The sequence below is a fragment of the Manis pentadactyla genome, chromosome 5, assembly GCF_030020395.1.
Source record: "Manis pentadactyla isolate mManPen7 chromosome 5, mManPen7.hap1, whole genome shotgun sequence".
NCBI lineage: Eukaryota > Metazoa > Chordata > Mammalia > Pholidota > Manidae > Manis > Manis pentadactyla.
In genome coordinates this window covers 56,874,614-56,946,702 of record NC_080023.1, presented here as the reverse complement: position 1 = coordinate 56,946,702, position 72,089 = coordinate 56,874,614, and the positions used below count along the sequence as shown (strand labels likewise).

Genomic DNA, 72,089 nt, shown 5'->3' with positions numbered 1-72,089 from the left:
GCTTGTTGTTTTATTAAAGAAAAAAGGGGGAGATGTTGGGGACGGCCTTTGTCTTCTCACATGTGTGTAGGCAGAATGGGAAAGCACCTTCCCCCATGTCTGAACGCAGCACGGGAAAGCACCAGCCTGAGAACAACTGGTGCAGTCCTTGGACGTTAGCTGCCCACAAAACATATCTTGTCCTTGAAGATGAGCCAAGATGCCTCACTCTGAAAATAGGGAGACCTTGAGGACGAGTGAAAACACTGCCCCTGCTTACCAAGCAGCTTCTAAGAAAATCAACAAGGTGCTCTGGCCTGCCCCCTCTGAGATGAGAAAGATGAGTACAGCACTTGGCTGAGGGCCGAGAAAGGCAGTATAAAAATAAAGGTGCTGCGCCTCTTCGGGGCTGCAGCCATTGTCTGTCTGTCTGTGTTGTCTGTGTTTTTTCTCTCATTTCACCCAAAGAAGATGAGCGGCACATTACATCTAGCGCCCAACGTGGGGCGTCCTCTCAGAGTGAGTTGTACATATATTCAGCTCCACGCCTCCCCTTCGGACTGTTCAACTTCGACGGCAGGCACCGTCAGCCACACATCTCATTTTGAAATCAAATGACCTAGCATGTGATAAGTTATCTGATTTGAGGTAAGATACTTATTATTATCTATAAAATATGGATTTCCTATGGTTATTATGAGTATGAAGTGAGATAATGTATACAAAGAAATCAGTTTAGTGAGATCTGTAGACATCCAATAAATGTTATATTTTGTAAGTCATTCATCCACTCATTTCCTCACTCAATGGGATGGAAAGAGTGCTGTCCCTATGCCACTTTTCATGGAAACTAAAATAATTTGGGGAGGGGATGACAGATTTTTATTCACATTTTTTTTCACATTTGTGAAACAATTTTTATTCACATTTGTCTCACCTCTCCAACCCCGTTTGTTCCTTTATAGTGTTTGTCATCATTTTTCCCTCATTTTTAAAATTTGTTTGCTTTTCTCTATCTCCTCTTAGTCTGTAAACTCAAAGGGAGAAGGGGTTCCTTCTGACTTCCTCTGTCACCACAGTGCAGGACACAGTACATAACACCTATTGATAATTGTCGATGATTCTAAAATGCACAAATTATTCTTCTAATGCATAATTTCATAATTATGCATTCTGACAGATACTGTGGGAAATAATAACAAAGACTCTAAAAAAAAAAATAACTGACAGAAGTGACAAATGAGGAAAAAACAAAAACAAAAGAAGATCCCGAGGTTCCCAGTCCAAAGGGGAAGTAGGAAGAACCAGTACCAGGGCTCAGTTCTCTGAGAGGAACTATTAGTCAACCACTCTAAAAGCTAAGGGGAAATGTTTTTAAGGCTCACAAATGTGCTGTGCGCAGCTTCACCACAAAGATCCCCTAGAGTTCTAAGGACATTCTCCCAACACAAATTAGATGGTTCTTCCCACCAGTGCCCAAATTTGCCTACTGTTTTATGTCCAAGTCTCTCTGTCCAGGTGCCTCCTCAGTGTGCACAAGTTGAAGGAACCTCGGCCAAATGTCCAAGCAGAATGGGTCTGGGCAAGGGGACCAACAGGAGAACAACCCCAGGCACTAGGATGATCATCTAATGGTGGGAGGTCAGACAGAATGCAGTGGACACAAAAACTCATGTGCCTGCGTACTCCTGTGTGCACACATGGCAGGGCCTTCATTGAATCCGAAGGAATGAGTGCAACTGAGAAATAGCTACAGAGGTCCAAAAGGACAGACTGTCCACACTGGATTATAAAAAGCATTTTTGTTACAAAACATTTGCAGCATGATAGAATTAATAGTACAGTCAAGGCTTTTGCAATATGTTCTATTTCAATGAACCTTTTTCATTTTGTATGTTATTGATGAGCATTCAAACAGTATTGGAATTTAAAAGAGTTCATATATATTTAAAAGAATAACTTTTTATACTGTTTGTTACATGTTTATATCAGTATTTAGTGGAAATGATTTGAGTTTTAGTGTGTGTGTGTGTGTGTGTGTGTGGACACAGTATTATATATGTATTTCTGTTCATTTATGACATAGCTCTTAATAACAGAAACAGTTCCTAAATTCAAGGAATCCATCTTGTATGTAACCAATATCAATGGGATAATGAATTTCAGTTTAAGAATTTTTTTCCTAACTTTTTTAAGTTTTACAATGTACTACATAAATAATAGGTGACTGTGGTCTTCAAAATACTAGGAACTTAATTGTCTTAGCATTGTTCTCAGTATGTGTGCTCTCAGTAAGAGAGTGCACATTTAAGACAAAAAAAGCAGTGATAAGTTCTTCACAGTATTTTTCAGCAGACACCAGAGTGTTTAAAGCAGCCTTGCAAATGCAGTTGAGCCTTGAACAACTCAGGGGCTAGGGGTGCCAACACCTGCACACTTGAAAATCTGCTTATAACTTTTGACTTCCCCAAAACTTAACCACCCCTAACCAACTGTTAAGAGGAAGACTTACTGATAATAGTCAATAATATGAATTTTGTATATTACATGTAAATAAGTTAAAGAAAAGAAAATGTTTTTTCAAATTGTTGCAAATCTCCAAAACAAATTTTGCAATATATTTATTGAAAAGCCTCAGCATATAAGTGGACCTATTTAAACCCATGTGTTCAAAGGTCAACTGTAGTTTCTCTCCCCATGATAGATAAATACTTAGAGTCCAGTAAGGATTGTGGATTTCCTTAATTTAATCTTGAGGAATGGGGAAGAATGATATAAAGAAAATGGTTATAAAGGGAAAATGGGGACTGGGACTATTTTTTTCCTAGGCAGATTTGCAAGGCTGGTTTAAAGAGCATGAGGAGATCAAGTTAACAAAAGGCTGGAGTACTGTAAAAGTTACAAATATGAGTGAGACCAGTAAACTTACACATGCAGGGTTTTGTCATGTAATTTATTTAATATTACTGAGAAACAGTTAGGAATATCAATATGTCACTGACTCTAAAAGTAAAAAAAAAAAACAGTGACAACGATTTGACCATTTACTGTTGGAAGAGTTTTCATTTCCTGTTCTGGGTGCCACAGCCAAATAGTCTGGTACGTTGAGCTGGTGTGCACGACCTCAGTAACTGAGTTAACAGTGGGGCATCCAGAGTATGGCAATTGGTTGTTGAGCAGGAGAAGGAGGGAAAGAGAATGAGAGAGAAAGTGACAGAGAGCCAGAGCGAGAATGTACTGCCCTTTCTAACCTATACTGGCAGCTCAGCACCATTACCAGAGGGTTCTTTTTTGAAACAGCTGAAAATCCTGCCAGTGTTCAAGGGTGTAGACATGGTGGGAGGTATTTGTATTTGTAGTCAAGTCTTAAATCGCCACAAATATAACTTTTTGAAGTAAGCCAACAAGATCACTAACTGATATAAAATTCATGCATTATTAATATTAAAAACATAATAAAGTTGTTAAGAATTATGAGTTTAGATTTTTACAATAATTGAAATTTGAATAAGCACTGCACTACCCTTATTTCTAGGTATTTTAAATAAGAAGTGGGTGTCCTAAAGAATGAGCCCAAGTCAATAAACATAGTGTATCAAAGAAAATTAGTTGTGTATCATCTTAGAAAAAAGCATTGACAGAAATGAGTTCATAGCCTGATACAGGACAGCAATCAAGAAGCTTCTAAAACTATGTGTGAGGCAAAATGAGCACCTGGCTATTGTGATTTATGTATAAGTTCTCAGCAGGAGGTGGCGGTAAAGAGCAGTTGTTCATTGGGTAACCTGTCACACTGGAGCCACACAGGTTTAATTTTTCTTAAATGAGTACTGAAACAGTCTAATTTCTATTCTATGGGTTGAACAATACCAGGGCCAAAATTTTTTTTTCCTAGTCCTAAATTAAATGATACTGAGACCTAGCAAAAATAGTTTAGTAATTTGTTCCAGGATAACTGGTCTGTGATCATCTAAAATAGTTTACTGATTAAAGCATGTAGCTTGCTCAACAGGACAGGTTTCAGGGGCTCACCTCACGGTGTCCAGCAATCTGGGTTTGTGTCATGAACACTGCCCCCAACCAGTTTCCTCCTTTACAAAGCCCTCCTGGATCTCACCAACCAGGGTCCATCCCCTTAGAGTGATCTTCCTTTGCTTCCATACTCTGAAACAGCCATAAAGCCCCGTTTGCCTGTCCTCTAAGAAGTCCAATCTAGCTTTGCTTGATCAGTAGGTTTTTGTGTGTGGTGTGTGTGTTCTTTGGAGGAGTTGGCAGCTGACTTAAACATTCAAAAGGATCTGAACTCCTAACAGAATTTCTTGATAAAGTGATAGGCATTCTATAACTAGGTTTCTTGAATTTGTATATAAACCTATGTCCAATATTTTGTTTCTGGTTTGATCCACTTTTCTTTCTGGCAGTTTTTCCAGAAGTCCCTTTTGTTGTGTAGGCTTTCCTGATTATGAAGACTACATTGTTTCTGTATTTTCTCAAAAATGTTTCTTTCATTTCACCTCTTTAATACATAAACATTGAGTCCTTCAGCAGAGGTGTTATTAATAATACTTTTGTTCTGTTTTAAGTGTAGGTAACATATATCTCTAATCAGAATAAAATAGAAAACTATAAAGTAGATTTCTAGTTTTAGGAAAAAATAGAAACTGACTCACAAAATTTAACAATTCCTCTCAAAAATTACTTCATGATGAGAGTTGTATAATAAGAAAAATGTAAATATCCCAACTGATCAAGAAGTTCATGATCTAAGTTCTATACTAATGAAATGGTCATAATCTCACCGCCCAAATTCATTTCAAAATAAAACTCTAATGATATGTATTATCCAGATAAACTTTATCGCAAGTTTTGCACAAGTTCACCTAAGAAATGTAGGATAATTTTAGAGAAAAATAACATTTTAAAACCGAAACACATAAGTTCAGTATATTTCCTAAATAAATTATCTGTAAAAATTATCTTACTGAAACATCAACTACAATAAAACCCAAAAAAGAGAGGACAGTTACTTAACATTTTCTTTGCATTAAGATAATTAAACATCTTTCCAATTGTTGTCCTTAAGAATGTCTTTTAATTACAAATTTGTCATTAGGTTATTTCTTAACAAGTCATCCTTTAAAACTTATCTTTCTAAAGTGATGAGTTATTTGTTAAAATTCCAATCCCATGCTTTAAAAAATAGCTTTGCATGAAAAGTATATAGAAAATTATTTATCTGATTAAAGAATATAAACACCAAAATCAAGGGTACCAGCATATTTAACGAAAAAATGTACTTCCACTTGAAGACATATGACATAAGATTTTCCGTACATAGGGAGACAACAAAATAAGCATAAAACAAACAAAAACAAAGAGGAAAAAACAGATCACCCTTGTTATCTTTTTTCAACCACACACACACACACACACACACACACACACACACACACACACACCCCTGCATGGTACTGTGGCTGTGATTTCTTTTCCTCCCCCAGATCCCTTAGAGAGCTCCAGAGGACCATGACCATGTGTCCCATTGCCCAGCTCCCTATGCACACACACAGCCCTGTGACCTGAAACTGGGGTTATAACTCTGAAGCTATCATTGCTCATATAGTCTAGTAAGACTTTTCCAATCACTTATCTACTTCTCTAACTTTGTGCTTTTTTTGACCTTCTGCAAGAGATGAGAATTTCTTTTAATATGCTGTCAAGGGGCCTCTCTGCCTTTCACACCTAGACTTAATTTGATGGGTTAAAGTTCTCATTCTATCATAATATTCTCCAAAGCATAAACTCTATAGAAACAACCATCCATCCCCATTGTCCTCATAATTTCTACTTATCCCATATTTATGAAATATAGTCATCAGATCAATTTAAAGACAATCCTGTGTGAACTTGCTCAGAGGGGCATGAGGTTACCGTGCTGGCAACTTCAGCCTCCATCCTCAGGGATGCCAGCAAACCACCTGCTCTAAATTTGAGGTTTATCCTACATCCTTCATTAAGAATGTACTTGAGTCATTTCTTATGTAATGGATCAAGGTAAAGGCTTATGTGTTACCAGAGTACATTGTTGGCATATGATTCAAAGATGAAAAAACACAGTATGAATATTCTGATACTGTCCAGGGCTTTGTGAGGATGCAGATTTTAACAAGAAACTTCTGCAGAAACTGCAAGAATCCAAATCTGACGTTTGTAGAGATGCCAGTCATCCTCATGCTGAGTAGCTGTGTGGACTCCTTAACCTGCCTTTGGTCACAGTCTTCGATTAACCACTGGTAATACATACACAAAATTCTGTGGTGGTCTTCCATTAACTCCTTCCCATGTACCCATTGTCATTTCAGAACTTAGTGACAAAATGACATTTATGGAGAGAGTTACAAATATCATATTTTCTGTATTTCAATTTTGCATTTGAGACCTTTAACAAAAAGAAATGTGATAATTTTAACAGTCAAGTATTAGGTAAGTCAGTGGTTTATTTATTACAGTTTCCCTACAGTAGGTGGAAATCAACCTTACTTTCTTAGTGTGTGCTACAGTGTATACATAAAATTTTAAATTTATATAATTTAAAATTAAAGCAAATTTATATTTCCTTAGGTTTAGTGTTGAAATGGACATATGATAGTTCTTTGGTCAAATTTATCATCCATTCAATAGAGCTTGGGCAAGGTAACTCTGTGACACTGGTGATGTCCCTTCAATTGACATCAATCCACTCTATTCTTTGGGGTACAATTTCACTGTGCTTTTCATAAATAATTTATTGCTATAAAATGAACCACCTTAAAACTAATTGTTTTAAAATGGCAACCATATTATTTGCTCATGATCCTGTGGACCAGCAATTTGGGCCAGGCTCAGGAAAATGTTTCCTCTTTGGGGCTTGCCTAAGCTCACTCATTAGGCTAGAGTTAGGTACCAGCTTAGCTGGTGCTCATTGGTCCAAGGAAGTGTCACTCACATGGCTTGGGTTTGGCAGAAAAGGAGACACTTGACTGCCTCTTCCACGTGGCCTCTCCAACAGCAAGTTTGTGCTTTATCAGATGGTAGCAGAATTCCAGAAGAGTCTGCATGCAAGTTCAAGGCCTGGGTTTAGAAATAATACTATGTCATTTCTGCCACTTTCTATTGATAAAGCAGGTCATGAGGAAAGCCCAGTTCAAAGGGTGGAGAACTAGCCTCTACCTCTTAATAGGAGAAGTTGCCAAGATATGTAGCCATTTTTAACATACTACAGTAAGGAACTTTATTATATAGATATATATGTGTGTTGGTGTGTATGTAAAATCAATTTAAGGTCATACATGAGAAAAAATATTTTTCAAAGCTATTTTAGTTAAAAAAAATCTACTTATTATATAAGTAGACTTTGTAAGATAAGCTATGAGCAAAAGTTGCTTTCAGCTTTTAGAATCAAATTTTCTGATATTTCTCTTCTAGATTCACTATTTCTATTATTATACCTGTACTATTTCTTTGATCTAATTCCCTAATATCTCCATCAGGAAGAAAACTTTCTTACTTGGGGATGAGGGATCTCTGTGCATTTTCTAGTTTTTCTATTTCCTTCTCAATTGATGCCTTCATCTACTAAGTAAACCTAAAACATCGGGGATTACGTTGGGAGATTCTACATGCACTACTTCCTCTAGGGGTACTTTTTATATTTGAATTATTTCTAATCCTAATTCTATGAGCACAGTTATTCAACAACAAACATTTGTTGAGCTTCTATGTTTCCTGTTTAAAGGAAAGAGAAGAAAAGGGAAGGGAAAGATTTGTCGGAAGGGAGCAGGAGGAAATTAGTAAACATTTATTGAGAATTTACTCTCTTCCAGGAAATCTTTGAAGTCCTTTTTATTTATTAACCCGTGGAAGACAAACACAAAAATCGTTTTCATAGGCACTATTAGTGTCCTCATTTTACAGACAGAGAAACTGAAGTTCAGAAAGTTTAGGTAACATACCCAAATTTCTCATTTGGAAGAATGGTTGCAGGTGGAACTGAAACAGCAGTCAGGTCCCCTGGACCCAACCACTGTGTATATTGAAGTAACTGGAAGGAGAAGAGAGAGACCCTGACCTCAGAACTCCACATATTACTTGAAAAGACACTGTGCTAAGCAGCAACTATATTACAATATAAAAGACCAAGAAAGTTAGATTTTTTGGAATGGGTGGTCCTCTTAACAGTCACTTTCCATTAGCAGCATATCACACAGTTACCCAAACTTACATATGTATACATATATACACATAACATTTGGGGGTCAGTATTATTAAAATTTTGGAAACCTATGAAAAATATCCATTTCAAATGGAACTTAAGAGTGCTTAGTATAAATGTCACAATTACTATCAATAGCTAAAAAGGTATGTAAGATTAAGATTACAGAGGAAATAAAAGCCTGAGTTATAAATCATTAACCTTTGATTATATATATATTTTGTATGAGGGTTGGGTGGCAGTGGCTTGGAGAATAAAAGCAAAATCAAATCTCTAAAATAAATCTGCTAAAAATTAATCTGGAAACAAAGGTTATAAAAAGTAAGCCCTTGGATGAGATTCTACAGCAAGGTAATACAAGGTAATGTGAAGGGAAACAGCTACTATTTATTTTTTAAATGGCAAACAATCAAAGTAGAAAGGGGATGGTGAGGGAGACATGAAGGATGGTAGGTCTTTGGAAAATAAGACTGAACAAATAACCCAAAGATCAAAGTTCCTAAGATAAATCTGCTAAAAATTAATCCAGAATCATAGATCACAGAAAATAAGCATCATTGAGATACTGCAAGAACTGCATACACAGTAATGTGAAGGATAAGAGGGCATCAAATGGCCAAATGGCAAATAATCAAAGTAGAAGGCTGAATGGTGAGTTGAGTGGGAGGCTGAGTGATGGCTCTCTGACATATATGACTAAATGTAAGGAATATTTTATGTAAATAAGGGGACAGACGTGCAAGAGATTGGTACAGATAGACCTTTAAAGCCAAGTCATCTTGCAGCCTGACTTTCCAGAATTTTTACATCACCCCTTGGATGGGCACCCTTCACAGTATTGCTGATTTCTTCTAGAGAAGGAAACTGACAAGGAGATGCCTTGGTCCAATTATAAATGCATAAAAGGACTAATTTTCAGTTTTCTTAACAGTTATTCCTTAGCTTAGTAATATTTTTCTTCAGCTTTTCCAATATTTACAATTTTTCTGGAGACCAAAGACACAAATTTAGATATGGGAAAAAACTTGATGGACTGAATCATGGTACAGTTCCTGAGGCTCCCATTCTTCCAGGAAGTAATCAACAGCTTTTCTTTCACATTAAAGTGCAATAATCAGTACATGTCAGAATGTTTCAAGGTACCTAGGGCAGAAAATATAAATGACATGGAGATGGAGGTGAAAGACACATTTCATGTAGTGAATCTCATTCATTATGCCAACTCCTGATCAGCAATCACTCAGGACTTTGGTGCTGCTGTAACCTTTCTTTTGTGAAGTATAGAAGGGAGTGTGAATCTGTAAGCCATGGAGGGATAGACTTGTTGATTCCTGGTGACATCTGCATCTTGGGGGAGGACCCTTGAGCCAATGGGGTTTCTCTACTTGCCTTTCCCTATGCTCCTAAAGGATATTTAACTTCCCACGAGTAACCTGTCTATTCTCATGGTACTGGAGACCAGATTGAAGCAAGTGTGAACAATGCTGATTCTTCATCCTGCAGATCTATACTTAATGTGGAAGATCATTATGATCTTTAGAAAACTAGTTCTTATTCAACTATTTAGATCTACCTTGGGATGTTTGTTCATTTTCAATGAGCAGCAAAGTGTATTCTGAACTGGCCTTTCGCTACATGAAATCCTGTTACATGGGTCTTCCCCAGAGGATCAGACTATCAGTTAGCAATGAAAAGGAAACATATTTAAAATGCCATAGTACTAAATAAAATGTCACAAACACCTTAAAAGAAATATAAACCTAATGCTATGTATATGAAAAATGAGCAGATGATATTTAAAATGTAATATTCATCACATAATTATGAAATTATGCAGAAATACTGGCCTGAAATATAATGTATCAGTTATTTTGAATTTGTAACACATGGAAAGAGGAATTAATCTTGAATGAATATTTGAACCTTGCAAGGATGCAGAGGTAGGAATATCTTAGCTATGTTAGAACCTCACTAAAATGGTTTTCTTTTTGCTTTTTTGTTTAAATGTTTGTTTAAACTTCAAAACACTGGCATATTTTGAACACAGGGACCTGAAACTTTATTAGTATATCTTCTAAGGAAAGAATGGATATGAATGTGCAAATGTAGGTATTTTCCTTCCCCTGTTTTCTCTTTCAGGAAGGCCCACTATGTTGTGTGAATTGATGGGGTAAGTGTGAATTGATATCTGGAGGAACTGAACCTATTGGGATTCTGAACTTCCTCACCCACTCTAACCTAATTTTCAATTTGGTGAAGGACTTCACTGCAAACCTGCCAAACCCTTGCCTAAGGTAATGCTTTGGTCTCTTGGAAAGATGTTTCCATTCCCAGTCCAGGACTGTTCTGTGGAAACGCACAGGGCGATGTATTAAATTTCTTCACAACATTCCTTCACATATTATGTTTCATGGTTCATTACCACTGAAGATTCTGGGCTACATGATACTTGGGAAAAGTATGAGAGAAATGGAAGATCGGTGTATGTAGCCACTATGAAATAGTCTTTCACTGTCTAACACATAAGATAGTACAGTCTTTGCAGCAAACATGTGTTCTGTGTCCACTAGCTGCCAGATTGTGTGCTCCGCACTGAAGGAGGACAGGCGGATGAGACAGACACATCTGCACCTCTTTGGGAGTTTATAGACCAGCTGCCCAGAAAAAGTATAAATGTTATGCAAATATATACAGTTATTTACAATAAAGTACAAATAATGTTATAAGAAGATTGAGGTGGTATGGGAGCTCTGCCCTTGTATTTTGTTCAAGTAAATTGCAATAAGGTAGTTATATGAATCAAATTCTGATAATGTTATGAAGTTAGAAATATAAGTGAAGATTTTCAATAATTTTATGTTATGGACCCTAATTAGTTCATATATAGATTGATTAGATGTTTTATCCACTAAATCACATTCTCAAGGAAAACTTCACTTGAAATAATGACATGACAATATGTGGACACTATTCAAAGGCTGTAGGGTTTAGTGCTTTAATATAAGGCATTATGATAACTAGCAAATATATGAAGACCCCAATCCTGCCAGTAATACCTTTCCTATAAAATGTGGATATACAAGAAAAAGGGAGGAGAATGGAGGGAAAAGGTTTTACTTAACTATCTCACTGGATGAGTGTGAAAATAAAAACTCTCATATAGTCACTCATTATTTGTGAATTCCATATTTTCAAATTTGCCTACTCACTAAAATTTACTTGCAACACCAAAATCAATACTTCTGGTGCTTTTAAGGACATTCTTGGATGTACTCAGAACAGTGAAAAACAGACTCACCTGACAGGCATGTGCCCAGCTGAGGTTGAACAATGAGATCTCTGCCTTGCTGCATCTCATACTATAAACAAGTGTCCCATTCCTGATCTTTTTTATGCCACATTTTTGCATTTTTGTGCTTTTTGTTAATGATTTCACTGTTTAGAATGGCCTCTGAGGGCAGTGCTGAAGTGCCTTTTAGTATTCCTGAGAAGCAAGACAGGGATGTGCCTTAGGAAGAAAATATGTTTGTTAGATGAGCTTACAGCACTGTGACCTATGAATTCAACACTAATGAATCAACACCGTATTTAAAATAAGGTGTCTTCTCTTAAGAGAAATTAAAGAGGTCACTAACAAATGGAAACTCATTCCATGGTCCTGGCTAGGAAGAATTAATATTGTCAAAATGGCCATCCTGCCCAAAACAATATACAAATTCAATGCAATCCCTATCAAATTACCAACAACATTCTTCAATGAACTGGAACAAATCGTTCAAAAATTCATATGGAAACACCAAAGACCCTGAATAGCGAAAGCAATCCTGAGAAGGAAGAATAAAGTGGGGGGGATCTCACTCCCCAACTTCAAGCTCTACTACAAAGCCACAGTAATCAAGACAATTTGGTACTGGCACAAGAACAGAGCCACAGACCAATGGAACACAATAGAGACTCCAAACATTAACCCAAACATATATGGTCAACTAATATTCGATAAAGGAGCCATGTACATACAGTGGGGAAATGACAGTCTCTTCAACAGATGGTGCCGACAAAACTGGACAGCTACATGTAAAAGAATGAAACTGGATCACTGTCTAACCCCATACACAAAAGTAAATAAACAATGGATCAAAGACTTGAATGTTAAGTCGTGAAACCATAAAACTCTTAGAAAAAAACATAGGCAAAAATCTCTTAGACATAAACATGAGTGACCTCTTCTTGAACATATCTCCCTGGGCAAGGGAAACAAAAGCAAAAATGAACAAGTAGGACTATATCAAGCTGAAAAGCTTCTGTACAGCAAAGGACACCATCAACAGAACAAAAAGGTATCCTACAGTATGGGAGAATATATTCATAAATGACAGATCTGATAAAGGATTGACATCCAAAATATATAAAGAGCTCACACACCTCAACAAACAAAAAGCAAATAATACAATTAAAAAATGGGCAGAGGAGCTGAATAGACAGTTCTCTAAAGAAGAAATTCAGATGGCCAACAGACACATGTAAAGATGCTCCACCTCGCTTGTCATCAGAGAAATGCAAATTAAAACCACAATGAGATATCACCTCACACCAGTAAGGATCGCCATCATTGAAAAGACAAACAACAACAAATGTTGGTGAGGTTGTGGAGAAAGGGTAACCCTCCTACACTGCTGGTGGGAGTGTAAATTAGTTCAACCATTGTGGAAAGCAGTATGGAGGTTCCTCAAAATGCTCAAAATAGAAATACCATTTGACCCGGGAATTCCACTTCTAGGAATTTTCCCTAAGAATGCAGCACTCCAGTTTGAAAAAGACAGGTGCACCCCTATGTTTATCACTGCACTATTTACAATAGCCAATATATGGAAGCAACCTAAATGTCCATCAGTAGATGAATGGATAAAGAAGATGTGGTACATATATACAATGGAATATTACTCAGCTATAAGAAAAAAACAGATCCTACCATTTGCAACAACATGGATGGAGCTAGAGGGTATTATGCTCAGTGAAATAAGCCAGGCGGAGAAAGACAAGTATCAAATGATTTCACTCATATGTGGAATATAAGAAAAAAGGAAAACTGAAGGAAAAAAACAGCAGCAGAATCACAGAACCCAAGAATGGACTAACAGTTACCAAAGGGAAAGGGACTGGGGAGGATGGGTGGGAGGGGAGGCATAAGGGCAGGGAAAAAGAAAGGGGGCATTATGATTAGCATGTACAGTGTGGGGGTCATGGGGAGGGCTGTGCAGCACGGAGAAGACAAGTAGTGATTTTACGGCATCTTACTATGCTGATGGACAGTGACTGGGAAGGGATATGTGGGGGGACTTGGTAAAGGGGGGAGCCTAGTAAACATAATGTCTTTCATGTAATTGTAGATTAATGATACCAAAATAAAAAAATAAAAATAAATAAAAAATAAAAAAATAAAATAAGGTGTCTTTATATGTGAGGATACATAAATCAAGGTTATGTGCCAAACAGTTTATGCAAATATTGTAACAAGAGGCTTGCGGGAACTTAACTAGACTTCCCCGGGGATAATGTTTCAATATTCACTAGTGATGTGTTGTAGCAACTTTATAGAACATAACATACATAAAGCCCTTACACAGTTATAGGAACATAGTGCCTTATAAATATTAGCTGTTGTGCTCCTTTTATTTTATTAATGCCCCTTTCAACAAAAATAATTCTTTTTAGAAACCCAACTAAGAAGGTGAAAATGTTAAAATTCTATTTGAAGCTTTAAGCAGTCTCAGTAGTATTCTGGAGTGGATCACTTCTGACATTACACTTTAATGTCACTAGCATTTGATCTGGTCTCGTTTGTAATCAAAGAACTTCATAGCATGAAACAGAGTAGAGATCATCATAGCCTGATAATACAATTCATGGGAATAAACCCCTCTCTTGGGAATTAGTTGTAGTGGTTCCTTAAAAATCATGCCATAGACACAGCAAAGGCTGTGCTAAGAGGAAAGTATATTACAGTACAAGCCTACCTCAGGAAAGAAAAACAATCCCATATGAGCAGTCGAAACTCACAATTAATGAAACTAGAAAAAGAAGAACAAGAGAGGCCCAAAGTCAGTAGAAGGAGTGACATAATAAAAATTATAGCAGAAATAAATGATATCTAGAAAAATAAAGCAATAGAAAGAATCAATGAAAGCAAGAGCTGGTTCTTTGAGAAAATAAACAAAATAGAGAAACCCCTAGCCAGACTTACCAAGAAAAAAAGAGAGTCTATTCACATAAACAGAATCATAAATGAGAAAGGAAAAGTCACTATGAACACCACAGAAATACAAAGCATTATTAAAGAATACTATGAAAAATTATTTGCTAACAAAACTGGATAACCTAGAAGAAATGGACAACTTTTTAGAAAAATACAACTTTTCAAGGGTGACCCAGAAAGAAACAAAAAATCTCAACAGACAAATTATCAGCAATGAAATCGAACTGGTAATCAAAAACCTACCTAAGAACAAAATACCTGGACCAGATCGCTTACTGCTGATTTTTATCAAATATTTAGTGAAGACTTAATACCCATTCTCCTTAAAGTTCTCCAAACAGTAGAAGGAAAGGGAATACTTCTAATCTCATTCAATGAGGGCAGCATCCCTCTAAAACCAAAACCAGGCAAAGACACCACAAAAAAACAAAATTACAGACCAATATCCCTAATGGACATAGATGCAAAAATACTCAACAAAATATTAGCAAACTGAATTAAAAAATACATCAAAAAGATCATCCATCATGATCAAGTAGGATTTATTCCAGGGATGCAAGGATGGTACAACATTCAAAAATCCATCAACATCATCCACCACATCAACAAAAACAAGGACAAAAACCACATGATCATCTCCTTAGATGTGAAAAAGCATTCAACAAAATCCAACATCCCTTCATGATAAAAACTCAGCAAAATGGATTTGGGCAAGTACTTCAACATAATAAAGGCCATATATGACAAACTCACAGCCACCATTATACTTAACAGCAAGAAGCTGAAAGCTTTTCCCTTAATATTGGGAACAAGACAAGGATGTCCACTCTCCCCACTTTCATTCAACATAGTACTGGAGGTCCTAGCCACGGCAATCAGAGAACACAAAGAAATAAATGGCAGCCAGATTGGAAAGGAAGAAGTTAAACTGTCACTGTTTGCAGATGACATGATATTGTACATAAAAAACCCTAAAGAATCCACTCTAAAACTACTAGATCTAATATCTGAATTCAGCAAAGTTGCAGGATACAAAATTAATATGCAGAAATCTGTGGCATTCCTATACACTAACAATGAACTAGCAGAGAGAGAAATCAGGAAAACAACTGCATTCACAGTTGCATTAAAAAGAATAAAATACCTAGGACTAAACCTAACCAACAAAGTGAAAGACCTATACTCCAAAAACTACAGGACACTCATGAGAAAAATTAAAGATACCAATAAATGAAAACACATCCCATGCTCATGGAAAGGAAGAATTAATATTGTCAAAATGGCCATCCTGCCTAAAGCAATCTACAGATTCAATGCAATTCCTATCAAAATACCAACAGCAGTCTTCAACAAAACAGAGAAAATCATTCTAAATTTCATATGGAACCACAAAAGACTCTGAATAGCCAAAGCAATCCTGAGAAGGAAGAATAAAGCTGGGGGAATTATGCTCCCCAACTACAAGCTCTACTACAAAGCCACAGTAATCAAGACAATTTGGTACTGGCACAAGAACAGACCCATAGACCAATGGAACAGACTAGAGAGCCCTGACATAAACCCAACCATACATGGTCAATTAATATATGATAAAGGAGCCATGGATATACAATGGGGAAATGACAGCCTCTTCAACAGCTGATGTTGGCAAAACTGGATAGCTACATGCAAGATTATGAAACTGGATTATTGTTTAACCCCATATACAAAAGTAAACTCGAAATGGATCAAAGATCTGAATGTAAGTCATGAACCCATAAAACTCTTAGAAGACAACATAGACAAAAATATCCTGAATATAAAAGCATGAGGAACTTTTTCCTGAACACATCTCCTCAAGCAAGGGAAACAAAAGCAAAAATGAACTCATGGGACCACATCAAAATAAAAAGTTTCTGTATGGCAAAGGACATCATCAACAGAACAAAAAGGTATCCTATAGTATGGGAGAATATATTTTTAAATGACATATCTGACAAGGGGTTAACATCCAAAAAATATAAAGAACTTACACGCCTCAACACCCAAAAAGCAAATAACCTGAATAACAAATGGGCAGAGGATATGAAGAGACAGTTCTCCAAAGAAGAAATTCAGATGGCCAACAGACACATGAAAAGATGTTCCACATCACTAATCATCAGGTAAATGCAAATTAAAACCACAATGAGATATCACCTCACACCAGTAAGGATGGCTAGTATCGAAAAGACTAATAACAACAAATGCTGGTGAGGATGCAGAGAAAGGGGAACACTCTTACACCTCTGGTGGGAATGTAAGCTAGTTCAACCATTGTGGAAAGCAATATGGAAGTTTCTCAAAAAACTAAAAATAGTAATGCCATTTGACCCGGGAATCCCACTCCTTGGAATTTATCCAAAGAATACAACTTCTCAGATTCAAAAAGACATATGCACCTCTATGCTCATCACAGCACTTTTTACAATAGCCAAGATATGGAAGCAACCTAAGTGTCCATCTGTAGATGAATGGATAAAGAAGAGGTGGTACATATATGCAATGGAATACTATTCAGCCACAAGAAAGAAACAAATCCTACCATTTGCAAAAATGGATGGAGCTGGAAGACATCATGCTCAGTGAAATAAGCCATGCAGAGAAAGACAAGTGCCAAATGATTTCCCTAATTTTTGGAGTATAACAACAAAGTAAAACTAAAGGAAAAAAATAGCAGGAGACTCAGAGACTCCAAGAAGGAAGTAGTGGTTACCAAAGGGGAGGGGTGTGGGAGGGAGGGTGGGGAGGAAGGGAGAAGGGGATTGAGGGGTATTATGTTTAGTACACATGGGGGGGGTCACAGGGAAGACAGTGTAGCACAGAGAATACAAATAGTGACTCTGTGGCATCTTACTACACTGATGGACAGTGCCTGCATTGGGGTATGGGTGGGGACTTGATAATATGGGTAAATGTAGAAACCACACTGATTTTTCATGTGAAACCTTCTTAAGAGTGTATAACAATAATACCTTAATAAAAAATTATAAAAAACAAAAAAACAAATTATTCCATAATGCATAAATTAGATAAATACAATTATATTGTAATCATTTAAATTATCTGGTCTCACTAGGCTTGGAAACAAATTTATTTAGGTATTAGTGAGGGAGTGTCTGGCTTATTATTAACTTGCACTATAAGTGTCAGTTTGAAACGTAAGTGAAGGTTTTCTATAACTTTATGTTATGGGTCCCAATTGGTTCATATAAAAACTGATTAGGTATTTTATCCACTAAATCACATTCTCAAGGAGTAAAATCACCTAATGTAAATAGTTTACAAGCAAAATATGTCATATTCATTAACAGTAGATACTTACAGATGTAAGCATTTGCCCAGGGGATAAATCTGGGGACAAAACACCTTCGGAACTAAAATCAGTCAAAGGGATAAACAAGTGGGAGAAACCCACTTATTTCTTACAAGAAGTCCACTTTTGCTCTTCCATGTATCACGACTCAGATGCAGAACTGGATGTACCCAAACTCTCTGGAACATATACACCCTCGCTCACCCTTGTTATCACCTATTGGTATGGAGATGTAATACTACCTCCCCACCCCTTGGAAACTCCTACTGATATGCACGAAGGCCAGGTGAGAGATTCTGGAAATATTGCAATTTTTTCCACAGCCCACCCCTCCAGAAATCTCGCCTTACATTCCACTCATTCCGCATCCTCCACAATGGGCCCTGGGTGAGAAAAGTGGAGCATTGTAGCCAGACTAATAACAGACAGTAGCAATAGCAATAAAATCATGATAATCCTCCAGCTGGAGGATCCAGCTAGGTTCAAAGTCCTATGCAGATTAAGTCCATGGCTCGCCCATTCCACAGGCAGTCAGTAGCTGAACATGTGGTGAGTCGAGAGCAATCATCATGTGGCAGCTGTAGTCTTGGGGCAGGTCTATGCCACAGGGGCTGTAGAGGAAAATAACCTTAAAGGCAATAAGATACATGTTTCAATGACATAAACATAGGCTAATCTTGTCCATCAGGTAGGATGCATGCAAGAGAGTGGTCCTGTTGTAGGATAGTGGCAGGAATGGGAATTCACCCTGGTCTAGTATACCAGACTTTCATCCCCTTCTCTGTGGAAGTAAGAGATGGGTCAATATATAGGGCTATAGGAGGTATATGCATTGGCCATAAAGATAAAACAAAACTTCCCCACAAGATGCTCTTACCTCCTGGTTGTTTTGAGTACACTACTATGATCTTTGGGGGCCACTCTGGTGCTACTCCAGGAATACACACAAAGGCAAGCTTCCAGACCTTTTTAGCAAGGTGCTAGAAGGGCCAGCCATCACTGGTGCATGTGTCAAAATACACAGGGCCACGTCTACTTAACAGAATCTCCAGGATTTAATGCATTTGGGTTTAGCAGCTGGTTGTCTCCTGGCCATATCCTGGCTTCAGTAATTCCTCTTTGGTTTGCAATTACCATGGTATAGGAGAGGCAGCAAGGTGTGTTAGCATGTCCACAGGGCTCAAGGCTCCTTTATATGCTTCTCATTCAATGCCACAGAATTGTTCATAAATGAACTGACCAGTGCTATAGAATATTGGTGTCCGACTTCAAGCCAGATTTCAACAAACAATTGTACCTCTCTATCATGCCTGTCCAGTAGGGTTATATGGTACAGAAACCCATTTTATTTGTAATTGCTGCACCCATTATTGTGAGTCATGTCCAGTAATGTGGATGACTTGATTGCTCTCAATCAACTGTGGTTGGCCGTGGGCTGCAGAAAGATGGTATAGGCTCCTTTTGGTGGCTTGCTGATCTGCACAACATGCAGGAAAAGGAACCAACAGACCAGTATCTGTGTCCACACAAGTCATGGCATACCGATATCCTTCTCATATGGGCAGAGACCCAATATAGTCTATCTGCCACCTGACAAGGTGTATCAAACCCTTTACAATTGTCCCATGTTACTGTGGGACTCACTGTAAGTAACTCAGAGCACGCAAAGCACTCCTTCTGGGCTCTGCTGACTTCTTCAAAGGTCAACAGCAAGCCAATCCAGAAGGGCTTGATTACTGAAGTGTGAGGGGCACTTTGTGACTGCTGCTGAGGGAAGGGTGATTGTCAGGGAAGCCATCTACCCATTTCAGAACCTGACATAATAATGTTTTCCACCCGCATTTCCCTGAGATGCAAAAGCCATGTAGGCAGAGGTTCTGATAGTTTCTGCCTGTACCAGATGCTCATGTCCACCAGCTCATCCTAAGCTTAGGGACAGAGCATGGAGAGCTTCACAACCTGGGAAGGGGTGACTCCTCCCCCTGAGGAACCTGCAGTTGTGGTGTTTTTATTTTCTTAACTACAACCAGGTGGTCCTTTAATACAGGAGAGACCAGTTCCTCAAGCAGTGGTCTTGACAACATATTGGTGTCCAGCTCCATTCCTTCTTCCTCTTCCAAAATCTCCTCTACTATCCTGGGGCTGAAGGCACAGCTCTTTCCTTCCTCTCCCCCATGACCTCCTGTTACATGGCTTCTTCTGCTGCCTTCTCCCTCACTGCTGCTAAGCAGTCTTCCAGCACCATGACCCATCTTCTCAATAACTATCTCTCTTTGTTAAGGGCATCCCATAGGTCATCTCCTAGCTCCTCCAAGCAGCGCTGCAGTGTGTCTCTCCTGCCAAAGGTTCTCTCCCTCCTCAATAACATTTCCCATTATCTCAAGGAAAATAGTTCTTACAATCCCAGCTGCTACACAGCCCCTCAGGGCCTCTAAAAGCACTCTTCTATATGATGGAGAGCTAATTCTGCAGCTTCCAGTGTCTCCACCCTTCTCCATTTCTGGGAAGGTTTCCCCCCCCAGGAGGTGCTTTACCCTAGGGGTTCCCCAATTGGAAACCCCACAGATAGAGGGCAGCTCCCAAGTAAAGCTGCACCTTCTACCACTGGAGCCACTGGGGCCTCCCGACTATCCACAGTGTGGCTTCCAGGCATCTCCCCATCATCTCTAGGGGCAGCCCGCCAAAGTATCACACCCTTGTAGACAGATTTAGAGCTCAGAAGTCCTGCTGACTACCGCCATTGTAACTCTGGGGGTGAAATCCCTGGGAAAATACCTTTGAAACCAAAATCAGTCAAAGGTAGAAATAAAGTGGGAGAAACTGATTTATTTCTTACTAGAAGTCCACTTCTGCTCTCCCATGTCTCTTGCGATCCAGATGCAGAAAAGAGACCCCACCCAACATCTCCCGTCCAGATATGCCCTGCTCATCCTTGTAATTACCTATTGATATGGAGATGGACTACTTCTTTCCACTCCTAGGAAACACCTATTGATACGGAGATGCACTAAGGCTTGGTGAGAGATTCTGGAAATATTGTAGTTTTACCCACAGTATTGTATATTAAAACAATGTTAAAACATGTCACTGAAATTTAATTAGCACTTTGATTAAAATTGTAAGGAACAACCACAGGAAGTTTTGAAAAGCTAGTATCTTCATATGAGGTAAGATTAATATAATATGCCCAATGTTAACAGTGTATATATCAGAAAGAAAAAGAATATCAAGCTTTAATGAAATTTATTTTCATAAATTACTGTCTTTCTGTCAATTATGGTAACATCATACAAAGAAGGGTAATAGATCAGAATCTTAGCTGAAGCTTAATATAGGAATTCTGTCAGTAGTGGGAACTTACACCACCAGAAATTGTTCTGGGTAATAAATTGAGGGCACTTATTTATGTATATATAGGTGATTTAACAGGAGTATTTTCCTTATTATATCAAAGCAACTATTTGTAACCTCATAATCAGGTCATATTATCATATGTAGGCTTCATAATCAGGAAAACCTACACACCAAAAGAGATTTCTGGAAAAATTGCCAGAAAAATAAGTGGATCAATTCAGTAACAAATAGATATTAGACATGAAGTGACATACAAATTCAAATTGTATGTCTAATATATATTTGATATACAAGTGACATACAAATATACATTAGACATGCAGTAACAAATGCTTTCAAGGAATTCTGTCAGGAGTTCAGATCCTTTTGAATATTTAAGTCAACTGCCAGCTCTTCAAAAGAACACACATACACACGTACACACAAACCTACTGATAAAGCAAATCTAGGTTTATTTGACTTATTGGATGGCAAACAGCTTCTTAAAGTGGCTTTATTACTGTTTCAGAGGACAGAAGTCAGAGATCATTCTAAGGTGTTGGGGCCTGGGTGGGTGATATGAAGGAGAGCTTTGTAAAGGAGGAAACTGGTTAGAACTGAGCAATGTTTATGACACAACCTTGGACTGCTGATCACAGTGACATAACCCCTTGAAACTTGTCTTGTTGAGCAAACTACATGTTTTAATGACTGAACTACTTCAGTCAGTCACATCCAGTCATCCTAGGAACATTGCTAAGCTACTTTTGCCAGGCCTCAGTATTATTTACCATAAGACCAAGGGGAAAATTCCTGGTCCTGGTATTGTTTAGCACATGGGATAGAAATTATGCTGTTTTTAGTACTCATTTAAGAAAATTAAATCTGCATTGCCACATGTGAAAATTAAATCTACAATTGCCACATTACTGTCACCTCTTGCTGAGGATTGGTAAATAAATCACCAGACTTCATTAGTAATCACTAATTATACATTGGTTAAAGAAAACGGATTTCATATCATACATCTCCCTCTAAAGGGATTCAATGGTTTGGCACATTAGAAGATGAGACTATTCTAATAATTCTTCTCTCTTGTGGGTAAAATTGTAATATTTCCAGAATATCTCACCCAGCTTAAGTACATCTGCATATAAATAGGCGTTCAGAGGTAGAAAGAAGTATGGCTTTAGTGCATTTCCATCATTCCTTAGGGGTGGAGAGAAGTTCATCTCCACATCAACGGGTAATCACCTGGGCAAGGAGGGCTTATCTGTACCTGAGAGGTGAGGAGGAGGGCCGGTTTTGCTTCTGCTGGAGCAGGAAAGAGAGAAGGGCCTGGACTGCAGTTCGTAAGCAATAAACAGATTTTAAACTTCATTTCTCCCTTTGATTGATTTTGGTTTTAAGAGATATTTTGTCCCAGGATTTCCTCTCCCCAGACTTACACTCTTTAGAAATGTATGTATTCATTTCCTTACAAACTACAAGAATGAACAACTGAAACAAAACAAAAAAATACCTCTGTGCTGATGTCCTTTAATAGTACAACAAACTATTTATTTTCAAGAAATCGGAGTTTGCCCAGAGCTCTGGAGGAGATGGCATTTTAGTTATTTAGTTTGAGATCAATGGTCCAAAATCTTCCAGAATAAAAGGTGAACATGATTACCTTGGCCCTTATCCAGATTACCCAGAAGGTCTGATAAATTGCCTTTGTCCTATAAAACTACTTAAATGAGTCTGTTTAAAGGCTATGGAGTGAGTTAATTAAAACAGTTTCTGCAAAGGAGAGAGAATTTCATAATACAATTAGATCAAAATGAATTCATATATATATTTTTCTTTCTATGTCAAATTCCAAAATAGTGCAAAGGGGACCTATTGCTTAAATATTCCAGCTTAAATTTTACTTTGCTCTTGGATTCATTTATATCTTAGAGATTATATATGAAGTCTCACTGTTATTATAAGAGTTTTCCAGGAACATGGTATACCCAAATTTTACCCCCAAAATCAAAGTTTTTACCAAAAGGGTCCTGTGGGGCTGTGGAAGGTATGATCAGCAGAGAGGCACAAGTTACAGATCAGTTGGTAGCTGCATAACACTCAATATTCAAAATAAAATTTTGAAATAGGCCTAGTGGCAGCATAAAGACTCAGATCCTGTCTCTGTTCCTGCTCCCTCTTCTCCCAAGATGAAAACAGTATATATCTTAAAACCAGCTCTCTGAGAAAAGACCAAGCAAGAAGCCTGGGCCTCTTTGACTGCACTTGATGTAGAATAGCAGGGAGGGTCTAAAGAGCAGGCCAGAGGGGCTAGGCTTTGTGTCCTGATGAAACAGAAGAGGGCAACAGGGAGGAGGAGTGTGACTTTAAGGTCTCTTAGTTCTGCTCTTTAGTAACTTGGACTAATTAACTTACTGTTCTGTGCAGTTTGATTCAAAACTACCTTCTCAAAGGTGGACAGGCAGGGGAGAGGCAAAACTGCGAAGGTGTGGGTAGAATCAGGTTTAGCACAGAGAAAAGTACAGAAGTTCACCCTCTCATAAAATCCTATAGTTATTTTTATGAAATTGTAAGATCAGTCTGAGTTCTCTAGATGGAAACCACTTGTCACCTCAGGCATGACCTAAACCGCCCCCAAATGACCCATACTATTTTTATCCCTGAGATCCTGAAATCAGGGTGACTGCCTTGATCAATAATAGACATGTACACCAAAAAATGTATAAAAAGCTCCACTAACCCAGGATTCCTTTAGACTTCATGTCATAAAGAAATCAGGATTTTAGCATTGTCATTCCTTTTAAGGCTGGCTGTAACATCTTTTGATACATGAAGCATTCCAAATTAGTGTTTTCTATAGTATAGAATGTAATTAGATCTATTAGCACAAACTGCTAGTTTGCCTATTTTAGCTTATTATGGTCAATGAAAATTAATGTGGTATTATGAGTTTCTTTTTAAAAATGTTATCACTTGTCATATTATTAATTCTGTAATTCTTATCTTTGTATAAAAATATGTAAAACTGTACATGGATAGTTTCACTATTAATGCCTTTGGGAAAAAAAAAGGAAATAATGCCTTGGAAAATTTCTACTTAAAAGGTTACAGGAAGCAGTGTTCTTCCATTATGCAATCTAAATAATTATATTCCCTCTATAAGCCGAAGCCAAATTATCCCTTTGTCCCAAGTAGAAGAAAGTATAATATTGCTGACAATATAAATAAAAATGTAAATTTCCATCAAAATGCCTTTTGGAGAAAGTGAACATAAGCATATCCTCACCTACTCTCCTCAGAAAATTCTAAGCAAGCTAAGCCTTTTCTAGATTGTTATGAGATACCCCAAAGAAATAAAGTTGCAGAAATTTTTGTTAACTTTGTGGTTACACTACAGTTCTAATTGATCCTTGAATGCATTTAATGATTAAAATACATCATTTACAAAGTAATATCCCTGAGCAATTTAAAAGTAATAATGGTGTGTTGTAGTAAACACTGAAGAAAGATAATTGATAAAGAGGTAACTAGATTTTGGGAACTTTAATTTTTTTTCACTATATAATAGTACTCATTATTTTACATTTCTGTGCAGAAGTGTCCACATCTGTAAACTGAAGGAAGCTGGGAAAGTTATTTCATAGTGGACTTTAATTTCTAAAATGCTCTAAGCCTGTCATCTTATTAATCCTTATGGGTGTGAAATGGTCTCTTTGTGGTCTTGACTTTTGATTCCCTTACGACTAATAATGTTGAGAATCTTTTGATGTGTGTATTGGCCATTTGTGTATCTTCTTTGCCGACATTTTTCTTCTAGTACTTTATGCGTTCTTAATTGGGTTATTTGTCTTACTATTGATATTAGGACTCTTATCTATGACATACACAGTCCTTTATTAGACATATGATTTACAAATATATTCTCCATTAGTAGGTTACTTATTCATTTTATTTTCTGATATCCCATGAAATATAATTGTTGTGTATTATGTAGTACCTACTATGGCTACATCAATTGGGCATTTTTTTTTTACTATCATTATGATTATTATATAAGCAGAGTATCTCCTAAAGGAATATATTTTGTATGCATTATCAATAAAAAAGTAGTAGGACAGTTGAATGACAAGATACTTTAAAAGTAAACAAGAAATGATAAAATGTAAACATAAAATATGTTGGACAAATAGATAAGAAAATATGGAATAAGATAGCAGATGCAAATGTAATAAATCGGCAATAGACTAAATCATTTAAACACAAAAACCAGATTTCAAAAACTTAAGACTAGACTTTAAAAATTAACTGTATATATTATTTATAGGTAATGCTTAAATATGTATCTACAAGAACATTGTAAGCAAAAAAAGATAGGAAAAGATCTATTTAAGTAGTCACCATAGGATGATGCTGTGGCTATACTAATATGGGATACAGTAGACTGAAAGTACTATTAAAAATAAATATGAATAGTTCATAATGATAAATAGGTTAATCTTTCAAAACAAGTATGTATCTACTAATAAAGCCTGAGAATAGGTAAGGAAAAAGTGGGCAGGAAGAAAAAATATACAAATCTACAGTCAGGAAATTTTTAAATGCCTTTCTCAATAACTTGGAGAAATATGACAAACTATTGTATAAGTACATAAAAGATTTAAAGAACACAATTAACAAATATAACCTAACAGATATATATTGATATATAAATATAAGATAGGTAGGTAGGTAGATAACAATTGGTAATACACATTTTTTCAAAAGCATAAGTAATAGAATCTACCAGAATTGACCATATATCTGGCCATAAACCAAGAGCCAGAAAATTTGAGAAAATTCAAATAAAACAGAATATATACTCTTGGCCATATTGTAAAAAGTTAGAAATTAGCCAAAAATATTTTTTTTAATTTTTTAAAATTAAAAGCCACTAGTGTATACCTGAAACTCTGGGTAATACTAAATCCTATATTGAGCGTATATTTACATACCTATGATAAGTTTAATATATAGTCACAGTATTAACAACAATAACTTCTAATAAAAGAGATTAACAACATCAATAATAAAACAGAACAACTATATTATATCATAATAAAAATTATCTGGATGTGTTCTCTGCCCCCAAAATACCTTGTACTGTACTCTCTCTTCCTGTGATGATGGAGTTGATAAAGTGCCTGTGTGGTGAGGTGAAGTGAATGAATGATGTAGGCCTTGTGCCACAGCATTGGGCCTGCTACTGAGCTTCTGATGATATGTCAGAAGGAGGATCATCTACTTCTAGATCCAGTTGACCACAGGTAACTGAAACCTCAGAAATCAAAACCACTGATAAGGGAGACTTCTCTTATGTTAGAAGGGAGAGAGATAGAGGCACAAGGACTGGTTAGGATTCATTTCACCCTCTATGACACAATTACTCTTTAAAAACTATAAAATCATTATTTTAAAAGTGCATTCCTACAATTCAACTTTATATAGCACTTAGAATGGTTCACATAAATTCTTCTGCTAGAAAAGATTTAGTTTTCCCACCATATCTTCCATCTTCACTTTTTAGATATTTGTCAATTAGAAAAATTCCAGTTTAAAAACCAAAATTTCTTTGACAACCCAAATAAAAATAAATGATTACCTTTGTAATTCTATGACATTTATTCTGAATCATTTGTATAACATTTTTCAAAAACCTTTCAAGGGGGAACAGTGAGCTATCATACCCTGATGGTGGAAATGGAAGTTGGTGCAGCCACTGAGGAAAATAATAAAGAGGTTCCTCAAAAAATTAGAAAAACACCATATGACACAGTAATTCCACTTCTGGATATTGTTCCAAAGAAAACAAACACTAATTTGAAAAGATACATGTGCCCCTATGTTTATTGCAGGATTATTTACAATAGCCAACATACAGTAGCAACCTAAGTGATAACCAAAGGATGAATGGATAAGATGCGGTATAGACACACATGGAATATTACACAGATTGTAAAAGGAATGAAATCTTGCCACTCATGACAACATTAATGAACCTAGAAGGTATTAGTGTTAAGTGAAATAAGTAAGGCAGAAAAAGACAACTGACATATGATTTCACTCAAATGTGGAATCTAAACAACAACAAATGAACAAAAACAAACAAAACAGAAAGATGTATAAATACAGAGAACAAGCTGGTGGATGCCAGAGGGAAGAGGAACAGAGGAGTGTGCAAAATAGATGAAGATGATGAAGAGGCACAAAGTTCCAATTATAAAATAAATAAATCATGAGGATGAAAAGTAAAGCATAGGGAATATAGCCAGTAATATTGTATTAACTTCATATGTTGACATGTTAAATACATTTATCTTGGTGAGAATTTCATGATGTATATCATTACCAAATCCTAGGTTATGCACCTGAAAATAATATAAAGTGTATGTCACCTACACTTTAATTTTAAAAACCTAAAAAAAAAACTTTCATGGGAATGATATGCTTAGGCAAATTAGCTTCCTTTCCATGTTTGTGTCTTTGTATTTCTCCTTCAGATATGAAGAGAATGCTATAAAATGATCAAGAATTTATCATGACAAGCCAATGAAACCTCTCGATCGAGTGGTCTTCTAGATCGAGTTTGTCATGCACCACAAAGGAGCCAAGCACCTGCTGCCAGCCTCCCATGACCTCGCCTGGTTCCAGGACCACTCCCTGGATGTGAATGGGTTCCTGTTGGCCTGTGTGGCCACTGCTCTATTTGTCATCACAAAATGTCTGTTTTGTTGCCGGAAGTTTACTAAAACCGGAAATAAGAAATAAAAGGGAGTAGTTGTATCTGGGATGCCTCACAGATGGATTTCCTCCAGTTTATTCCAGCGAGAAATTGTGAGGTAAGGTTCCCTTCCTTCTGTGAAAAAATGACTTTTCTCAAATTAGCTTCTCAGATCAAATCTGTTTTCAAAGGATCTGTTTAAGGGCTGGAAATATGTGACACCAAGAGAAAAAAACTGGAGGAAATAAAAATAAATTAAAACTATGCATTTATATTAAAATTTATACTTTAAATACACAAGTTACAACCCCAACATTTATTGAGTTTTATTGTGTTTCTTACATTGTGCATGGGCAGAATAACATGAAGGAGTCCTCTCACAGTATCAATATCATTTTGCAAATATTTTAACTGAATTTTGGTGCAGAATTTTTTAGTTCTATTTTTTGCTAAAGAAACTATTCAGTAATTTAAAACTGTTGTAAGAGACTTCAATTTTGGTAGACCATTAACTCTTGATTGGTTTTTACTGTGTATCCAGCCCCAACATCAGTTCTGGATGCTGAAAGACATGCAAGCCATTGCTTTCAACCAGCTTAAATAATTTCCATTGGATTGTAAGTGGGTTAGAAATAGAACTGCTACAAGCTTCCTTGTATACAGTTGAGCCATTGAGAAAAGTCTTTGGTTTCACTAGCTTATGTTCTTTAGCTCACAGCCCTTTAAAAAGATTCACCTGCCTGTTTTCATTCCCATTTTTAGTCTTTGCTAATGGATATAAAGGCTCAGTTGTAGGTTCTGATAATAGAGAATCTGTATTCTAAAGAGACTTTTCATTCTCTCCAAGTCTACTTCTTTCAAAACAAGACACTATCACCTAGTTACTTGCAGATATGTTGTGAATTCATTATGTGAATTATGTAAATATGTTTATATTCATTGTGTTTGCTGAAGATGATTAATGATTAATATAATATTTAGACAAGGATATCTCATTCTTTCTTTCTTCAGAAGCCTCTTCTCCTGGCCTTCCCATTAACCCCCTAAAAAACATGAAATCCCCTGGATAACAAAAAATAATACAATCCTCATTTCTTTTAAACCTAGGTGCACTATAAACGGCCATAATAAACAACAATGCAAAAAGTACAAAATTATGTATTTTTTCTTAAAATAGGTAAATCAAACCACAGGGATTCTCAAGGCCTTCCTAAAACCAACACATCATGGAATAACTTTATGATCAAAGTGTCCAAGACAGAAAAACACATCTGTTTTTATTGGTCAAGAACACCATCATTGAAGTCTCACAACAAACATTCTCCACTTCAAGGCATAAATTTATTTTAAAAACAAATTAAAACTTTGATGCTATGGAATTACAGGAAATGTTTAGCACAGAATTTTCCATAAAATTCTAGATAATTAAAACATTTTTAAGGAAAAAGAGAACTAACATAACACCATAATAGAGAATATTGTTAAATCATCCATATAGACTTAATTTTCCTCAAATTTATCCCACAACCAATACAACAGAAAAATTATTGGTACTCATTGAATAATACCAAGAAATATTACAGATCACAAACAGTAAGACAGTCCAATATGAAAATAGATGAAGAATCTGAAGAAAAACTTTACATAAGTAAAAATGTTTATAACATATAAAAGATGATGAATATCACTGATACTTAGGAAAATGAAAGTTTAATCATTGTTTTCCCACATAAGATTTGTCAAATATCAGAATCTGATAAAACTGTTTTTGAGGGAGTAGAATGTAGAATAACACTTTCAAATAAAATTTAAACACACTGTCAAAACCTGTAATTTTATATCTAGGAATCCATCATGCAGAAAAACTCATGGAGTTACATATTTATATGCAGATGTTCCCTCAAGAACTTGAATGGCTATCAGTCAATATGCAAAAGTCCAGTGAAAGGTGTAGGTATACAATGACAGAGAACAGGTAGGCTACAGGCAGTATTGTTGAATGCTCTCCATGTCATATTGCTAAATAAATGATTTCCAGGAAATTGTTTTATGCTTCTTTGGATACATATCCTTGGGGAGGAAATAAAATATATGTAAATTTGTATAAAACATGATACACTACTTTGGAAATGAAAAGAAATATATATAAATTTGTATAAACACAGAGGAAATCATTTGGAGGAATATAGAGAATATTGAATAATGGGAACTAAATTTTTACTTTGCATAAGTTTTCAATATTTGACTTTTCACAATACTGTTTTCATATATAAATTATGTGGTTTAAAAAATGTATTAGTTGATCAGAGCAAGATGGAGGATGAAAAATTTCTAACATTCATTTCCCACACAAAAACAATAAAAGCAATGAATAAACAACTATAAACCATGAAAATAGCTCCAGGAAAACTCTGGATTACAATGGTTAAGCAATAAAAAAAAAAAAAGAGAAATCAAGGGAGGCTATATAGGAAAACATGGGAAGCATTTTTGGTGTCACACCGTCAACCAGTCCAGAACAGCTTGATACCAGGAGGAATGCCTTCAGAACCTTACCCCACAGGGAAAAGGAGAGCAGAGGGACACTAGCAAGCCTCAGTGCAGGAGACTTTGCAGGCTTTGCTTCCTAGGATTCCCCCATGGTCCTTACCAATGCCTATCCCAGCTGACAGAACTTCCCAGAATCCCCAGCACTGCATCTCTCCTCTGAGTCTGCCTCCAAGGCCCCTGCATCTGCCTGCTGGTGTCCCTGTCACTAAGGTGCCCTGCTCTCTCAGATCACAACACAGTGCCTCAACATATAAAGGACTGGAGCTGCTAGTGCTCTGTGCTGTACTCCCAGTCCAAGATAACGGTTCTGTCCTACTATTATCATTACTGGGATAACCAGTGCTGCACTGAGCCCTGCCCCTTGGGTTGCAAGCCACACTTAACTGTCATTATTGAGGCTATGATGCCACTGTTGTCAGCCCTATGCTCTGGATCCCATCTCACCCATCTTGGCTCATGCCACACTGCCACTGCTCTGCAACTTGCCCCTGGACCCCAGCAGATGCCCTTCAATGGGCACACAGAGGATGGGATACTGCTGGTCTGCAACTCTGTCCCTTGGGGCCCTATTTGGGGCTTGGACCCACCATCCAGGCTATGCTGCTACTGTGCCCTACCCACTGGGTCCATGTGCCCACTGCACCCTCTCATCCCAGAATCCATCTGCTGCTGAATTCCACCACCACCCCACCCACTACCAGCATGTCCTCTGGCAAGCCCCAAACCCGGATGTTCATTCCATGGGAGATCAGCATATGCCAGCACTTTAGACACCAGGATCACTGTAGCAAGTGTATTTGTGCCCCGAGACCCATGTGCTGCAGTAGCTCCACATACATCTATCCCAGGAACATCTTTTCTATTGTTATGAGTTCTCACACCCCAGATGGGATGAAAAGACATAACCCCTAAACTAGAGCTTCATCCCACAGGCACAAAAGGAGAACAAGAATACCCAGCAGCCTTCACTTCCAAGGGATCCCCTACTCATCACATGCGCCCACAGGAAACATCCACATTCTAGCTGCAGGAGACTCCTGAAATCTGCAGCAATGTTGGACTCAGCTGATAGATTTCACAGAGACTATGGCACTGGTCCCTCTAAGGAACCAATGGTATTGCACAACACAGCCAATAATCTCAGAGCCACCTCTAGGTGAAAATCCTCCCCACTAAAGCCAGTCTGAACAGGCTGGAAAAGGTGACTATACTTGCAAAGGCACAGATATCAATTCAGTGCCATTAGAAACATTGAAAAGCAAGGCAACATGTTACTACCAAGGGAAAAAAATAATTTTCTAATAACTGTTCCCAAAGAAATTGGAATCTATGATACTGGCAAAATAATTCAAAATAATTATTTTAAGGAAGCTCAGTGAGATTTAAGAGAACAAACACATGTAACTCAGTGAAATCAGGAAAATAATACATGAACAAAACAGGAAGTTAAAAAAAGATAGAAAACATAAAAAAGAAAACAGAAGTTCTAGAACTGAAGAAATTAAATGAAATTAAAAATGAAATAGAGACTCAATAGTAGGCTCAGTCAGGTAGGAGAAAGAATATTCAAAACTGAAGGCAGATCTCTTGATATTATTCCATCAGGAGAAAAAAAAAGAAATTAGAATGAAAAAGGGGTGAAGAAATACTGCTTGAATTATGATATATCATCAAATGAACAATTTTCCATTATGGCAATATCAGAAGGAGAAGAAAGAGAAAGGGCAGAAATCTTATTTAAAGAAATAATGTCTGAAGACTTCCCAACTATGGAGAGGGACATGGTCAGCCAGGTAAATGAAGCTCAAAAATCCCCAAACATTCAATCCAAACAGGTCTTTACCAAGAAACATGATAATCAAACTCTCAAAAATCAGAGAAAAAATCTAAAAGGAGCAAAAGAAAAAGACACAGCACATACAAAGGAATCCCAATAAATCCATGAGCAGATTTTTCAGCAGAAACCTTGCAGGCTAGGAAAAAGAGGTACAATGTATTCAAAATACTCAGAAAAGAACTGCCAACCAAGAACATTTTACCCAGGAAAGTTGTCCTTTAGAAATGAAGGAGAGATAAAGATTTTCCCAGAAAAATAAAATCTGAAGGAATGTATAACAACTAGGCCTGTCTTTCAATAAATGGTAAAGAGAGTTCTTTAAGCTGAATCAAAAGAATACTAATTAATAATATGAAAATATATGAAAGTATGAAATTCACTGAAAAGGTAAATATATAGTTAAATTAAAAATTAACTAATGCTACAATGGCAGTGTGTAAATCACTGTGAATCTAGCATGCAGATTATAAGACAAAGGTGTTAAAAATAACTATATCTAAGAAATGTTATTAATGGATACACAATTTAGAAAGCTGTAAATTGGTATATACCAACATATGTGGAGGAGGAAAAGTAAGTGTGTAGGACTGTTTATGCAGTTGAAGTTAAGTTGTTATTAGCATAAAATAAATTATTGTAATTATAAGATGTATTATTACAATCTGAATAGTAATGATAAAGCAGAAACCTGTAATAGATACACAAATAGTAAAGGAAAAAGAATAAAAGTATACTGCTTAAAACATCACAAATTCACAAAGCCAGCAAGAAAGGAAGAAAGGAACAAAGAAACTACAAAACAACCAGAAAACAACCAGCAACATGGCACTAATAAATCCTTACCTATCAACAATTATTTAAATACAACTGGTTGAAATTCTCCAGTAAAAACAGAGAGTGTCTGTATAGAAAAAAACAAGAGCCAACTACATGCTACCAGATAGAGTTTTACTTGATATGCAAAGACTCATAGGCTTAAAGTAAAAGGATAGGAAAAGACATTCCATGAAAATGGAAACAAGAAGAGCAGAAGTAGCTGTACTTATTTCAGACAAAATAGACTTTAAGTCAAAAGATGTAATAAGACATAATGAAGGTCATTATATAATAAAAATGGTGTCAATTAAAAGGATAAACAACATAAAATATGCATGCATCCAATATTGGAGCACCTAATTATATTAACCACTTATTAACATATCCTAATGCAAAAATAGACAGCAAGCAATAATAGAAGAGGACTTCAATACCCCACTTCCAAAAATGAATAAATCATTCAGATAGAAAAATCAGAAAGGAAATAATGGATTTAAACTATACTTTGGAACAAATGGACCAAACAGACATACAAAATATTCCATCCAATAGTAGCAGAATGCACATTCTTTGCAAATGCACATACAACATTCTGTGAGATACATTATATGTGAAGTCATAAAACAAGTCTTAAAAAATTTAAGAATATTGAAATCAAATCACACATCATTTCCAGCCACAATGGTATGGCACTAGAAATCAATTACAAAAAGAAAATTGAAAAACTGACAAATACATGAAAGTTAAGTAATGTCCTGAAAACCAACTAGTAAAAGAATTAATGAAAACTTATAAAAAAAATATCATGAGACAAGTGAAACTGAGAAGACAATATACCAAAATTTATGGAGTGCAGAAAATCAGTTTTAAGAGGGAAGTTTGTAAAAATAAATGCTTACATTAAGAAAAAAAGAAAGATATCAAATAAACAACTTAATTTTATCCTTCAATGTACTAGAAAAGAAACAAACAAAACCAGATGTTAGCAGAAGGAAAGAAACAATACAGATTAGGGAAGGAATGAAATAAAAAGTGACAAGAAAGAAAATAGAAAAAGTAACTAAATTGAGTTGATTTTTTTGTAAAGATAAACAAACTGAAAAACCTTTAGCTAAACTAGGTACAAAAGACAGCAAACAATTTAAAGGATCTTCTTACATTGGGAAAAGAGACAAAAATGACTTGAGAAGTGAGACAAAAATCTCCTCCCAAAACCATATATAACACAAAAATACAGCAAATGCATCTAATTTTGAAAGAGTGGTCTGAAGACTACTGCAGTCTGCCTATATATGGGGAAAATATAAGACCTCACTGAAAAGGGTAAAGAAGGAAAACCACAATCCAGTGGAAACCAGGCCCTCCCCCATGAAGCTCATTGGTGGGAGGAAGAGAAATGGAGCAGGGAGAGAGTAGAAACCCAGGACTTCTAAAGACGAAGCTCTGGAGATTGGCTTGGGAAGCCTGAACCCACATTACATGGTGCTCTGGAGATTAGTGGTCTTGGAAAGCTAGGACAGGCATAAACTTGGAGAGACTGAGATTCTAGCCACTTGTGGAGAACAGGTATCCACAAAGGCAACTCCAGAACAAAAAGCAGGCAATATGAAAGACTTGCCAACAGCAAAAGGGTGCTACAGGGCAAGGATTACACAGAGTTTGCTGTTGAGGAGAAAGGACTGATGGACAAAATTATCCGGGTATATTCTTTGCAGCAGGATGGGAACTTTGAGGAGCTTCAGACACTACATCCCCCTAGCTAGCAATGCAGTGCTGAGGGTCCCCACTATGTACATAGCCTGTCACTGATTCCTCCTGGCAGGCACCAGTCCACACATGTGCTGTCCCAGCCATTGTGCCAGGCCAACTGGAAGGTGACACCATCTACAACAGTAATGGGCAAAATGCAGAGCTTGTCCCTGCCTGCTCTGCCCACTGGAACTGGCAGTGAAGGCAGGCACTATAGCCAGCGAGGAGGAAAGAGCTCTTTCCTCCCAGCAGGCATCAGTATCACATGCCTGCTACCTCTGGCATCAGTCCAGCAGCTGGACAGCACCAGAGAATAGTGCATCTGGACATTGGACGGCACTGCCTACACAAACTTATTATTCCATATTAATCATTAGAAATATGAAATGGCAAAAGAATTTAGGCCAAAAAAATTACAAAAAAAACACCTGAAAGAGGGCTCAGTGAAAATGAAATCACCATTACTCTTGATAAAGATTTCAAAATAAAAATCACAAACATGATCACAGAGCTACACAAAAATATTCAAGATTTCAGGAAGGACTACAATAAAGAGATAGAAACTTTGAAAAATACAGTATCTGAAAGAAAACATACAATGAAGGGGCTTAAAAGAAGATTAGATGGGGTAGAGGAGACAGTAAATGAAATAGAAATAAGAGAACAGAAAAACAAAGATGCTGAGACACAGAGAGAAAAAAGGATCTCTAGGAATGAAAGAATAAGAGAACCATGCAACGAATACAAACAGAGCAATATTCACACTCTAAGGGTAGCAGAAGAAAGGAGAGAAAAGGAGATAGAAAGTCTCTCTGAAGAAATTACTGCAGAAAACTTTCCAAATCTGGGAGAGGAAATAATCCCTCACGTCATAGAAGTTCAGAGATCTCCTAACACAAGGGACTCTAGGAAGACAACACTAAGATATATAATAATAAAAAAGGCAAAGATCAAGGACAAAGAGAGAGTATTGAAAGCATCCAAGAGAGAAAAAAGATCAGTAAAAAGGAAAGCCATCAGGCAATCATCCGACTTCTCAGCAGAAACCTTACAGGTCAGAAGGGAGTGGCATGATATATTTAATGCAAAAAACAGAAGGGTCTCCAAATAAGATTACTCTACTCAGCAAGATAATCATTTAAATTTGAAGCAGGGATTAAACAATTACCAGATAAGCAAAAGCTGAGGGATTATACTTCCACAAATCAGAATACAGTGTATTTTGAGGGGATTTCTATAGATGGAGATGATCCGAAGACTAAATAGATATCACCAGAGAAAATAAAACCACAATAAAGGAAGTAGACTAATTAATTACTAACCAAATACAAAATTAAATCAACTAACCACATAGTCACACAAGGAATAAGCAAAGAATACAGAGTATGACAGTAATGTATAAAGATTGGAGGAGAAAGAAAAAGAAGGGGAAAAAAAAGGAACCTTTAGATTGTGTTGGAAATAGCATAATAAGCAAGGAAAATTGGACTATTAAATGGTAAAGAAGCTGCCCTTGAATCTTTTGTAACCACAAATCTAAAGCCTACAATGGCAATAAGTATTTGTGAATAATCACCTTAAATGTAAATGGACTCAATGCACCAATCAAAAGACATAGAGTTACAGAATGGATAAAAAACAAGACCAATCAATATGCTGCCAACAAGAGACTCAGTTCAAACCCAAAGACACACACACCCTAAAAGTGAAGGGTTGGAAAAAGATATTTCATGCAACTAAGAGGGAGAAAAAGCAGAAATTGCAGTACTTATATGATAGAAAATAGACTTCATAAAAAAGAAACTAACAAGACATAAAGAAGGACATGACATAATGATAAAGGAGTCAGTCCAACAGAAGGGTTTAACCATTATAAATATCCATGCACCCAATATAGGAGCACCAAAATATGTGAAACAAATATTAACAGAATTAAAGGGGAAACGAAAGCAATTCACACATTTTAGGAGACTTTGACACACCACTCACTCCAAAGGACAGATAGGCCAGACAGAAAATAAGTATGGAGACAGAAACACTGAACAACACATTAGAACAGGTGGGCCTAACTGACATCTACAAAACACTCCACCCAAAAGCAGCAGAATACACATTCTTCTCAAGTTCACAAGGAACATTTTCCAGAATCAACACATACCAGGGCACAAAAAGAGCATCAATAAATTCAAAAGGACTGAAATTATGCCAAACAGCTTCTCAGACCACAAAAGTATAAAACTAGAAATAAATTATGAAAAGAAAACAAAAATCCCACAAACACATGGAGTCTTAACACCATACTCCTAAATAATCAATGGATCAATGACCAAATAAAAACAGAGATCAATTAATATATGGAGACAAATGAAAGCAGCAACTCAACACACCAAACCCTGAGGGATGCAGCGAAGATAGTTCTAAGAGGAAAATATATCGTAATATAGGCTTTCCACAAGAAAGAAGAACAATCACAAATGAACAGTCTAAACTAACAATTAATGAAACTAGAAAAAGAAGAACAAATGAGGCCCAAACTCAGTAGAAGGAATGATATACTAAAGATAAGAGCAGAAAGAAATAAAATTGAGAAGAGTAAAACAATAGAAAGAATAAGTGACACCAGGAGCTGGTTCTTTGAGAGAACAAACAATATAGACAGAACCCTAGACAGACTTACCAAGAAAAAAAGTGTACAACCATAAAGAGAATCATAAATTAGAAAGGAAAAATCACTATGGACACCACAGAAATACAAAGAAATATTACAGAATACTACAAAAAATTAAATGCTAACAAATTGGATAAGCTAAAAGAAATGGACAACTTTCTAGAAAAATACAACCTTCCAAGGCTGACCCATGGAAAAACAGAGAATCTGAACAGACCAATTACCATCAACAAAATTGAAATCATAATCTAAGATCTACCTAGAACAAAATGCCTGGAACAGATGGCTTCATTGCTGAATTTTATCAAGCATTTAGTGAAGACCTAATACCTAACTTCCTCAAAATTTTACAAAAAGTAAAAGAGGAGGGAATACTTCCAAATTCATTCTATGAGGCCAGCATCAGTCTAACACCAAAACCAAATAGACCACAAAAAAAAAAAGAAAATTACAGATGAATATCCCTGATAAACATAGATCCAAAAATATTCAACAAAACATTAGCAAATTTAATTCAAAAATACATCAAAAAGATCATCCACCATGATCCAATAGAATTTATTCCAGGGATGCAAGAATGGTACAATATTAAAAAAGCCATCAATATCATACACCTTATCAACAAAAGGACAAAAATCACATGATCATCTCAATAGGTGGTGAAAAAGCATCTGACAAAATTCAACATCCATTCATGATAAAACTCTCAACAAATTGGTAAAGAGGGAAAGTACTACAATGTAATAAAGACCATATATGACAAATCCACAGCCAACATAATACTTAACAGCAAATAGCTGACAGCTTTTCTCTAAGATTGAGAACAAGACAAAGTGCCCACTCTTCGCACTTTTATTCAACATGGTACGGGAGGCCCTAGCCATGGCAATCAAACAACACAAAGAAATAAAAGGCATAGTAAGAAGGAAGTTAAACTGTTGCAGATGATATTATATTGTACATAAAAAACCCTAAAAAATACACCTCAAAACTTCTAGAACTAATAACTGAGTTCAGCAAAGTTGCAGGATACAAAATTAATACACAGAAATATGTTGCATTCCTATATACTAATGATGAAATACAGACAGAGAAATCAGAGAAACAATTCCATTTACAATTGCATCAAAAAGAATAAAATACCTAGGAATAAACCTAACCACAGAGGTGAAAGACCTTTATTATGAAAACTACAAGACGCTCATGAGAGAAATTAAAGAAGACACCAATAAATGGAAATACATCCTGTGCTCATGGATAGAAATAGTTAATATTGTTAAAAATGCTATGCTGACAAAGCCACCTACAGATTCAATGCAATCCCTATCAAAATACAAACAGCGTTCTTCAACAAACTAGAACAAATAGTTCTAAAATTCCTATGGTACCACCAAAGACCCTGAATAGTCAAAGAAATCCAGAGAGGGAAGAACATATCTGGGGGGATTATGTTCCCTAACTTTAAGCTGTACTACCAAACCACAATAATCAAAACAATTTATTCTGGCTCAAAAACAGATGCATAGATCAATGGAATAGAATAGAGAGCCCAGATACAAACCCAAACATGTATGGCCAATTAATATACAATAAAAGAGCCATGTATATACAATGGGGAAACGACAGCATCCTCTACAACAGGTGTTGGCATAACTGGACAGCTACATGTCAGTGAATGAAATTGGATTCTTGTCTAACTCCATACACAAATGTAAATGTAAATTCAAAATGGATCAAAAACCTGAATATAAGCCATGAAAGCATAAAACTTTTAGAAGAAAACATAGACAAAAATGTCTTGAATATAAGCATGAGCAATTTTTCCTGAACACATCTCCTTGGGCAAGGGAATCAAAAGCAAAAATTAACAAATGGGACTATTCCAAACTAAATAGCTTCTCTACAGCAAAGGATACCACCAGCTGAACAAAAAGACATTCTATGGTATGGGAGAATATATTCATATATGACATATCTGATAAGGGTTAACATTCAAAATATATAGAACTCACATGCCTCCACAACCAAAAAGCAAATAACCCAATTAAAAAATGGGTGCAGGATATGAACAGACAATTCTCCAAAGAACAAATTTAGATAGTCAACAGGCACATGAAAAGATGCTCCACAACACTAATTATCAGGGAAATGCAAATTAAAACCACAATGAGATATCACCTCACACCAGTTAGGATGGCCATCATCCAAAAGACAAACATCAGTAAATATTGGTGAGGATGTGGAGAAAGGGGAATCCTCCTACACTTCTGATGGGAATGTAAAGTAGTTCAACCATTGTGGAAAGCAATATGGAGGTTCCTCAAAAAAATAGAAATACCATTTGAGCCAGGAATTCCAGTCCTAGGAATTTACCCAAAAAAAACAAGTTCTCAGATTCAGAAAGACACATGCAACCCTATGTTTATTGCAGCCCTATTTACAATAGCAAAGATACGGAAGGAACCTAAGTGTCTATCAGTAGATGAATGGATAAAGAAGATGTGGTACATATACACAATGGAATACTATTCAGCCATAAGAAAGAAACAAATCCTACTATTTGCAACAACATGGATGGAGGTAGAGGGTATTATGCTCAGTGTAATAAGCCATGCAGAGAAAGACAAGTACCAAATGATTTCACTTATTTGTGGAGTATAATAACAAAGCAAAACTGAAGGAGAAAAAACAGTATCATACACACGGATTCTAAGAAGGGCCTAGTGGTTAGGAAAGAGGAGTGGTATGGGAAGGTGGGTGGGGATGGAGGGAGAAGGGATTAAGGGGCAGTGTGATCTGGACATATAATACAACAGGGGCATGGGGAAAGCTGTGCAGCACAGAGAAGACACCTAGTGACTCTGTATCATATTACTATGCTGATGGACAGTGACTGCAACTGGGTGTGTGTGAGGGGGACTTAATATGGGTGAATATTGTAACTACAATATTTCTTATGTGAAAGCTGCATAACATTGTATATATATCAATGATATATTAATTTTTTTAAAAGGGTCATAAATAATAATAAAGTAGTATTCATCCCTGGGAAGAAAGGATGGTTCAATATTCCTAAATCAATAAATGTGATACACACCCTTAGCAGAATGAAGAATCAAAAGAAAATCATATGATCAACTTAATAGACTGAGAAAAAATCATTTGACAAAATTCGAAGTCCTTTCATAATAAAATTCTGAGTTAATTAGGTTTAGAAAACATGTAGTTCAGTAAAATTAAGTTTACAAAAGCAAGCACATACCTAACATCATATTCAAAGGTGAAAATTTGAAAAACCTTTCCTCTAGAATGAGGAACAAGTCATGCATGTCCACACATGCTATTTTCATTTAAGATGGTAGTAGAAATCCTAACCAGACAATTAGGTAAGAAAAGTCAATAAAAGCCATCCAAATTGGAAAGAAGAAGTAAAATCATCTCTTTTCAGGAAATATGAGATTATATAAAGAAAACCCTATGACTCCAACAAAAAATGTTAGAGCTAATAAATGGATTCCATACAGTTATGAAATACAAAAGCAATATACAAAATCAGTTTCATAAAACACATTACCAAAAAAAAATCTCGCACAATCTGCTTTAAATATGGGGAGAGGATCTGAATAGACATTTTTTCAAAGAAGACGTATAGATGGCCCAAATGGTACATGAAAAGATGTCCAGCATCACGGATCATTAGGGGAATGTAAATCAAAACCACAATGAGGTATTGTTGCATACCTGTTAGAATGGCTATTATAAAAAAGACAAGAAATAACAAGTGGTGGTGAGGATGTGGATAAAAGGGATCCCTTGTACACTGTTGGGAAAGCAAATTGGTGCAGGCACTATAGAAAACAGTATGGAGGTTCCTCAGAAAATTAAAAACAGAACTACGGTAAGACTTGGCAATTCCACCTCTGGATGTTTATATGAAGAAAACAAAAACACTAATTTGAAAAGATATATGATATGCACCCCCTTTTTCAATGCGGCATTACTTATAATATCCAAGATATGAAAGCACACCAAGAGTCCATTGATGCACTCACAAAGAAAATGTGGTGTGGATATACATATATATATATATATATATATATATAAAATGCAATATTATTCTGTCATAAAAAGGAAGGACATCTTGCCATTTATGACAATATGGTTGGACATTGAGGACATTATGCCCAGGAAATAATTCAGACAGAGAGGCACATACATTCTACGATTTCAATTAGTGTGGAATTTTAAATGATCTCATAAAAACAGAGAGTAGATTGGGGATTGCTAGAGGTGAGATAATGGGAGAAATGGATGAAGGTAGTGAAAGAACACAAGTGTCCAGTTTTAAGATGAATAAGTTCTACTGCTCAAATGTACATGATGGTGATTATAGTTAACAATAGTTTATTTTATACTAGAAAGTTGATATGAGTACATCTTAAAATTCACCATAAAAAGTGTTAACTAGGAGACAAGATGGGTGTGCTAACTGATCTTACTGTATAACAATTTCAAAATATGTATGTGAAAACAATCATCACATTGTTCACCTTAAATGTTCAATATATCAATTATGTATCAAAGTTTGAAAATAACTGTTTAAGTAATACATTCTGCTAAGTAAAGTAACCAGTCACAAAAAAGCATGCAATATATAAGTACATTTCTATGAAAGGTTCAGTTTAGGCAACACTATAAGGCAGAAAATAGATTAAAGGTTGGCCAGGGCTGGAGATGCAGAAAAAAAGGAGGGAGTTCCATCCACAGGGTAAGAGTTTCTTTTGGGAGTCATGAAAGTGCTCTAAAATTGCTTGTCATGGTGGTTGCACAATTCAGTGAAGATACTGTGACCTACTGAATTGTACACTTCTAGTTTAGCAGTTGTACACTTTGTGAATTACATGTCATCAAAGTTTATATAAACAAAGCAACGCAAATATCTCTTGAACCATGATTTCCAAGAAATTTTGATTCATCTGTATCCTAATTTATCTCTAGTTCTTGATTTAAGGAGACTACAGACACAATCACATTTCACTTGCCACCATTCTTGACACACTTCTAAAATATACTACATAAGACAGACCATTTGCATATTCAAGGTAATTGACTCCTAGCTAGATGGTGGCTATTATAGTAATAACACAAACATGAATCACATTCGTGTACAAGCAAGATCATCTACCATTTTTTGCTTTTTCCACTTTCCATCCAAATGCTCTGATCATATAATGTATTTACTTGGAGGTGGAGGAGTTATATATTAACTTCCTGATTGATTTTTCCCTGATATAAGCAGCAGCAATGGTACCAGGGGACAGAAATTTGAAGAGAGACGTTGTTCTCCACCAGGATGTCTATGAAATGGATTTCAGTTCCTCTGCTGCTACAGCTGGCTTGTTGCTTCAGCTCTGGGAGCTGCGGAAAGGTGCTGGTGTGGCCCACAGAATACAGCCACTGGATCAACATAAAGGCAATGCTGGATGAACTTGCCCAGAGAGGCCATGAAGTGGTTGTTCTGGCATCTTCAGCCTCCATTCTTGTTGATCCCACCAAATCATCTGCTATTAAATTTGAGATTTATCCTACATCTTTAACCAAGGTTGATTTTGAGAATCTATTGTGGCAATTAATCAGTAGATGGACATATGATCTTCCAAAACAGACATTTTGGACACATTTTTCACTAGTGGAAGAACTCATGTCAACGTTTGGTAACTCTATTGAAAAGCTCTGTAGAAATGTAGTCTTGAACAGAAAACTTATGATGAGGCTGCAAGAATCAAGGTTTGATGTTGTTCTTGCAGATGCCATTGGACCCTGCGGTGAGCTACTGGCTCAGCTACTTAACACACCTTTAGTGTACACGCTCCGCTTCTCTCCTGGCTATGAATTTGAAAAGTACAGTGGAGGACTTCCTTTACCTGCATCCTATGTACCTGTTGTTTTGTCAGAATTAAGTGATAAAATGACATTCATGGAGAGGGTGAAAAATATGATATATGTGCTTTATTTTGACTTTTGGTTCCAAACATTTAATAAGAAGAGGTGGAATCAGTTTTATAGTGAAACACTCGGTAAGTCATTTTTTTTAGTAGGTAATACGAAATTCCAACTTTCCTAGGGACTTGGAAGGTAAGTCTGTATAAATACAAAGTCAGGAGAATTTGTCTTTTATAATTAAAATGATGTTTCAATCTCACAAATATTATGGGAAGGCTTATATCATAGGTTATGTATGAACCTTGGCGTCCATTATTAGCACCGGACATTCCAGGAAGTCAAAACGCACAAATCAAAGCACTGAGAACTTCTCGAAGCAATTACGTACCATTCTTTGTTTGTATTAAGCTTTACTTTTTATTTTTTAAAATTTATCTAGGTATTTGATTATCCTTTTATTAAAAATGGGGTCAAAATTATTAACAATTGTATACTTTATTTTTTAGGGTAGTTTTGCGTTCACAGCAGTACTGAGTACATATTTTTCATATACCTCCTGTCCCAACACATGCATAGACTCTCCCATTATCAACATCTCCCACCAGAGGGGTACTATTGTTATGACTAATGTCTCTACATTGATACATTAGCATCCGAAGTGCACAGTTTACAATAGAGCTCATTCTTAGTGTTATGCATTCTATGGGTTTCCACAAATTTATAATGACATGTATCCACCACTATTATATCATACAGAGTAGTTTCACTGTCCTAGAAATCCTCTGTGCTGTGCTTATCTGACATATACATTTCACTATACATTTTCCATCTTTAAGAAGACACTAGAAATTTCACTAACAATCTTGATCAAAGTACACATGTAGATTGAGGAGTTATATTTTGCTAGCACCACTATTGCAGAGCACTGAAAATATTCTTTTACGTGTTCTTCCTCAATTTCTTTATTTAAAGATAAATTGTTTTGCCATATCAGCAGGATTCTTTCACAATGGAGAGGTATAATAGCTCTATCCCAGACTCAGAAACCTGTAATTTGAGGTTTCTAATTATTATGCATTCATTCATAAGTGCCTACAAATCATCTGTTTTAAAGGCCTAAAATCTTGGCAAAAGGTGGCCATATACATTATTAGTCTATATGTTTTGAAAATCGTCTCTCCATTAAATAAAAAATAATCCAAACTTAAGTTCTTATCTATTTCCATACTTTTTTCCACATTTTATTTTCAAATATATTTTTTTAATATACAAATTTTATTAAGCTCCTAACATGAACCAGTGTAGTCACAGGTACAAGGAACTGAGCCAGAGTTTCTTGGAAAAAACTTCACACTTTTCTTGGAAAATCTAGGATCAAGGAAATAGCTTGCCTAACTGTAGAAACTAGACTGAGTACTCTAGGGAAAGGTGTTTCCATGGGTGTGATGGGGTTAATTGACTGAGGAAATACAATTGTTTAAATTTGTATGCATTAGTTTTGTAGCTCATCGAGTAAACAAATGCTTGTTTAATTCTTTAGTGGCATGGAATTAATAATAATTTATGACTGTGAATGTACTGATGTACAATCTGTGATGAAAGTGCCTTACACTTTCTCTTTTGTGTGTGTGTGTGTGTGTGTGTGTATATATATATATATATATATATATATATACATCATACATATAAAATGCATAAATCTTTTATATTTCTATTCTATATATGTGTGTGTGATCAAGTCATATTTTTTGTTTGTCTTATTTTATTTATATATTTCATTTTTTATATTGGAGTGTGTATTATAAAATGCACAAATCTTAGTATACAGCTTGATGAATTTTGGCATGTGTATACATTCAGGTAACCATTGCCCAGACCAATATATCAAATAACCTCACTAATATTTTCCCTTCACGTATTTCAACCATGCTTGCCCCCACAACACTCACCCGAAGGGCAATCACCAGTTTGTTCTCTGCGCCCATGTGTCTATTTCTGTTTTGCTTATTAGTGCCCTTGTTTTGTTATTTATATTACACATGTAAGTGAAATCACGGGGTATTTTACTTTGACTTATTTCACTTAGCATAATACACTCCAGGTCCATCCATGTTGTTTCAAATGTTACAAACTTCATTTATTTTTTGTAGCCGAGTAGTATTGTACTGTGTATATGTGCCACATCTGTTTTATCCATTCATCTTTGATGGACATATAGGTTGCATCCATTTTTTGAAATGAACGTAGGAGTTTATGTATTTTTTAGGATTAGGGATTTTGTTTTCTTCAGATAAATTCCCAGAAGTATAATTGCTTGGTATTTCTATTTTTAGTTTTTTGACAAACTTCCATACCGCTTTTTATTGTGGTTGCAACACTTTGTAAACCCACCTGGAGTGAATGAGGATTCCTTTTAATTCACATCATTGAAAACACACCTTATTTCTTGTTGATATTAATCATTCTGGAATGAGGTGATATATCATTTTGGTTTAGATTTGCATTTCCCTGGTGATTAGTGATAAGCATTTTTTCATGTGTCTGTCAGCCATCTGTGTTTCTTCTTTGAGAAGGTGTCTATTCAGGTCCTCTGTCAATTTTTTAAAGAGACTATTTGTTTCTTTGGTGTTGAGTTGTATTAGTTCTGTATATATTATGGATATTAACCACTTTTTGCATATCGTGTGAAAATATATTCTCCCATACAGTAGCTTGCCTTTTCATTTTGTTGGTTTCCTTTGTTGTACAGAAACTTTTTAGTTTGATGTAGTCCCACTTGTTTATTTTTGCTATTGTTTTCCTTGCCTGGGGAGATGTACCCAGAAAAAACATTATTAGCACTGATGTTCAAGAAGTTACTACCTATGTTTTCTTCTAGGACACTTATGATTTCATGTCTTACATATGGGTCTTTAATCCATTTAGAGTTTATATTTGTATTATGTAAAACTGTAATCGTTTCATGATTTTGCATGTAGCTGTCCAGTTTTCCCAACACCATCTATTAATCCATTTAGAGTTTATATTTGTATTATGTAAAACTGTAATCATTTCATGATTTTGCATGTAGCTGTCCAGTTTTCCCAACACCATCTATTGAAGAGACTGTCTTTTCCCCATTGTAATATTCTTGCCTCCTTTATAATATTAGTTGACTATATAGGTGTGGATTTATTTCTGATTTCTTTTCCATGGGTCTATGATTCTATTCTTGTGACAGCAGAATATTGTTTTGATTATTGTGGCTTTGAAGTATAGTATGAAAGCAGAGCATATGATACCTGCAATTCTTTCTCAGTCTTTGCCTATTAGGAGTGTTTTGTGGTTCCATACAAATTTTAGGATTATTTGCTCTCGTTCTGTGACAAATAACATTGGTATTTTGATAGAATTGAACAGACTCTGTAGGTGGCTTAGGGAAGTGTCATTTTTTGTTTGTTTGTTTTGTAGGTATTGTTAGTTTTACTCATTATAGGTGTGGAAACGAAGGTACAGAGAGGTTAAATACATACCTCCAAGATTACATGGCTATCAGCAAGGCCATTATATGAACTGGCTCCACAGCCCTTTTTCTTTTTTACATATACAATTTTTTATTAAGGTATTTATATACACTCTTGTGAAGGTTTCACATGAAAAACAATGTTGTTACAAGATTTACCCATATTATCGAGATTGCCCTGTACCCCATTGCAGTCACTGTTCATCAGTGTAATGAGATGCCACAGAGTCACTACTTGTCTTCTCTGTGCTACACTGTCTTCCCTGTGACCCCCCCAAAACGATGTGTGCCAATCATACTATACCTCAATTCACTTCTCCCTACCTCCCTACCCCCAACTCTCCCCTTTTGTAACCACTAGTCCCTTCTTGAAGTCTGAGAGTCTGCTGCAATATTGTTCCTTCAGTTTTGCTTCATTGTTATACTCCACAAATGAGGGAAGTCATTTGGTACTTGTTTTACTCTTCCTGGCTTATTTCACTGAGGATAATACCCTCTAGCTCCATCCATGTTATTGTAAATAGTAGGATTTGTTTCTTTCTTATGGCTGAATAGTATTCCATTGTGTACATGTACCACATCTTCTTTGCCCATTCATCTTCCGATGGACACTTAGGTTACTTCCATATCTTTGCTACTGTAAATAGTGCTGCAGTAAACACAGGGGTGCATATGTCTTTTGGAATCTGAGAACTTGTTTTCTTTGGATAAAATCCTTGGAGTGGAATTCCTGGCTCAAATGGTATTTCAATTTTTAGTCTTTCGAGGAACCTCCATACTGCTTTCCACAATGGTTGAACTAGTTTACATTCCCACCAGCAGTAAAGGAGGGTTCCCCTTTCTCCACATCCGCTGCCAGCATTTGTTGTTCTTAGACTTTTCGATGCAGACCATCCTTACTGGTGTGAGGTGATATCTCATTGTGGTTTTAACTTGCATTGCCCTGATAATTAGTGATGTGGAGCATTTTTTTCATGTGCCTGTTGGCCATCTGAATTTATTCTTTGGAGAATTGTCTGTTCATATCCTCCATTCATTTTTTAATTGGGTTATTTGCTTTTTGGTTGTTAAGGAATGCAAATTCCTTTATATATTTTGGATGCCAACACCTTGTCAGATATGGCATTTACAAATATATTTTCCAATACATAAGGCTGTCTTTTAGTTCTGCTGATGGTGTCCTTCACTGTACAGAAGATTTTTAGTTTTATGTAGTCCCATTTGTTCATTTTTGCTTTTGTTTCCCTTGCTTGAAGAGATGTATTCAGGAAAAAGTTGCTCATGTTTCCATTCAGGAGATTTTTGCTTATGTTGTCTTTTAAGAGTTTTTTGGTTTCATGACTTACATTCAGATCTTTGATCCATTTCAAGTTTACTTTTGTGTATGGGGTTAGACAACAATCCACTTTCATTCACTTACATGTAGCTGTCCAGTTTTGCCAATACCAGGTGTTGAAGATGCTGTTATTTCTCCATTGTATGTCCATGGCTCCTTTATTGTATATTAATTGACCATACATGCTTGGGTTTATATCTGGGCTCTCTATTCTGTTCCATTGGTCTATGGGTCTATTCTTGTACCAGTAAGAAATCGTCTTAATTAGTGTGGCTTTGTAGTAGAGCTTAAAGATGAGGAACATAATCCCCCAGCTTTATTCTTCCTTCTCTGGGTTGCACTGGCTATTTGGGGTCTTTTGTGAGCCCTTATAAATTTTAGAACTATTTGCTCTAGTTCATTGAAGAACTCTGTTGGTATTTTGATAGAGATTGCATTGAGTCTGTAGATTGCTTTAGGCAGGATGGCCATTTTGACAATATTACTTCTTCATATCCATGAGCACAAGATGTATTTCCATTTATTGGTATCTTCTTTAATTTCTCTCATAAGTGTCTTATAGGTTTCAGAGTATAGGTCTTTCACTTCCTTGGTTAGGTTTATTCCTAGGTATTTTATTCTTTTTGATGTAATTGGAAATAAAATTGTTTTCCTGATTTCCTTTCTGCTAGTTCATCATTAGTGTATAGGAATGCAACAGATTTCTGTGTATTAATTTTGTATCTTGCAACTTTGCTGAATTCAAATATAAGAGCTAGTAGTTTTGGAGTGGATTCTTTAGGGATTTTTATGTACAATATCATGTCATCTGCAAACAGTGACAGTTTAACTTCTTTACCAATCTGGATGCCTTTTATTTCTTTGTGTTGCCTGATTGCCGTGGCTAGGACCTCCAGAACTCTGATGAATAAAAGTGCAGAGAGTGGGCATCCCTGTCTTGTTCTTGATCTTAAAGGAAAAGCTTTCAGCTTCTCACTGTTATGTATGATGTTGGCTGTGTATTTGTGGTATATGGCCTTTATTTTGTTGAGGTACTTGCCCTGAATACCCATTTTGTTGAGAGTTTTTATCATGAATGGATGTTGAATTTTGTTGAATGCTTTTTCAGCTCCTCTGGAGATGTTCATGTGGTTTTTGTCCTTCTTTTTGCTGATGTGGTGGATGATGTTGATGGATTTTTGAATGTATTACCATCCTTGTATCCTTGGAATAAATCCTACTTGATCATGATGGAAGATCTTTTCTTTTTGATATATTTTTTAATTCGGTTTGCTAATATTTTGTTGAGTATTTTTGCATCTATGTTCATCAGGGATATTGGTCTGTAATTTTCTTTTATTGTATTGTCTTTGCCTGTTTTTCATATTAGAGGTATGCTGGCCTCATAGAATGAGATTGGAAGTATTCCCTCCTCTTCTACTTTTTGGAAAAACTTTAAGGAGGTTAGGTATTACGTCTTTACTAAATGCTTGATAAAATTCAGCAGTGAAGCCATCTGGTCCAGGGATTTTGTTCTTAGATAATTTTTTGAATATCAATTCAATTTCGTTACTGGTAATTGGTCTGTTCAGATTTTCTGTTTCTTCCTTGGTCAGCCTTGGAATGTTGTATTTTTCTAGAAAGTTGTCCATTTCTTCTAGATTATCCAGTTTGTTTGCATATAATTTTTCATAGTATTCCCTAATAACTCTTTATATTTCTGTGGTGTCTGTAGTGATTTTTCATTTTTCATTTCTAATTCTGGTTATGTGTGTAGACTCTCGTTTTTTTCTTAATATGTCTGGCTAGGGATTTATCTATTTTGTTTATTTTCTCAGAGAACCAACTCCCACTTTCACTGATTCTTTCTATTGTTTTAATTGTGTTGATTTCATTTATCTCTGCTCTCATATTTATTATGTCCCTCCTCTTACTGAGTTTGGGCCTCATTTGTTCTTCTTTTCTAGTTTCATTAATTGTGAGTTCAGACTATTCATTTGTGATTGTTCTTTCCTGAGGTAGGCCTGTATTGCAATATACTTCCCTCTTAGCACAGCCTTTGCTGCATCCTACAGATTTTGCGATGTTGTATTATTGTTGTCATATCTCTCCATATATTGCTTGGTCTCTGTTTTTATTTGATCATTGATCCTTTCATTATTTAGGAGTGTGTCATTAAGCCTCCATGTTTTTGGGCGATTTTTAGTTTTCTTTGTGTAATTATTTCTAGTTTTATACCTCTGTGTCTGAGAAGCTGGTTGGTACAATTTCAATCTTTTTGAAGTTTTTGGCTCTTTTTGTGGCCTAGTATATGATCTATTCTTGAAAATGTTCCATGTGCACTTGAGAAGAATGTGTATCCTGTTGCTTTTGGGTGGAGGGTTCTGTAGATGTCTGTTAAGTCCAGTTGTTCTAATGTGTTGTTCAGTGCCTCTGTCTCCTTACTTACTTTATGTCTGGTTGATCTGTCCTTTGGAGTGAGTGCTGTGTGGAAGTCTCCTAAAATGAATGCATTGCATTCTCTTTCCCCCTTCAATTCTGTTAGTATTTGTTTTACATATGTAGGTGCTCCTGTTTTGGGAGCATAGATATTTATAACAGTCATATCCTCTTGCTGGACTGACCCCTTTATCATTATGTAATGTCCTTCTGTGTCTCTTGTAACTTTCTTTGTTTTGAAGTCTATTTTGTCTGACACAAGTACTGCAACTCCAGCTTTTTTCTCCCTATTAGTTTCATGAAATATCTTTTTCCATCCCTTCACTTTCAGTCTGTGTATGTCTTTGGGTTTGAGGTGAATCTCTTGTAGGCAGCATAAAGACAGGTCTTATTTTTTTTTTTTATTAATTCATTGACTCTATGTGTTTTGACTGGTGCATTCAGACGATTTACATTCAGGGTGATTATCGATAGGTATGTACTTATTGTTATTGCAGGCTTTAGGTTCATGGTTACAAAAGGCTCAAGAGTAACTTCCTTACTATTTGACAGTCTAATTTAACTCACTGAGTATGCTATTACAAACACAAATATAAAGGCTTTTTTTTCCCTCCTTTTTCTTCTTCCTCCATTCTTCACATATTAGGCATCATATTCTTTACTCTTTGTCTATCCCTTGACTGACTGTGGGGGCAGCTGAATTAATTTTGTTTCTGTTTGTGAATTAATTGTTCTACTTTTTTTACTGTGTTTTTATTCCTCTGGTGATAGCTATTTAGCCTTAGGATCACTTCCATCTATAACAGTCCCTCCAAAATACATTGTAGAGATGGTTTGTGGGAGGTAAATTCTCTCTGATTTTGCTTATATGGAAAGTGTTTCATCCTTCCTTCTAATTTAAATGATAAACTTTCTGAGTAGAGTATTCTTGGTTCAAGGCCCTTATGCTTCATAGCATAAAAAATATACCACTCCATTCTGGCCTGTAAGGTTCCTGTCAAGAAGTCTGATGATAGCCTGATGGGATTCCCTTTATATGTGATCTTTTTCCTCTCTCTGGATGCTTTTAACAGTCTATCCTTATCCTTGATCTTTGTCATTTTAATTATTATATGTCTTGATGTTGTCTTCCTTGGATCCCTTTTTGGGAGATCTATGTACCTCCATTGCCTGAGAGACTGTTAACTTACCTAGATTAGGGAAATTTTCTGCAATTACCTCCTCAAAGACACTTTCTATCACTTTTTCTCTCTCTTCTTCTGGTACACCTGTACTATGGATATTGTTCCATTTGGATCAGACTGTTCTTTTCTCCAGGTGTATGCAGACTGTCAAATAGTTCATGCAGTTCTCCTAATATTCTTTCATTCCTACAGATCTTTTCATCTCTGTGCCTCACCTTCTTTGTATTCTGTTTCTCTAATTTCTATTCCATTTAGCATCTCCTCCACTATATCTAATCTCCTTTTCGATCCCTCCATTGTATGTTCAATTTCTGACACAATGTTCCATAATGATTTAATCTCCATCCTGAATTCTTCCATGAGTTCTTGAATATTTTAATATTTTTCTGTACCTCCATGAGCAGGTTTATGATTTTTATTTTGAAATCTCTTTCAGGAAGATTGATGAGTTCAGTTTCACTTGATCCTTTTTCTGGTGTTTGTGGGATTTGGGGTTGAATCAGGTTCATTTGACATTTCATATTTGTATGTGGTGTCCTCTAGTGCCCAGAAACTACTCTCCTGAGCTGCTCAGCCCTTGGAGTGATGTCAATGTCAGAGGTTGTAGGGGAAAGGCGCTGCTGCTGAGGGGGAGGAAAGAGCTGTTTCCTGCTGCCTGGATGCTATGTCTGTCTCCACTGCAAGAACCAAGGAGCTGAGCACACAGGTGTAAGCCTCTATGCTTTGCATTTGTAGCCACCATAGGTGGGACTTCCATCAGGCTGTCCTGACGCCAGGGTAGGGGCTGTCAGTATGCAAGCCAGTGTTGTCTTGCTTGGAGGAAGGCACAACAGGCTGCATATTCTGTTTGGCACCTTGGTGCTGTGTAGCCAGCCAGGAGTATGGAGCGCTTGAAGATCATAATAGTTCCCAACCTGCTGGGCAGAGTGCACCAGGACAATTTTGTCCCCCGTCCTTTCTCCTGAGCAGTAAGCTCTGTGTAATCCCTGCCTCTCACTTTTAGGAAGTCTCTCAGACTTCCACCTTTCTTTTGTCCCAGAGAAGCTGGATGTGGATCTGTTTTCCTCAAGTAGCTAGAGTCTCAGTCTCTCTAGGTATTCTGCCTGCCTTAGCTTTCCAAGCTCACTAATCTCCAGAGCAACATGGAATGTAGATCCCTGCTGCCAGAGCAGATCTCTGGGGCTGTGTGTTCAGCAGTCTTAGATCTTCCCTCCCCACTCCATTTCTCTTCTTCCTACTGGTGAGCTGGGGTGGGAGAAGGGCTTGGGGCCCACTGGAACATGGCTTTGGTATGTTACCCTGTTCTGTGATGTCTGTTCTTTTCTCCAGGTGTATGCAGGCTGGTGCATCCTTCTTTCCTGTTGCCCTTTAAATATTAGTTGTATTAATTATATTTGTGTATTGTACATGGTTTTTGGAGGAGGCCTCTGTCTCACCTCTCATGCCACCATGTTTTGGAACTATGGCTATTTTAACCACAATTATTCTTCTTATCCATGAGCATGGAATAAGTTTCTATACATTTGTGTCTTCAATTTATTTCATCAGCGTCATAGTTTTCAGGGTATAGATTTTCACCTCCTTGATTAAATTAATTTTAATCAAAGGATTTTATTTTTTTTGATATAATTGGAAATGGGAATGATTTCTTAACTTCTCTTTCAATTAGTTCATTATTTATGTATAGAAACACCAAATATTTCTGTATATTGATTTTTCTGAATACATTTATTAATTCTAGTAGTTTTTTGGTGGAGTCTTTAGGGTTTTCAATATATAGGATCATGTCCTCTGCAAATAATGACAATTGTACTTTTTCCATACCAGTATGTATGCATTTTATTTATTTTTCTTATCTGATTACTATGGATAAAACCTCCAGGGCAATGTTGAATAAAAGTGCTGAGCATGGGCATACTTGTCTTGGTCCTGATCTTGGAAGAAAAGATTTCAGCTATTTGCCATTAAGTATTATGTTAGCTGAAACCGCAGATATTTTTTAACATTTTTGGCTACATTATTGCAAATGTTTTTCAGTAAATTCCCTAGTTTAGCCATATTACATGCTCTCATTTTCTTTACATTTTGTTTGCTTTATCCTTTCAGGAAGACCAACTACACTTTCTGAGTTAATGGGGAAAGCTGATATGTGGCTCATTCGAACCTATTGGGACTTTGACTACCCTCACCCACTCTTACCCAATTTTCAGTATGTTGGAGGCCTCCACTGCAAACCAGCTAAACCTCTGCCTAAGGTACCTGATTCTTTTTTCCCTTTTTTGTTGTATTTGCTTTGAGGAATTTCACCAATATTCTGGCTTAAAAGAAAAACCACTCCTCAACAATATGAAGATGTTTCCCAACACTATTTGAAGACAAATCTAACATTTATTTTCTCTCATTCTAGTATTTAAACAATTCATCATTTGTGACCCCAGAGTCTGACATCCTACAGCATTAAAGGCATTGCTTAGCCTATTGAAGCAGGTATTTTCTACTATAAACCATGTCTGGAAAATATCTCTATAAAGATTTATCCCTTGGGGTACATGGATTTCATCATCATAGCTGACTGATAAAATGAATACAGGGAAAATGTAACTTCATGTATAATAAGAACCATTAATTCTGAGTATTATATAAACACCAAATAATTTCTACCCCTCATATCTGTAAACCATCATAGTATAAAATTTCAAAAGTTTCTGTTAGCATATGGGATGATACTCCTTAAGGAGGAAAGCAATAATCTACTATTTTGAATTGATACAGCTTTAAATCATAATTTTTTAAAAAGCATCTTTTATTAAATTATTTTATGATCTCTTCAATATTCTGTTTGTTTGGCAGCAAGAGAAAGTGAAGATCTTATTCAATGACTAATCCAATACTGATTTTGACACAAAGTGTTTAGTTATATGTGGTAGTTTACACAATACCTAAGGCCTGAGGTAAAATTAGCAAAAGTTCTGTTCAATCTAACCCTACTGGATTCTTTTTCAGCTTTATTGAAGTATAATTGACATATAAAATTATATAAGATATATAATGTGTACATTCTGGTGATTTAATATACATATGCACTGTAAAGTAATACCCCTTATGTAGCTAATTAACACATCTGTCACCTCATCTGTTTATCTTTTTTTATGTATGTGTGGGAACATATAAGTTCTACTGCAAGCAATTTTCAATTATACCATAAAGTGATATCAAACTATCATCACCAGGTTATACATTATATCCTTAGACCTTATTTACATTGTAGAGGAAAGTTTATGATCCATCAATCTCTTCCTATTTCCTCTACACCCAGTTCCAAACAAACACTTTTCTTCTCTCTTTTGCCATGAGTCTTTTTTCTGTGAAGATGACATATATAAGTAATAGTGAGCAGTATTTGCCTTTGTCTGGCATACTCAACTTAGCATAATGCCTTCAAGGTCCATCCATGTTGTTATCAATGCCATGATTTCTCTCTTTCTCATGGCTGAATAATATTCCTCTGTGTGTGTGTGTGTGTGTGTGCATGTGTGTGCATGCACATGTGAATCACATCACATATTCTTAATCCATTAATCCATTTACAGATATTTAGGATGTTATTACTTATCCACTGGCTGTTTTGATAATGTTTCAATAAACATGAGAGTTCATATATCACTTTTATATCCTATTTTCATTCTCTTTGGATACCCAGAACTGGGATTACTGGATAATATGATAATTTCTATTTTAATTTTTGAGGAATCTCTATGTTGTTTTCCATAGTTGGTGCACCAATTTGCATTTCCACCAATAGTGCACTGGGATTTCCTTTTCTCTACATCCTCACCAAATTTGTTATCTCATCTCTTTTTGATGATAGGCATTCTGACAAGTGTGAAGTGATTTGTCTGGTTTTGAATTTCATTTCCCTGATGATTAGATAACCTTGCATCCCATTTCATGTACTTGCTATCCATTGTATGCCCTCTTTGGAAAATGTTTATTCAGTTCCTCTGCCTACTTTTACATCTGGATCATTTGGTGTTATTCCTATGAGTCCTGTGGGTTTTATATATATTTTGAGTATTAACTCTCTATCAGATGTATGATTTCCAAATATTTCCTCCCTTCTGTAAGTTGTCTTTCCTATGCAGAAGGTTTTAGCTTAAGATAGTCCCACCTGTTAGTTTAGCTTTCACTGCCTGTGGTTATCCAAAAATTAATCACCAAGGCCAATATTAAGGATATTTTACTTTCTGATAGCTCATTGTTAGTGCATAAATTCAATGGAATTTTTATATTGATTTTGCATCCTGGAACTTTACTGAATTTGTTTTAGTTAATTCTAATAGATTTTGGTAGAGTCTTTAGGGTTTTCTATATATATAATATCATGTTGTTTGTAAATAGACACCATTTTGCTTGTTCCTTTCCAATTTGGGTGACTTTTATTTCTTTTTCTTGCCTTGCCTAATTGCTCTGGCTTGGGCTCCCAGTTGTAATGTTGAATAAAAGTGGTAATAGTAGCATCCTCGCCTTGTTTCTGATCTTATAAGAACATCTTTCAGCTTCTTAACATTGATTGTGGTGTTGGGTGTGGGCTTGTCATACACGGACTTTATTATGATGAGTTAGGTTTCCTCTAAACCCAGGTTGTTCAGAGTTTTCATACTGAATGGATGTTGAATATTTTTCAAATGCTTTTTTGGTATCTATTGAGACAATCATGTGTTTTTATCCTTGATTCTATTAATGTAGTATATCACATTTGTTGATATATTTACCCTGAACCATTCCTTGCATCCGTGGAATAAATCCCACTTAGTCAAGATGCATAATCCTTTTACCACCTCTTGTATTTTTTAGAAAAGCTTTGGATAGGATTGGTACTAATTCTTATTTAAATATTTAGTAGAATTCACCCATGAAGCTATCTGGCTCTGGCCTTTTCTTTGTTGGAAGATTCTTTTTATTACTGACTCAGTCGCGAGACTCAGTCACATGACTAGTCTATTCCCATTTCTATTTCTCTATGATACAGTGTAGGTTGTAAATTTCTAAGAATTTATCCATTTCACTAACTTGTCAAATTTGTCGGTATACAACTGCTCTCATATGGCTTTAATTCATTGTATTTGTACAGTATCAGTTGTGATATCTTATCTCTAATTTCAAAATTGATTTATTTCATTCCTCTCCCTTTATTTTCTAGTATATCTAGGTAAAGGTTTGTCTATTTTGTTTATGTTTTCAAAATAAGAGGATTTAGTTCCAACAATATTTTCTATTGAATTTTCAGTCTCTCTGTCATTTGTGATATTTGTTATTTCCTTCCTTCTAACTTTGTGCTTGGTCTGTTCTTTTTATAGTTCCTTGAATATAAAGTTAGGTTATTTATTTGAGATCTTTCCTTTTTCTTATTGTAAGTGTTTATCACTGTGAACATTCCTCTTAGAATTCCCTTTGCATCCTCCCATAAATTTTGCTATGTTGTATTTTCATTTTCACTTGACTCATGATATTTCTTTATTTCCCTTTATTTTTTTACCAATCGGTTGTTCAGTAGTATGTTGTTTGGTCTCCACATATTTGCAATTTTTCAGTTTTGTTATTATAATTTATTTCTAGTTTTACTTTATTGCAATCAGAAAAGATACTTGGTATGATTCCAATATTCTTAAATTTATTAAGACTTATCTTATGAACTAACTTATAATCTATCCTTGAGAATGTTCCATGTGTGCTTGTGGAGAATAGGTATTCTGATTAGGTTAGATACAATGTTCTGTAAATATCTATCAAGTACTTCTTCTCTAATGTAGCTAAAGACTAATGCTTCCATGTTGATTTTCTGTCTAAATGATCTATCCTTTGTTTAAAGTGGGTATTAAGTCCCTAATATGATTGTATTACTATCTATCTCTATTCAGGTCTGTTACTATTTGCTTTCTATTTAGGTGCCCCTGTGTGAGGTGTGTAAACATTTGCAAATGTAATACCTCTTGTAAGATTTACCCTTTTATCATTATATATGTGAATATCTTTGTCTTTTGTGGCCATTCTCATACTAAAGAATATTTTGCTGATACAAGTATAGTTACTTCTGGTTTCTTTTCATTTCCATTTTAATGAAATACATTTTCCCATTCCTTCACTTTGAGTCTGTCTGTGTTCTTAGCACTAAAATGAGTCTCTTCAAAGCAGCACATAGTTGGGTGGATTTTTATTTTTTTTAGTCATTCAGTCATTCTGCATATTTTAAGTCCATTTACATTTAAAGTAATTATTGACAGGTATGTCATTTTTTTCCAGTCTTCTGCTATTTTGTTATTTCTTTCCTCCTTCTATTGCTCTCCTCCTTTGTAATTTGATGTTTTCCTAGGAGTATACATAAGTTCCTTTCTCTTTGTCTTTTGTGTATCTGTATCTACTATAATTTCTTGCTCTGTAAGTGCCATGAGGCTTACATAAAACATCTTGTATTTATAGTAGTTTATTTTAAGCTGATAATGACTAATTTTGAAAGGCATACTAAAACTCTGCATTTTACTCTCCTCCACACACATTTTATGTTTTTGGTGTTACAATTTATATTATTTTGTTATTGTATCCATTAACAATTTATTGTAATTATATTTATTTTTAATATTTTTGTCTTTTAATTTTCATTGTAGAGTTATAAGTGAATGCACCACCATTACATTAGAGAATTCTGAATTTAACTATTTACCTTTACCAGTGAGGTTCACACTTTCATAATTTTTCCTCTTACTAACTAACATCCTTTCATTTCAGCTTGAAGAACTACTTTTAACATTTCTTGTGAGACTGTGCTGATGAACTCCTTCAGCTTTTGCTTGTCTGAAGTCCTCTTTCTTTCTCATTCAATTAGGAAAGACAACTTTACTGGGCAGAGCATTCTTCACTGGCAATTTTTTTCTTCTAGTACTTCAAATCTATCATGCCAGTCTCATTTAGGCTGAAAAGTTTCAGCTGAAAAATCTTCTGATAGTTTTATGGTGGTTCCCTTGTATATAGCAAGTTGTTTTCTCTCCTGCTTTCAAGATTTTCTCCTTATCCTTAACTTTTGAGAGAAATTTCCTGCCTGACACCTCAATCATTATGATAGCTCCAATTTATCTCAAGTGTGAGTTCCAACTAAAATATGCATGGGAGGTGCTAACATGTTAGGGTGTTTATAACTGACAATAACTCTGGCATTAACATTGTGATCACAAAATTATATATTTAAGCGGTGCAGTGTGAAGCACTGTGCAGGGAATAGCACATTCTAGTGGGACATCAATTTTACAGATTTCACTATAAAAAAGGTCATACATAACAAAGGTACAAATATGATCACTCAAATATTTACCTATACACACACACACAAATATGTAAAGGTATTATAAATAAGAATTTTAGGCTATCTTGTGGAAATGGAAAACTATAAAAGACTCCTTATTACTAGTAATTATTAACCTCCAGCAATTAAATGATTTAGGGGAAGTGTTTGGGAAATTCTAGTGAAGTATAATGTTAGAATTATAGAACTGAAAGAAAACTATATTGTTTTCACAATCATAATGCTTAGTGCTTATAGTCAGAGAAATAAAATACTAATGGATAAAGTAAAATAATTAACCAATTTGGAATAAACAAGATCCTGCTATGTGGCTTCTTTCCAGAGTCTACATTTATATTAGTAATTAATAATACTATAAATGAAGAGTCTTGGTATAATACTAATAGCATTACCTTCTCAATACAGTGTACTAGTTCTGTTTCATTTCTTACTTATATAAGCACACATGCCTTGCAAAAATATATATAATAAAGAAAATCAACTTCATATTACATATGTCTTTCCAAATAAACTGAAGGGTTAGTCTGTTTTAAAAAAAAGGTACTGAAAACAGAAGTAAGGTTCCTCAAAAAATTTAAACTACAATTACTATTTAGTCTAACAGATCCATAATATTGTATGCATCTGAAATAATTAAAATCAGGATCTCAATCAGGTACTTGCACACCCATTTTATGGCAGCACTATTCACAGGAGCCAACAAGAAGAAGCAACCCAAGTGTCCACTGACAGATGGAGCAGTAAGAAAAATATGGTATTTACACACAGTGGGATTTCACTCAACCATAAAATATAAGGAAATTCCATGATTTGACATGGAAGAGCTTGAAGACATCATGCTGAGGGAAATGGGCCACTCAAAGAAAGACAAATCTGCATGATTCTACCTACATGAGGCATCCACACACTGCTCAAATTCATAAAAAGAGAGATTAGAATGATGGTTTCAAGGGATGGTGTAGGATAAAATTGAGAATTTTACATAATGATATAGAGTCCTAGTTTTGCAAAATGAAAAAGTTCTGGACATTGGTTGCCCAACAATGTCATTGCACATACTACTGAACTGTATATTTAGGAATAGTTAGCATGGTAAGTATCATGTCATGTGTATTTTACCAGAATTAAAAATAAAGGGTAACACTCTAAAAATTCCTGATTATACTTGATTTCAACCTTTAGTTTTTTGTAACAATCCTTTCAGTAGTGTTTGCTATAATGTTGCTTTTTTGGGATGGAACACATGTTTTCTACACAGGAAATGGAACAGTTTGTCCAGAGCTCTGGAGAAAATGGTATTGTGGTGTTTACTCTGGGGTCAATGGTCAGCAACATGTCAGAAGAGCGAGCCAATGTGATTGCGTCAGCCCTTGCCCAGATTCCACAAAAGGTTAGATAAAGGGTCTTAATAGTGTGCAACTACCTAATGAGTCTGTTCAACTCCGTAAAGGGCCTACTTACAGAAATTTCCTGCATGACACCTAACCATTATGATAGCTCCAATATATCTCAGGTATGATTTCCAACTGACAGATTCATGACAGGTGCTAAAGTAGTGCTGAGGGTGTTTTTGACAATAACTTTTACATTAACACTGTGTTCACTAAAAATATATATTTCAGAGTTGTGGTGTGAAGTTTTGCTACTATAATGGTATTGGAGGCAGGTACGGATACCACCGAATTCTATTCTATCGATTTTCTCTTTTCCCTGTAGGATTCCTGAGGGTTGTGTGCACACTACAGATGTACCCAGAAAGGTGTTAAATCTTAGCAGTGACATTAATCACAAAATGATAAAGTCTGAAAGGCGTCATGCAGTTTAGGTTTGCCAGGTCATCCCGGCCTCTCTTATTTCCCCTAAATTTTGGAATAGGCCTGTTCAGTGTGCTTTTCAGGGTCCTATTCAGGAAAGGATGGCCAGGGCTCACCAAGTGGCATTAGGTAACCATCCAGCCACAATGATTTAGGAAAGGAAAACTGACATGTCCTGATGGACTGGGCCCTATACAGAGTGAATGGAGAAGGTAAACGAGAAGGAGAGAAGTAGGTCCACGCTCAAGGTGACCCCATGCTTAATAACATGTGGCCCTGGAAAGGACTCTGCTTTAACCTATCAGAGTAACATCCCATTCGAAGAAGAACAGAATATATGAAGGAGCCAACCAGAAGCAAGCTTAACATGGGAAAGTTTCAGATGTCCCCTCTCCGTAAAACACAGTAGTATATGGTTTCTGATGTATAGACTATGCCTGCTCTATTGGGGGTATTTGTGAACTACTTTGTATTTTCCTAACTAAAATAGCTTTTCCTTATCACTTACACAATGTTCGGCTGATAATATGACAGATATGTATTATCACTGTAAATTATAATTCGGTGTATGAGGATCACTGTGGAACTCCAAAATCAGAATCTGTTTTGGCACGGGGCATGGAAATTGCCTGGCTGTAGGTCCCATATTCATCAGTGTTGTCCATGCTTTGTACTACATCACTGAGGTGTGAACAGTCAGTTGAATGAACTTTAGCATTATCACAACTTTCGATTTTTTTGCAACAGCTATACTCTTCTTCATGATGTACTGACAGGCTCTTCTCTCTACATTTGAAGAATTTCCGCACCTAGAAATAGTAATGATACAATGGATTCGTGTGAATAATCAACTCTTTAAATTTTTCTTGCAAGTAGTACCTAACAATCGTAATCTAGAAGCTAGATGCACTTACTAAGGAGAAATTATTTATATTAGTAAATTATTGATGAACAGATTTATTTATTTCTCATAAGCATTAGATGGCATAGATTAGACTTCCTGTGAATCAGAAAATGTAAAACTAATAAAACAACTTATGGATCAAGCAGATATAAGTAATTCTCTTCAATATGTAACACTTAAAACGTGGTTAGTGTTACATTGGAAGATAATAGCAATTACAATAAAAAGATAAAACAAAATAAATGTATACATCTTAGTAATTTCCTACTTTTCTACACTAGAATTATAATGACTACCTAAAAATATCTTAAATACTTCATCATTGATAATCTCAGTTTCCTAACCTCTATGAGGGATACATCATGATTGCATTGATAACCTGACTGAATATCAAATAAATATACAATATGTGGGTATTCCTATTATATCAGGGTTTTATATTCTCATTTTTAACATCTCTTCTCCTTATCACTTATGGGTCTCTGGAACGGGTTTAACTAAATTATCTCTTACTTTCTTTAGAATTCCCTCATGCTATAACTGCAGAGTGCCTCATAGAATATAGTTATTTTCTTTACCCTAACAGGTTCTATGGAGATTTGATGGCAAAACACCAGATACCTTAGGGCAGAATACTCGGCTATATAAGTGGATCCCCCAGAATGACCTACTCGGTAAGAATTGAAAAAAACACTGAAATGAGAGTAACTCCAGCTGGTGATAACAGTTCACCAGGGAACAAATTTACTGAGCATTAATTATTAAAAAACACAAAAACAAAACTTAACTTCCTTATATTAATTTTGCGGTCCTGGGGGAAAAGGATAAGCTATAACAGTTGTCATTTTATTATCTAGTCTCATTAATTATACTGTCTCCTTATGGTCATAACCACACTGCCTTTATTTCAGGTGTAATTATTTCTCTTGGAGAATTTTTCAATAGTTACTTGGATCTTTGCTCTGACTCCTAGTTCTCCCACTTTGTGTCTATCCTTTCCCCTTCTATGTGGGAATTTAGGGCCATCTGTGATCTAGAACACACTGCCTCTTTCAGCCCCTTCTATTTTCCAAGTCTCATTTTATCTCTAAGATTCATAATTACTGATGTGCTGAAATTCACCTAATCCTAGGTCATCCAAAGACCAAGGCCTTCATAACTCATGGTGGAACCAACGGCATCTACGAGGCAATCTACCACGGGATCCCGATGGTGGGCATTCCTTTGTTTGCAGATCAACCTGATAACATCGCTCACTTGGAGGTCAAGGGAGCAGCTGTCAGGCTGGATTTGGGGACACTGTCTAGTACAGATTTGCTCAGTGCATTGAAGAGAGTCATTAATGACCCTCTGTGAGTATCCCAATTTATGAAGACCCAATTTGGAAGTGTACTGCTTCTTCTGAAACTTTATAACACTTTTTAAAAATCATTTATAGGGTATATTTCGGAGACCTTTCATAGGAATGATATGCTTGGGCAAGTGAACTTCTTTTCCATGTTGCTATCTTTGTATTTCCCCTGCAGATATAAAGAGAATGCTATGAAATTATCAAGAATTCATCATGACCAGCCAATGAAACCTCTCGACCGAGCGGTCTTCTGGATCGAGTTTGTCATGCGCCACAAAGGAGCCAGGCACCTGCGGCCAGCCTCCCACGACCTCACCTGGTTCCAGTACCACTCCCTGGATGTGATTGGGTTCCTGCTGGCCTGTGTGGCCCCTGCTCTATTTGTCATCACAAAATGTTGTCTGTTTTGTAGCCGGAAGTTTGCTAAAACAGGAATGAAAGATAAAAGGGAGTAGTTGTTTCAGAGGCCTGAAGCTGGGAGGACTCACAGATGGGCCCCTTCCAGTTAATTCCAGTGAGAAGTTGTGATGTAAGTTTTCCTTCCTCCTGTGAAAAAACGACTTTTCTCAACTAAGATTCTCAGATAAAATCTGTTTTCAGGGAATTTACTATACCTGTTTAAGAGTTAGAAATATATCATGCCAAGATAGAAAAACCACCATGAAGTCAAATAAAACTGTTTTTCTAATTTAAAAGCTATACCAACAAAATTCAACTTAAGTGTGTTTCCAACTATGCGCATGGACAGAAAAGCCTTAAATAGGCTACTCACAATGTCAGTATTATTGTACAAAAACTCAGAATATTTTAATTTCTTTTTGTTACAGAATTTTAGGGTTTTATCTTTTGCTAAGGAAACTGTTCAATAATTGGAATTCAATAATTGATCAGTTTTACTGTGCATCTAGCCTCACCATCACTCATTAACTAGAAACATGGCAGGCTGTATGCCTTCATCTAGTTTAAAGCACTTCCCAGTGGAGGGTTTGTGAAATTAGAAGTAGAACAACCGTTTCCTGCTTCCTATTATAAAATGAGCTATGTGAAAGTCTTTGATTTCATGATCTAATTCTCCTTTCCCCATGATCTTTAAAAATATTCACTTGGTTGCTTTCTCACATTCAGCCTCAGATAATGGATGAAAGTTCTCAGAAGTAGATTAATAAACCTGCACGTTAAAGGGACTTCATGAATTTTCATTCTTTCCAAATGTACATGATCATATATACATCTGCTTCTTTTGAAACAAGATACATCATCACTTAGCTACTTATAGATATGGTGTAAAGTTCAGGGTGTTTGTTGAAGTTTGAAATAATAACTGTAATTCTATTTAGCCAAACTCAGGGGAGCCTGTCTCATGCTTTTGTCTCCTCTCAGGAGCCCAAGGCCCCATTCCTCCCACAGCTCTTATATGTGAACATTAAGTCCTTTGTCACGACAGAATATAATCATCATTTTATTTAAACCCAGGCACATTATAACTGACATAATCAGTAACAATAAGAAGAATACAAAAATCATGTTAATTATATGGAGTATTGTCAAATCAAAGGAATCTAAAGGCCCTCCTAAAAACCGCACATGAAGGACTCACTTTATGATCAAAGTGTTCCAGTCAGGAGAAGCACACCTCCCTGCTGGTCAAGAAGACACAATCCAAGTCTTACAACAAACATTCTCTAGCCTAAGGCATGAATTTATTATTTTTTAACTTAAAACTTGGATACTTAGGGAATCACAGGAGAAATTTACCACATAATTTTCTATACAAATTCTCGATAATTGACCATAGAACTAATAGAGTGCCATAATAGATAATATTGTTTAATCATGCATATACACTCAAATAATTTTCCTCAAATCGGTCATGCAGCACATGTAACAGGAGAGCGATTGTTATTCATTGTATAGTGAGAAATACTTCAAATCTCTGATGAAAAGTCAAACAACCAAGTATGAAAATACATGAAGGATATGAACAGGAAATTCACATAAGCAAAATAGCTAACAACATATATAAAAGATGACAAAGGTCACTGGTGCTTTGGGAAGTCAAATATAAGTAAAAAAATAATTTTTCTACAGATGACTTGCCAAGCAAATATCTGGTACAATTCTTTTTGAGGAATGATAATATGGAAAAGCCCTTTTAAATAAAATTTAAACATACTGTTTGACATCGCAATACTACATACAGAAATCTATCACATAGAAATACTTTCACATGTTCATAATTATATTCAGAATGTTCTTGCTAGCACTTACATGGCTATCAGGGAACACACTTATCTACAACACATGTATAAATTTTATAGCCTTTGGAAAAAAAAGATTACAGGCAATTGTTGCATAGTATCCATGTCATATTCTTAAGAACAAATTCCAGAAATTAAAAAATAATCATGGTACTTTTCTTTTGGAAATAAAAGTAAATATGTATCTGTAAATTTGTATGACCATGGAAGAAAATATCTGGAAAAACCCATGGATTTTCCATTGATGAGATTTTAATGTCTTATTCCACATAATTGATTATTTGAACTTTTGCAATAAGTTGTCATTTATTAATAATGTGGTTTAAAAAAAATAACTAGTGAAATAAACATATGAATTCAAGATATCAAGTTCTAAGTAGTAGTTGTTCCAGCCCTCCAGAAGTTTGAGTTTTCTCCAGCCAATTACCAGATATCCAGTTATTACAGCCAAGCCACCATATGGCTGTAACCACCTGAGAAACCATGTATAAGAAGCACCTAGCTGCACCCAGCCAACACCCAAATCTCTGAGAGAGGAAAATCAAGTGAGTATCGTCATTCTAAGTCCCTACATTCAAGGGCAGTTTTATGCAGTAACAAATAGGGATAAAATATTTCTACATACTTTTAATTACATCTTTGTAATAATATTTCAATTAAGATATAGGTACATAAATGGGAATGTAAATGCTACATTTTGTAAATAACTGTAACCCAGGAAAGGGAGTCACCATAGCATCATGGTTAAGAGCTTAAAGTCTGGACCCAGAAAGCCTGGGTGCAAGTCCCTTGAACCCCACTACAGAGTTATGGGCCTTAGGCTAGTCAGCTCACTGCCCTGTGCCCCAGCTTCCCCACCAGTGAAACGCAAATAAACTAACGGTACTGTGCACCTCATGGGGCTGCTATGAAGATAAGTGTTTAACATTGTAAAGCACTAAAAAGAGTTGCTATAAAACTATATGTAATTTGCATTAACTATTATCATTTAAATGAATAGAAAAATTTCCACAATGACATTAGTCTTCACATAAGTTAATATATTTTAAATGCAATGTTTCAAATGTAAATGATAATAATAACATAATTTCCTCTTAAATATTCAGAAATTAAATATGTACAAAATAAATCTATGGTACAAACAAAGGGCTAACAAACTTAGGCCACATCTGGAGAGCCATTTGTGTTTTTACCATTGAGGTAAAAGTCATATAACATAAAATTCACCTTTTGAAGCATTCTAAAGTGTACAAAATTCAGTAGTATTTCATACATTCACAATGATGTATAACTGTGACACCTATCTAGGCCCAGAGCATTTTCATCACCCAGAAAACAAACTATATACCCAATAAACGTTATTTCCCCTTCATCAATCCCCTTGGCTCTAGCAAATTGACATTGTGCTTGCATCATTCTATAGACAATTAGGTAATAATAATAATAAAAAAGACATACAAGACTATACCTCAAACCAGCTGTTCTTTCCATTCTTTTCACATCTTCTTAGTTATTAAATAGAAATTCTCTGATGTGTAAACTATGGACAACTCCAGGATTGCCCTTTAACTGAATGTATGCAAGAACACCCAGCATAATGTAGAGAGAATTTCAAAGAACACCTGAACCCCCCACTTCCTAAATGACAGCATTACACTCTCCATGGATCAGCTCCCATGTGAAGCAAGCATAAGTAATGAAAATTATTTATAAGGCAACCATTTAAATTATCTAGGAAATGTCCTGAAGACACATGGCAAATAAAGACACACTTATGCAAGCACATGTAATAAAATCACTGTGGCACTGAAACCAAGACCTGCTTTGTCCCCACCCTCCTTACTCAGAGAGAGGGACTCCACTGCAAGTACATGGAGCTTCCACTCCCCACAGCTCCCACTTGAGTGTTACGGTATCTTCTTAAAAGGGTCAGGACATGTGAATTTCTCACACACACATACACACACACACACACACACACACACACACGCATGCACATGCCCTGCCCCAGCTATGTGTTACAGAGGCTAAACTCCAGACAAGTGTGGCCAAGAAGGTTCTCTCTCCTTCTGCCCAGCCCCACTCATAGGGCAGAGTTTTATTAAGGTGCAGCACACTGAGAATACCGAATCCCAAAGGGTAAGTGCCCAGCTCGTTCATAAGATGGGCTGTCGTGGTGGAGGCAGCAAACTAAAAATAGGCGCTACTGCCTTACTGCTAAAGCAGGGGTGTCACTCAGAGGGAACTGTAGCACTGTCACTACCCCCAGGCCTGGGGGCAAATGTCCAGAGATAGGGAGACTCAGGACATAGAACAGAGAGCTCCAAAGCTATCCCCAAAGGAACTCACTTCACCACAACAGACTGGGGGAAATTCAAACTTTACATGTGGTATCTAGACTAATCAAATTCATAGAGACAGAAAAAGGAAAGATGATTTCCAAAGGCTGGAGAACAGGCAGATAAACAGTTTTTTAACTTCCAGTTTTACAAGATGAAAATGTTCTGGAGATTTGTTGTGCAATGTGAATATACTTAACACCACTGAACTGAATATTTAGGAATAATTAAGATGGTAAATTTTATGTTGTGTTATTTTACAACATTTTATTAAAAAGTAGGCAGTACTCTAATAATTACTGATTACACTGGATTTCTCTCTGTAGTTTTTTCTAGCATTCCTTTCACTAGTGTTTGCTCTGCTGCTGCTCTTTTGTGATGTTTTCTCCACAGGAAATGGAACCAGTTGTCCAGAGCTCTGGAGAAAATGGTACTGTGGTGTTTACTGCAGGGTCCATGGTCAGTAGTAACATGTCAGAAGAGTGAGCCAGTGTGACTGCATCAGTCTTGCCCAGATTCCACAAAAGGTTAGATAAAGGCCCTTAACAGTGTACAGCTACCTAATGAGTCTGGTCAACTCTGTAAAGGGCCTGCTTACAGAAATTTCCTGCATGACACCAAACCATTATGATAGCTCCAATTTATCTCAGGTATGAGTTCAAACTGATAAAGTCATGGCAGGTGCTAAAGTAGTGCAGAGGGTGTTTCTGACAATAACTTTGGCATTAACATTGTGATGACCAAAAATATATATTTCAGAGTTGTGATGTGAAGTTTTGCTACTGTAATGATATTGTAGGCAGGTACGGATACCACCGAATTCTATTCTATCACTTGCCTCGTTCCCCTGCAGGATTCCTGAGGGTTGTGTACACACTATGGATGTTCTCAGAAAGCTGTTAAACTGTAACAGTAATTGTACTAGCACAATAATGTGAAGCAAAATTGAAGAAAGTCTGAATGCATCGTGCAGTTTGCAAGTGCCGTACAATCCCAGCCTCTCTTATTTCCCCTAAATGTTAGGATAGGCCTAGTCAGTGTGCTTTTCAGGGAGCTACTCAGAGAAAGGATGGCCAGAGCTCACCAAGCTGCCTCCAGGTACCCAAGCAGCCATGGTGATTTAGAGAAGGAAAAATCAGCCTGGCCTGGTGACTGGGCCCTGCCAGCGTAATTCAGGCAGGTAAAGAAGAGAGGGTGGAGATGGGTCCTGCAGTTCAGGTGGACCCTGTGTGTGACAGAATCTGGCCACAAATGGACTCTGCTTCTAACCTATCAGATTAACCTCTCCTCCTGAGTGAGGAGGGAGAAGTGAATTTAGGAGTCAAGCAGGAGGAGGCCTGGCATGGAAGAGTTTCAGATGCTTCCTTCCCCATAAAATGTAGTAGTAATATTTTTCTAGTACATTAAACACACCTCTGATCATTGAGTATTTGTGAACTACTTTTTAATTTCCTATCTAATACAGTCTTTTAATCACCTATGCTAATTTTTGCTGAGAACCTAAAGTTACACAACAAAGAAAAGTTAATTGAAATAAATTATAATCTGGTTTATGAGGATTGCTTGGAAATTCCAAAACTGGTAACGTTTTTGGTACTAGTTCTATCAGCCATATTAATCATTGCTTCAATGCTCTGTGCTACTTTCTGAATGCTAAAGGTCAATTGAGTAAGATTCAGCATCATAATTTTGGAATTTTTTCAACATCTATTTCTTTATTTCTAAATTACCAGTAGGTTCTTCTTTACTAAAGTCAAATAATTTTCAAATCTAGCAATAATAATACACTAGGTTCATGTTAAAAATTATGAATTAAAATTTTTCTTCAAAGTAGTGCTTAACAATTTATATTTTTAAAAATGTCATATTTACTGCTTAATCAGAATTAATTATTAACACATATAGCACTGATGGGAGGCAATAAGTTCCCAGCCCAGGGCAAATTACCTTTGAAACCGAAATTAGTCAAAGGGAAAAATAAAATGGAAAAAAATCGTTTATTGCTTGTAAGCGGTCATCCGCTTTTGCTTGTCCATGTCTCTCATGATCAGCTGTGAAAAGGTACCCCACCCGACTTCTCTGGTCCAGATATGCCCTCAATCCCTCTTGTAAGTGCATAGCATGTGTATTCCACAGGCACCAGTAGCTGAACGGGTAGGGAGTTCAGAGCAATCATCACGTGGCAGTTAAAGCAAGGGGGCGGGTCCAGGCTACTGGGACTGCAGAAGAAAATAAACGTTAGGGGGATAAGATACATGTTTTAAGACACCAGCTTAAGCAAGTCTTGTCCATCAGGTAGGAGGCATGCAAGAGAGTGGTCCTGTGATAGAACTGTGGCAGCAATGGGATCTCATCCTGGTCTAGTAAAATAGACTTTCACCCCCCTTTCTGTGGGAGTTACAGATGGGTCAATATATAGGGCTAAGGGAAGTATATGCATTGGCCATAAAGATAAACCAAAACTTCCCCATAAGATGCTCTTACCTCCCGGATGTTTTGGATATACTACCATAATCTTTGGGGGCCAATCTTCTGTTACTCCAGGAACACACAGGAGGACAGCTTCCAGGCCTTTTCTCCAAGGTGTCAGAAGAGTGAGCCAGCGCTGGTCCATGTGTCAAAATGTCCAGACCCATGCTCACTGAACACAGTCTCTAGGGTTTAACACAGTTGGGGCTGGCAGCAGGATGTTGCTCTCCTGGCCACATCCTGGCTTCAGTAACTCCTCTTTGGTTTGCAATTACCATTGTATGGGTCAGGCAGCAATGTGTGTTAGCATGTCCACAGGGTTCAAGGCTTCTTTTAGGGGCTTCTCATTTAAATGCCATAGCACTGTCCATAAGTGAATTGACCAGCCCCATAGACTTGGTGTCTGATTTCAGGCCAGATTTCAACAAACCATTGTACCACTCTGTCATGCCTGCCCTGGTAGGGTTATATGGTACATGAAACTTCTACTTTTTTCCTCATGGCTGCACCCATTCTTGTAATGCATGTCCAATAAAATGGGTGCCTTGATCGCTCTCAATCACCTCCAGCCTGCCGGGATAGGCTGTAAAAAGGTGCTCTAGTCCCCTGTGGTCAATTGATGACCAGCACAACACGCAGAAAAAGCAACCAATAGACCATTGGCTGTGTCCACACAAGTCATGGCATACCGATATCCTTCTTATATGGGCAGAGGCCCAATATAGTCTATCTGCCGCCTGACAAGAAGCATCGGCCCTTTGACTGTTGTCCCATGTTGCTGTGGGACTCAGTGTAAGTCCCTCTTAGAGCACACAAGACACTCCTTCTGGGCTATGCTGATTTCCTCAAAGGTCACAAGCAAGCCCCACTAATGGGTTACAGCCCACATTGTCTTTTGACCCACATGCAACAAATGCTTATGTAGCCTTTGGGCTACATCAGAGACAAGCTTTCCTTCTAGCCAATGCACCTGGGTCAATGTGTCTGCTTCATCATTCCCTGGGCATACCAAAGGCAAATGGCCAGTCATATGATACATGGTAACAGACTTAGTCTGGTGAGAGGTCCATAGGTTTTGCCACAACGTTTGCCCCCAAAGGGGGCAAGTTGACCAACCATCCAGTTGGCATGGTACCATGTCTGTAACCACAGGGATAAGCCCTGATAGATGGCCCAGCTGTCAGTGCAGACAACTATAGGGGCATGCTCCTGGGTGATGATGAGCTATACGGCCCACAGCTGAGTCTGCTAAAGTATGAGTAGCCTTACTAATGGGCTGCCCTATGTGGGATCAAGAACAGTCACTAGGGACCCAAAGAGAGATGGAGGAGGCATACGGAGCTCATGACTTCTTGTTCCTATGGAGAACAACTCCTCATCAGGGCCCTGGGTGTCCATATTATAACTGATATTTTTCTGCCCAGCTCCTGTAACACCTGCTGGAACTCTGCATACATTTTCCAGCTAGTGAGTAAATATGGCAAATCACCCTGATTAGGCCATTCTGCCCTGATGGCTGCTGTCAGCCAATCCAGAAGTGCCTGATTCCCTGAGGCGTGATGGGCACTTTACAACTGCACTCAGAGGGAAGGATGATTTGTCAGGGAAGCCAGTCTACCCATTTCAGAACCCGACATAACAATGTTTTTCGCCCCCATATCCCAGAGATGCAAATTCCATG

At 36.4% G+C, this 72,089-nt stretch overlaps 1 protein-coding gene, 1 long non-coding RNA gene and 1 pseudogene across 2 annotated transcripts in view; all 3 read left to right on the top strand.

Moving 5' to 3' along the window:
- LOC130683793 (uncharacterized) overlaps nt 1-406 on the top strand; it is a 4,116-nt gene extending 3,710 nt beyond the window's left edge. Inside the window, exon 2 of the long non-coding RNA XR_008997749.1 lies at nt 1-406. This exon is cut by the window's left edge and continues 1,183 nt beyond it. This is a non-coding gene — a long non-coding RNA (uncharacterized LOC130683793).
- Nucleotides 407-5,840: 5,434 nt separating this feature from the next.
- Nucleotides 5,841-8,085, top strand: LOC118928687 (UDP-glucuronosyltransferase 2B17-like; annotated as a pseudogene).
- Nucleotides 8,086-42,841: 34,756 nt separating this feature from the next.
- Nucleotides 42,842-65,963, top strand: LOC118928672 (UDP-glucuronosyltransferase 2B31-like). Its single transcript, XM_036918133.2, has 6 exons — nt 42,842-43,613; nt 54,026-54,174; nt 60,532-60,663; nt 62,578-62,665; nt 63,124-63,343; nt 63,518-65,963. The coding sequence occupies exons 1-6, from the start codon at nt 42,890-42,892 to the stop codon at nt 63,795-63,797; spliced, it is 1,593 nt and encodes a 530-aa protein (XP_036774028.2). The 5' UTR covers nt 42,842-42,889; the 3' UTR covers nt 63,798-65,963.
- Nucleotides 65,964-72,089: the final 6,126 nt, after the last annotated feature.

Excerpts from the sequence above, each read along its gene's own strand:
- LOC118928672 (XM_036918133.2), top strand. The coding sequence starts at position 42,890 with ATGTCTATGAAATGGATTTCAGTTCCTCTGCTGCTACAGCTGGCTTGT. Across the intron at positions 54,175-60,531 it reads CAGCTAAACCTCTGCCTAAG|GAAATGGAACAGTTTGTCCA; the intron begins GTACCTGATTCT and ends TTTTCTACACAG. Across the intron at positions 63,344-63,517 it reads AGAGTCATTAATGACCCTCT|ATATAAAGAGAATGCTATGA; the intron begins GTGAGTATCCCA and ends TTTCCCCTGCAG.